General features: G+C 46.5%; 2 long non-coding RNA genes across 2 annotated transcripts; both read left to right on the top strand.

The window, feature by feature from the left end:
- Positions 1-14,890: 14,890 nt before the first annotated feature.
- LOC145799197 (uncharacterized) lies at positions 14,891-15,491 on the top strand. The gene is made up of 3 exons (XR_014341224.1): positions 14,891-15,029; positions 15,161-15,322; positions 15,416-15,491. It is a non-coding gene; the product is annotated as an uncharacterized LOC145799197 (long non-coding RNA).
- Positions 15,492-36,719: 21,228 nt separating this feature from the next.
- LOC145799196 (uncharacterized) lies at positions 36,720-37,320 on the top strand. Its single transcript, XR_014341223.1, has 3 exons — positions 36,720-36,858; positions 36,990-37,151; positions 37,245-37,320. It is a non-coding gene; the product is annotated as an uncharacterized LOC145799196 (long non-coding RNA).
- Positions 37,321-72,089: the final 34,769 nt, after the last annotated feature.

The following is a 72,089-nucleotide window of genomic DNA, read 5'->3' as shown; positions in this document are numbered from 1 at the left end:
GGTAGTCTCAGTTACCGAAAGGTACAATATCAACGGTCTCCCCGGCTCTGGTGGCGACAACACGGGTGGGTTCTGTAGATACTCTTTGATCTGCTCAAAAGCTGCTTGGCATCGGCCGTCCCATTGGAATTTCTTTCCTTTCTTCAGGAGACCAAAAAGTGGTTCACAAGTCAAGGTTAATTTAGAAATAAACCGTCTTATGAATTGCACTTTACCCAGAAAGCCTCGCACCTCCTTTTCAGTCCTTGGTGGTGGCATTTCTAAGATCGCCTTGATTTTGGAAGGGTCGACCTCGATGCCCCTTTGCGTAATCAGAAACCCTAGCATCTTCCCTGCTGTAACACCAAACGTGCATTTCTGGGGATTCAGTCGCAGCCGAAACTCTTTGATCCTTTGAAAGAATTTTTGTAAGGCGGTGTAGTGGCCCTCTCTATCTTTGGACTTGACAATCATGTCGTCCACGTACACCTCGACCTCTTTATGGATCATATCATGCAATATTGTAGTTGCTGCCCGTTGATACGTAGCTCCAGCATTTTTCAACCCGAATGGCATCACTCTATAACAATATGTACCCCACGGGGTAGTAAACGCAGTCTTCTCCCGGTCTTCGGGTGCCATCACTATCTGATTATAGCCTGAGAAACCATCCATAAATGAAAGCAAGGCGTGCCCTGCCGTGAAATCCACCAATTCATCAATGTGTGGCAAGGGGAAGTCGTCCTTCGGACTGGCCCTGTTCAAATCTCTGAAGTCTACACAGACCCGAATTCTGCCGTCCTTCTTTGGCACCGGAACTATGTTGGCCAGCCAAGTTGGATATTCAGATACCAGCAGGAACCCTGCGTCAATTTGCTTGGTGACCTCTTCCTTAATTTTGAGGGCCCAGTCCGAGCGAATCCTTCTGAGTTTCTGTTTGACAGGGCGGGCCTCGGGATCAAGAGGGATCCGGTGCTGTACAATCTCAGGATCGATTCCAGGCATGTCTTCGTAGGACCACGCGAAAACATCTTTGAAATCTTTTAATAAAGCGACTAAGCGCTCGCGCTCCTCCGAAGACAACGTGGACCCGATCTGGACCAGCCGCGGGTCCTTCTCAGTACCAACATTCACAGTAGTGATTTCATCCATTAAAGGTTTAACAAATCTTTCCTGCTCTTGATCAATTAATCGTTGCAAAACTGGGGGAATTTCTTCCTCGCTGTTTTCATCAAAATTTTGAAAATCCTGATTTAAGCAATAAATCAAAGGCACAGAAAAATACTCGGAAACCACATCCACATCATTCTCATTAAATATTTCCAAGCCGTCAGATTCCTCTGTTACAACAGACTCAAAAGAAAATGAAAATGACGACCTAGACAGGACTGTGGCATCCGGGTTATCACTCCCAGGAATACCGGACTCAGACTCAGTCGAGCTGGAATCTGATTCTGACGCACAAGATTCGGTAGAATCAGATTCCGGCTCACTACCTGACCCGGAACTGCTAGATAAAAAGCCTTCTTCATATTGCCAGATGAGAGAAGGTGCGATAGATGCATCCAAGATCGGCGCTGGAAAGCCCGCAGCTATTTCATCTCCAATCACAGAAACCGAAGAGTTATCCCCCAAGCACTCTTGGCCGATCGGAGAATCTGATAGTAGACTCGCCAGTGCTACCCCCATTTCAAGCTCTGTGCTCTCAGGATCCACTGTTTCACATTGCTCAACCTCAGTTGGTGGGTCTGTCTGCGCTTCGGCAACGTCATCCCCAGATAATTGTTTGTCGAAGAAGATTTCAAAACCAGGCACGTGCTCCCCCTCCGCGTTTTGCCATGGCTCCGGGAAGCCGCAGAATGGAAAATCTTCCCCCTCCCGGACGAAACGTCCGTTTAGGGTACCCCAAATGGGCCTGCGCATTAACTCAAATGGCTTCCCGGCCTTCTTTGCTCTGGCCCTTCCGGCCATTTCTTTTCCTTTCCTCACCCAATCTTCCTTGGTGGGCAGATAACCCAGTCCAAAAGCGTGAGGGTTGTGTGGCACTTCGGCCAACACTGAGACGCCCTTCCGGCCGCTTCTCCCTAATCCCATCTCGGGGGTATGTTTTAGCTTGTTCATGAGGTAGATAGATTGTGCACTAACATACATGCCCTCATTCACAGCCATGACATTCTGCACCACTTGAGCCTCGGCCAAAGTGAATCCCGACAAAAACACATCCTCCGTGCCGTGCTCGATCTCCAAGACAGGTGTAGACACTTCCGGCGACGGATGGATTGATGAATTCCCAAAAACTATCGCTACCCCTTTCCCGTGGGGGTACTTTAGCATCTGATGTAGAGTGGAAGAGACTGCTTTGACCTGGTGCAACCACGGTCGCCCCAAAAGTAGGTTAAAGGTTGCGGGAACGTCCAAGATATGAAATTCGATACTGTGTTGTCCTGGACCAACCTTGGTTTGAATTTTAGCAGTCCCCATCACTTCTCTGCTGGTATTGTCGTATGCTCTGATCACTTGGGTAGTTGGGACGAAGTCCGCGGGTTTTAACCCGATTGCATATGCCGTTCTGGTCGGGCAGACATTAATCGCAGACCCGATATCAACAAGTACCACCGGTATCCACTTATCTCTACATTCCGCAGAAATATAGAGAGGTTTGTTATGACTTGTGCCCTCAGGCGGTAGCTCCTTGTCCGAAAAGGTTAATGCCGGGGAACCTCCTCCCGGAAAAACCAGCCCAACCAGCTGTTCAGGCGTGGTGTCTATGGAGAGTTTGGACTTGTCCATAGCAGATAGGACAGCTTCTATGTGTACTCGTGATGCCATTAGCAGTCCCCAGATGGAGATGGCCGCTTGTATTTTCTTTAACTGTTTCAGCACAGCTTCATCTTCAATCTGCTTCTCCTTCTGTCTCTCCGCTTCTCTATCTTTCCCGGATGCCTCGGGTTGGTCCAGGTGTGGGGGTTTGAAGTACCGCCCACTTCTTGTCATATGGTCAACCTCATCGAGGTACCAAGTATCATCTGGCTGGTTATTCCCCCAGTCTTCATCGGTGTGGGCAAGACACAAATCGTCATCTTCCCACCACATTCCGCTGGCAGCCAACAGACACCTGTCTGGCTCCGGTCCACTCGCACTCTCAGTGCTCTCTGTCCATATGCTCGCAGCATTGTCTGTCTTCGTGCACACAGCACTTTCGGTCCCCTCAGGGCCTTTAGCTTTTCTAATTCTCTCAGCCTCCTCAAACTTTCCTTGTTCCAGCTGCGTCAGTACAGCTGTTTGTTCAACAGTTCCCACATCCATAATGCCCAGATCCATCCCCCCGGATCATGCATAGCTCTCCTGTCTCTGGCAATTCTACACTTAGCCCAATTCGGCTCGTTGATAGGATATACTTGCTTGGATCATAAGCTTCCCCAGGAAAATTCTGCCAGTCCCAGATTCAGCAATCTCATTTTCTCCCAAAATCTGCCCTGCACTGTCTTCGACGGTCACCACCATCGGTTCTGGTTGGGTTTTAGAGATGTCCACCATGCACAAGAAGTCAGTGCAATCGGGGAGGAGCACCTCCGGCTTGGGTAGGTGGGTGGGAGTAATATAGATGCTAGGATCGTAAGATGCGACCCCAGTCTGGATAAAGTTAATTCTTTTGGGAGGAGGAGCTTGGTTATGTGATGGGAGAGGGTTTGTTGTGACATTGGGTTTATCAGGAGGTCCGATCACCTATTTGTCAATAAGATCTTGGATCTTATGACGCAATCTGTAACAACGATCGGTGTCATGACCGTGTTGTTGGTGATATGCGCAGTACTTTGACGGGTCGTAAGAGGGGGGGAGTGGATTCGGTAATGGCTTTGGTTCCAGGGTTTTAAATGATTTTTTCTGATCAATATTCCCAGAACTTTAGTCAGAGGCATATATAGTGGGGTAAAGGTTCTTTGGCCTCGCGGTTGGAATCGGTTGTTTTGTGTGTTGCTTCCGGACGTGCCGGAGAAGGGTGTGGCAGTCATGGGCCTTGGAGGGGGAGGGGGAGTTGTGGTGACCATACCAACTTCCGAGGCTCTCGTATTTGCAGCGCCACTCGGGCCCGCATTGTTGTTAAGGTTAAAGGTCCTCCTCGGTTGTTCCCTGTCATGGTCAAACAGACCTTGTTTCATTGCGTCTTCGATTTGCACCCCCATATCATGTAAATCTGCAAAAGTAGGAAAGGGGACTACAATCATTCTCAGCATCAGTTTTGGGTGGAGATTGCGCACAATCATCCGGATTTGATCTTTGTCCGTGGGCCTTAAAGTCATCATTGACGCCTTCGCCCTCCATCGGATCACAAAGTCCGAAAAAGATTCCTTAGGCTCTTGCCTTGTCGTTTCAAGATCACAGGTTGTGACCTCGATCTGAGTGTTGTATGAATATTGTGCGACAAAGGCCTCAGCCATTTCATCCCAATTCTTTTTCACTTCATCTTGTAATCTTGCGTACCAATGGGAGGCCACACCCGACAGGGTTCGGCCGAATAGTGAGAGCTTTTGTGGTCGTGTTAGGCCCATTGGCCGCAAGACGTCTGTGAACAGTCGGATATGGACCATGGGGTCGCCGATCCCATCAAAACGGTCGATTTGTGGCATTTTGAACCTATCGGGGAGTGTTACGGCCACCTCGGTATATCCATCCTCGATATCCGGCATAGCCTTGACCCTTTGGGATTTCTTAAAGAGCTTCTCCAGTTTGCTCAATTTCAGAGCTGTATGATCAACCTCGACCTCGAAGGGAGAGTCCGGGTGATTGGATGTATGGACCTTGGACAGTTGTGGTAGAAGCGGGGGCGGAGCTGGCCCCGTTGGAAGATTCGTGTCCTCTTGTACATTTTGGACATGCGGCAGGGTATTCTAGGCATTTGGTGGGGCGTTCTGAACAGTAGGTGCCTGCTCAGGTAATGGAGCCCCTGCCGGAGGAGGAATTTGGTGTGAAGCAGACGCTGTATTCTGTTGTTGCAGCCTGGTGATTAGTTCGGCCTGTTGGGCCATGATCGCGGCCTGCTGTTTGGAAAACTCCGTTTGACGGGTGGCATCATCATGCATCTGTCTCATGCTCTCCTGCATCTGGCGCATTAGAGCCTCCATCCCTGACGTATTTTGCTGATCCATCTGTCTAACTGGTATGTCTATTCCTACAGCAGTAATTGAGACCTCAGTCCTATAGTCCTCTGATGAAGTAACCCACTGCTCTGACAACCTCTGTTCTGACACACTGCGCCTTTTCGGCTTCCTTCTGGTGACAGGGGGTAGAGAATGGAACACTGGCTGTCCGTCGATTAGATCCTCAGATCGATGGAGTTGACGACCTCGTGTCCAAAGTGCTTGGGGAATGCCTGTTGGGTTGGAAGCAATCGTGCTAAAACTGACCCTAGCAAAAGATAAATAAAGCGAAAAGGAAATAAATAAACAGATAAACGGGCAGCATAACAGCTTAAAATAAAATGCAAGACACACAGTCGGGCATAATCAACACACAGTCAATAAGCTGAATAACACACTGTCCTCAAACACTGATTATTATCCCTGTATCACTGTTCCCTAAAACAGAATCTGATATCCACAGATAACTCGTTCTCAAATACTGGTTGATGCCCGCAGGCCTGATACCCAAACTCATGTACCGAACTGATGCCCGCAGGTCTAATGCTGAAACTCATGTACTGAACTGATGGCCGCAGGCTTGATATTCAAACTCATATACTGATCTGATGCCCGCAGGCTTGATACTGTCAATACTGAACTGAAGCCCGCAGGCTTGATACCCAAACTCATATACTGGTGCATGCATTCCTGTAGAGACGCACTCTAAAGCACATAACAGATAAAGTGAGAGCCAAAACACCCCTATGTTGGGGTAGGGTTTCTCTGTCCTATTTTGTCAGGAGCTAGGGTTTCACTATGCACGCAGCGGTTTCAAACAACCTGTAAACGGGTAAGCAACCTGTCCTAGTTTGGAATGGTCACTATGGATCCGAATATGCACTAGGTCGAATGGTCAAAGAGGGTGCCCCGGTAAAACCGGGGTTTGTGTTCCCATACTGGCAGAGCCCACAACCGGTCAGCCTTATGGTCATGCCTTGACAAGACAAGCCTCCGGCAAACCGTTCAGGAATAGCAGATGGCAAACACGGTGTCCTAGGCGCACCAATGCAAATGCAATGGAAAGAAACACACAAGTGTAGTCAAAAACAAATATCAAGAGTTCGAGTTAAGTTCTCTAATTCCCCAGCAGAGTCGCCAGAAACTGTAGACGTCCCCGAACGCCCCGGGAGGAACGAGCTCCCGTTCTGTTCATTTGGGGTCACTACAGCTCGGACTCTTGAATGTCACGGTTCCTAATCTGAACCAAAGAGTCCAAATCCGGCAAATCGTTTTTGAGAAAACTGATTTTTGAAAAAGTAGTGCCAAACATGGACTGCTTTGCCAGATACAGAGTCGCCACCTAAAAATTTTATTTTGTGAAATTTAGGAAACCCTGACTCGGTGCCAAAAGGCCACGTGTCCGTCATCACCAAAGTTGCCTCGGCTCGGGGACTTGGGTACGATTGGGGAAGGTCACTTCGTGAGCACCCCCGCTCGCCCGGTCATAGACCGGCCTCTACTAACCATGATATCAATTTTTGAAAACATTGTGAGTTCTTATTCCGGTTATTAGCCTAGGTTACTATGTGATGCTCACAGCATATAAGTATAGACCGGGTCGCCCGAATTGGAACAAAACATTTCATGCTTGTCTTTGAAAATGGTTTGCTACCCGCAGGTAGGCTTTAAAACATTTGATGATTTATTCCAATTTAAGTAACCCAACCTTCACCCACAGGCATTCAGGCAGTTATATCAGATAAGCACATAGCCTCATGGTAAACATGCTATTCATGGCAGCACTCACACGCATGCAAGGATGCTAAAGCATAAAACTTACCGAGTACTCCAAGCCAAAATAGGAATTCATTAGAAATCATGCATGATCCTAACTATACAGAAATGCCTAATGCAACACATGCAAAATGCAACTATAGCAGGCTCAGCTATTCTAAGATGGTATATGAAATGTTACAGCTAACATGTATTCAATTTGGAATTGAAATACGAATGCAGTTAGTATGATGCGCCGAGCCCGGTGCATGCAAAACAAATGAATGATGCAAACATGCTGTCATGCTTTATGCTAATTGAAATATGCCTTAATCTAACCATCATAAGCTGGTAAATAAAAGGGAGAAAGACGTGGGGTTGGAAGACATACAACATACACACGCACACTTATTACAGTTGTGCCCTCGCGCAGAGGGTCCGAATAAATATACAGTCCAAATATTACAGTCCCGAATAAAAGAATATTACAGTCCAAAATATTACAAAATCCTAATTAATTAACAAATTAACTAAGAAAACAAGTAAACTGGCATGCAAGCCAGGGACTGCCTTGCTTCTGATAGATGATGCATGTCCGGATTGTCTTGCGCGGAAATCCACCGGAATGCCCCAATTAGCCTCTGTTTACACCTGTTCTTGAAATGCGTGCCAAGCCCCAAAAAAGTTGCTGATTCTTCGTTTTGCTGCAACAGAGAGCAGGAAAGGGGCATAGCAATGTATTTGCACAGATATATGCATGTCTCGATCCTCTTGCCACTAATCACGCATACTGAGGCATGATGGCCGAGGAGTCGAAATGCACAACTCAATATAGGATGAATGCACATGAAACTACAGCTAAAACCTAACTCCATCATGGATAATCCGGAGTGTCGGTGACTGGGGAATTGAGACACATTCCGTCACTCGGAGTACGAAATGTACCTCGTTTCCCGTGCCCGGGCTAACTCCTATTCCGGACATGATGCAATATGCATGGTATGCATGAAATGCAACTAAGATATAATCCTAACATATTCAATGCTATGGAATGACATGCCTCGAAATACGTGCATGCAGGCACGCAAACCGAGAAAATGACATATGTCTCGAAATACGTACACGCGGGCACGCAAACCGAGGCGATGATATGTGTCTCGAAATGCGTGCACGCGGGCATGCAAGCCGGGGCGATGATATGTGTCTCGAAATACGTGCACGCGGGCACGCAAACCGAGGCGATGATATGTGTCTCGAAATACGTGCACGCGGGCACGCAAACCGAGGCGATGATATGTGTCTCGAAATGTGTGCACGCAGGCACACAAACCGAGGCGATGATAAAATATGATGAAATGACATGGAAACATGACATGGGCTTATACCAACATGAGTGAGCCTCAGCCACACTCACATAGGATGCCGGCAGGTAAAAATAGAGTGCCTCGAAATGCGTGCACACGGGCACGCAAACCGAGGCGATAAAAAAATATGATGAAATGACATGGAAACATGACATGGGCTTATACCAACATGAGTGAGCCTCAGCCACACTCACATAGGATGCCGGTAGGTAAAAATGGAGTGCCTCGAAATGCGTGCACACGGGCACGCAAACCGAGGCGATGACAAAATATGATGAAATGACATGGAAACATGACATGGGCTTATACCAACATGAGTGAGCCTCAGCCACACTCACATAGGATGCCGGCAGGTAAAAATGGAGTGCCTCAAAATGCGTGCACACGGGCACGCAAACCGAGGCGATGACAAAATATGATGAAATGACATGGAAACATGACATGGGCTTATACCAACATGAGTGAGCCTCAGCCACACTCACATAGGATGCCGGTAGGTAAAAATGGAGTGCCTCGAAATGCGTGCACACGGGCACGCAAACCGAGGCGATGACAAAATATGATGAAATGACATGGAAATGATAGCAATCATGCTAATGGAATTTCAGCAGTAGAATATGGGGGAAAACAGTCCCGAAATGAGGCGAAATGACATGAAATGCAAGGAATTGTCCCGAAATGTGAATTTAGGCACCCGAAATGACCTATAGCTATGCCAAACATGTACAATATGGGCATGCAATGCAAAGACAGAAGCTAGAAAGTCCCAAAAAATGCACTTTCACAGTTATAAGCATGGCCAAACAGCAAGCATAGGTATGGTAAAAATAACATGCAAGAATAGGGGCCAAAAGAGGGGTAACGAAGCAAGTGATATAAGAAAAACCCAAAATGAAAAATTTCCTTCTACAACATTGAAGAGGGACCAAAAATATGAATATTTAGAGTATATGGCAGCCTCAAAATCAGTATAAAAACATGATAGAAATGTGATGCAAAATAAGGCTCAAAAGTGGCTATAACATGAGGTATGCAAAATAATCACCAAACAGCCAAAGACCCTTAACAAAACATGTAGAATGGACCAAAATAAGCACTTTTATAGAACTGTAAAATGGCCAAAAACAAAAGCATGGTAGGCTAACTAAACATGCAAGAATGGGGAATAAAAGAGGGATATAACATGAAGTGACCTATGGAAACCCCAAACCATGAAAAGACCTAAATGAAACATGAAGCATGGACCAAAATAAGAACTTTTTCAGAACTGTAAAATGGCCAAAAACAAAAGCATGGTAGGCTTCCATTGCATGCAAGAATGGGGAAGAAAAGGGGAGTATAAAGGTAGGTACAACATGGAAGTCCCAAATGGTGTTGAGCCCTTCTTCAATGTTGGAGAGGGCCTCAAAATAAGCCTAATATCAGTTTACAACATGCTCGAAAATAAATTGCTCATGGGTCAAAAATAGCATGCAAAACTATGACATACAAGAGGATTAATGAAGCAAGTGTGTCGTGGAGGGCTCAAACAGGGTTGAGCCCTTAATGAAAAGTGAAGATGAGCTCAAAAGAGGGCCCTTTTCAGTTAGGGCCGGAGCTTGAAACAAAAAGAAAGTGGGGCTTAGAAATAAATCAAGAAAAAGGGTCAAAAGGGTAAAAGTATTACTTACCCTTGAAGACTCAAACTTTTGTTGCTTCTTGGATGAATTTTCAGCTTCTTTAGCCTTTGAGAAACCTTCCTTGTTTCTGGAAATGAGGTGGTGGTGGTAGAGCTTGGTGGTGTAGAAGAAATGGAGCTTAGGGATTTAGGGTTTTTCAAAGAATTGAGAAGGATGAAGATGGAGTTGAGTATGGAGACTTGAAGAACAATTTTTCTAACCCTTGTAAGTGAAGCCACCAGCTGGTTATAAGGGTTCAAAAGGGGGTGTAAAGGTGGGGGAAAAGGAGAGCAAAATTCCCCCACAAAATATCTCCCGGGTAAATATCTTTTATGGGGGATATTGCCCCACAGCTGTAAAGTGCACAGTGCAAGGAACACGGCCGGCCTATCACTTTTGCTCCAGGTGGCCGGCCGGCCACACCCCCTAGCCGGCCAGCTAGGGGTCAAAAGGTTCAATCAAATTTTTTGGCCGGCCAGCAACTGGTGAGGTACTCCTATGTGTATACAACACAACCATGTGGTTAAAACTCCAAGAAAGTGGGCCTAAGGGGTTCAACATTAGCTCGGAAAGAGGGGTTCAAAAGGGTCAATTTGAATTAATGGCCGGCCATGAACTTTTAGGGTCCTCTCATGTGTGTACATCACAAATATGTGGTTCAAAGTTCGAGAAAAAGGGTCCAAGGGGTTCAACATTAGCCCGGAAGAAAGGGGTCAAAAGGGTCAGGTAACCTTAATGGCCGGCCACCAAATTTTAGGGGCCTCCCATGTGTGTAGATCACAGATATGTGGTTGAAAGTTGGCAACAGTAACCCTAGGGTGTTCAACATTAGCCCGGAAGTTGGAAAAACGGGCGCCGGGAGGCTCCAGAGGAGAGATAACTGGTTGCTGCAACAATTACTAGCCTCCCGTCCTTCAGTGACCTTCCCTGTGATAAAACAGAGGTACCTGCCAAAAATGAACGAAAACCGTTGCAAAACGAATGTTCGGGAGCCAAAACACGCAGTTCGGGATCCCGAAAATGGGCTGTTAAGCACCGAAAATGGCGTTCGGCCACGAAGTGGGTTTCTCAGACCCCAGTGTTCCTCAAAAGGGATTAAATAAGATGTATGCCATAAACCAGAGCAATAGGAGATGGTTAAGCGGTCCCGAACCGAGGCACACGGCCAACGGTCCCGAAAACCGGGAACCGGACTCCGAAATGGGAAAAAAGGCCTACGGCCACCAAATGTAGCCTACGGACATTGAGAGATGGTCTACGGGACCTCTCCCTCCCCTCAGGAAAAGAAACAGAGAAAACTGAGTCTGGTTCGCAAACCGAGACAAGGCACAGAAGAAGGTTCGGAAGTCCGGAGGCAGGGCTCACGGCCGCGACTCTGAAACTTCTGAACGAGCACATTATGCAACATCACCAAGCGCTCAATCGGTGACGTCTGAGTCTTAAGGTCGGTCAAAAATGGGGTGTCTACAGTTGCCCCTCTTTGACAGAACTCGGAAGTCACAAGTGACGGGAGTGAATGTCAAAGCCCAGAGACGACCCATTTTTGACAAGGCCGAAGACTTAGACAAACATACAAGATAAACAGAGATGTGCCCGCAGGCATGCCCGCAGGCAGGGGGCGAAATGCGAATGATATGCAAGAAGCCGAAGGTAACCCAATGATCATGCAAATGCAGCAAGCTGTAATGAAGCAAGTATTCGCAAATAGATGCAACAGTTTTAAGCAAGAATGCAAAGCAACAACTACATTTCATGCAGTTAAGAATGCGGAGGATCATTCAATCCCCGCCACGTCTCACACGGAGAAGATACGATACCTGCGCGATTCGTTTGGTTGCACCAGCCTCAATTGAACCGTACATACAATATCGTGCCTGTAAAAGAGAGAAATTGCAACAAATACAATATGCTGACAACATGTATTTAATGTGATGTCGAAAGTTCGACACACGCAGTGCCGGTGAGTGAATGCATCACAATGCAAGAATGGAACTTGCGTGACAACGTATGCTAAAACATGGAGGTATGCCAATATCAAGAAATGTACATGACAAGGCAAGTATGCTCATGAGAATGCAAGTTATGTGCATGATAGTACAAAACGAGCATAAATCAGGGTGTTCATTTGTCATGAAACAATGAGTACGGAAATGCGTGTTTCGGCGAAGGTAACTCGATCACGGCCTCCGATCCGCTTCCCTGAAAGGTTACAACTCATTCAAAAAGGATACACTTGGATTTCGATGAGTGATGATGAGGCATATGTCAGAACTTGAAGCTGAAGTCTCGACGGAGCAATTTCGCGACCGGAAGTGTACTTTTCTTGAACTTTTTCAGGTCCCGGGAACTCCGATCTTCCTCAAAATTTGCAGAGAGCTAGGTGGGCATGTGGGGAATATGGCCGGCCATTTATCTTCCCAAGGGGGGGTGGCCAACTGGTTTCCAATAAAGCTAATGGCTGGCCGGCCATTTCTGCAAAAAGCAGATAGCTGGCCGGCTAGAAATAGGGGCCGACCGGCCATGTGCTTTATCCGGGGGTATTTTGGTCTTTTTCCCTCCTTTTTGCATGCTTCTTCAACCAAGGCTTAAGGCCTATAAAAGGCAGCCGAGGCCCCTTCCTTTTCTTGCCTTCTACAACACTTTCCTCTCCAGATCTGAGTTTCACGCGCGTTTTCCAACGCCCCGCGCAAATTATTTCCGCAAAAACACTCAGTTTCAAGCACTTTGAAGCGATTAAATTCCGGCTTCGGAGCTTCTTTTTGCATTTTCGCCACTCGAGGTAAGTTTGTCTCAATATTTGGAATATTTTCTCGGGAGTTGACTTTTATTGACTTTTTCCAATTTTTGCTCATTTTGCTCATTTTGCTCCCTTTTGCAGATCTTCTGAAAAATGGCGGGTAATTCTCCTCACGGCGGAGGTTTTCCAGGTGCCAGCGATGATTTCGATCCCATGACTCTACCCCCGAGGACCCGACCTTTCATTCTCGGGAGGTACCGTTCGCCAGCACACGTCCTTCCGCGCGCTGTCTTCCGTCACTTTACCAGTTTTGACGAGCGAGCACCCGGGGATCTGCTTCTCAGAGAGCCGGAGCAGCATCTCTCTCACGAGGCCCGAGAGGTATTTACCTCATCTTCTGTATTTTACATTTCGCACCCTTGCCATGCTTGAACATGCAGTTTAGCTTATGACATAGTACTTTGCTTACATCTTGAACATGTAGTTTCAACACTTGAATTTCTGAACACTCGGCTCATTAATTAATTGCGAACACACAGTCCACATTAGAACACACGGCTCAAACACTGATTTGTCGAACACACAGCCTGGATTTGAAGGTGAACACACAGCCCACACTTCAAATTTTCTGAACACGCAGCCCAGATTAGATAGTGAACACGCAGCCCACACTAGTTGAAATTTTGAACACGCAGCCCAAACTTCAAATTCTCTGAACATGCAGCCCAGATTAATAGTGAACACGCAGCCCACAATTTAACTGAAAGTTGAACACGCAGCCCAAACTTCAAATTTTCTGAACACGCAGCCCAGATAGATAGTGAACACGCAGCCCACAATTTAACTGAAAGTTGAACACGCAGCCCAAATTTCAAATTTTCTGAACACGCAGCCCAGATAGATAGTGAACACGCAGCCCACAATTTAACTGAAAGTTGAACACGCAGCCCAAATTTCAAATTTTCTGAACACGCAGCCCAGATAGATAGTGAACACGCAGCCCACAATTTAACTGAAAGTTGAACACGCAGCCCAAATCTCAAATTTTCTGAACAGCAGCCCAGATAGATAGTGAACACGCAGCCCATAATTTAACTGAAAGTTGAACACGCAGCCCAAACTTCAAATTTTCTGAACACGCAGCCCAGATAGATAGTGAACACGCAACCCACAATTTAACTGAAAGTTGAACACGCAGCCCAAACTTCAAATTTTCTGAACACGCAGCCCACAATTTAACTGAAAGTTGAACACGCAGCCCAAATTTCAAATTTTCTGAACACGCAGCCCAGATAGATAGTGAACACGTAGCCCACAATTTAACTGAAAGTTGAACACGCAGCCCAAACTTCAAATTTTCTGAACACGTAGCCCAGATAGATAGTGAACACGCAGCCCACAATTTAATTGAATTTGCATGTAGCTTATTCCACTTCATCGGCATACAACCCATTTCATCTCATTGGCACACAGCTCATTCATCTCATTGGCACACAGCTCATTTCATTCTCATTGGCACACAGCTCATTTCATTCTCATTGGCACATAGCCCATTCATTTCATTGGCACACAGCCCATTCATTCTCATTGGCACACAGCCCATTCATTTCATTGGCACACAGCCCATTCATTTCATTGGCACACAGCTCATTTCATTCTCATTGGCACACAGCCCATTCATTTCATTGGCACACAGCTCATTCATTTCATTATTTGACACATGTATTCATTCTGAATGCAGGTTTGTTCCCGCAGTGTGCGGGGATATGGTTCCACCATTGCGCGGGATTGGTATGCCGAGCTCCCGGAGGGTGTTCGAGACTTAGTCGACTTGGCAGGGTTTGGGCCATTCTGCGTCGGGTTGTCACGTTGTCCTGCCAGGAGGACGCTGATGGCAGCCCTGGTAGAGAGATGGTGGGACACCACCAATTCCTTTCATTTCTCTGCTACCGGGGATATGACCATGACCCCTTTTGACTTTGCTGTATTGACCGGCTTAGACGTCGAAGGTTGGTCCATCCCCTACGATGAGGATATGGGCGAGTGGGAGGCCGCCTGGATGTATCTATTGGGGGCTCACCCACCTGTTGACAGGGTCTCTGGGAGAGTCCGATACACTTGGTTCTCTTCCCACTTCCGGCGGGCGGAGATGGTGCCTGAGACTCCCGAGGGGACGGAGCAGTATGCCCGTGGTTTCCTGATGTTCCTCTTCGGGACTACCCTGTTCGCCGACAGAGGGAACACAGTTGGGCTATATTTGCTGAGCGCTCTAGTCGACCTATCACAGGTCCATCGTTATGACTGGGGTGGCGCCGGCCTGGCTACCCTTTACTTTTATATGAGCGCGACCTCCCGCGGGCGGGGCGACTTACTTGGCGGCTACTGGAGAGCCTGGGAGGTACTTTTCTGTCCCCTTTGATTTACATTTCTACTTCTCATTACTTGTACATTGCACACACACAGCACACTTTTACAGTCTGTATCTTGCTCTCAGCATTTCGTACTTACATTCTGCATTGCTTTTCTCAGCTATGGGTCTATGTATACTTCCCATCATTAGCCCCAGAGCTGGAGGTGGTAGGGATTCCCATGACTCCATATTCATTGGTGTTCGAGGGCCCACACCGGCCGAGACCTCGAGAGACCCTCCTTCGCCTGCGACAGTACTTTGACACTGTGCGACATTCAGAGGTACTTCAGAACTTTCAGTTCCTTTCATTCTCATCTTTGATTTGCTCTGTATATTCTCGATTTCTGATTGGTTTATGCATTTATCATCCGCAGATTACATGGCAGCCCTGGGTGTCCCTGGGTGACGGCCTCCGACTTCAGTATACCGGAGCGTCGGGCATTTCCCAGTACTGGGTCCTGCTCGAAGGGCCAGTTGGCAGGGTATGGTTCCTGGGTGAACGCTTTCTGCGCCAGGTATGGGGGTATCTTTCTCAGGATATTCCCGCAGTACCCCCAGCCAGTATGCGGACTGCTGACAGGCTCTCTTACTCAGAGGTAGTCGGCGCCATGCTGGGTACTGATGCTTTACTGCATATTGAGGAGGGGGACTACGCCACTTACCGTCACATATATTTGATGCCTCCATTGACGGAAGCTCGTATCCCGATGATGAGGCCTGCCGGTATGTCATCCTCGGGCCAGGCTCGGGCTCGGGCTGCAGATGCCCCTTCCACAAGCAGGGCTGGTACATCTAGAGGTGGGAGTAGACCGGTTCCTCCGGCTCCGTCGGTTCATCCTCATCCCGGATGGCCAGATATGCCTACTGAGTTGATGGTGTGGCAGTATGGGGCTAGCTTTCCGACTCCGATTCCACTAGAGCCTCCGATGCCCAGTGATCGATACGCCATTGATCCGGACTCGCCGCCGGTATGCTCCACTTGTTTTCATTCATCATTCAGACACTCTTCTGTTCACTAATGATTATGAGCTCATTTTTGCAGCCATCGCGAGGGTACATGGAGGAGGTGGTTGGACTGGTGGCCACACTCGAGGGCATGGTCCTGCGTAGGGAGGCACAGTTGTCTGTCGCGGGCATTCAGGTACCCTTCAATTTTCTGGCATTTATCATACTTCTGATGACACGCTGATTTCTACTGCATCGATAGACCACTTGTGTAGAGCACATCTGACACACACCCCACTTGTACACTGTATTTACATGCACCCACTTCACGTAGCCTTTGCTTGTATCTGCATCTGATGTATATATTTGGACTGATGTATTTGAATTGAACTCTTTGTTTTCAGATGCCTTCATGGTCCGGTCAGCCGCAGGCCAGGCCACCCGGGCCTCCTTGGGGAGTTGGGCCATCTGGGCCTTTTCAGGGGGCGGGGCCATCTCGGCCTTCCAGAGGAGCCGGGCCTTCTAGGCCTTTTCGGGGAGCTCGAGGAGGGCCTGTCCGCAGACGCAGGGCTCACGTTGTGGAGGTGGAGCCTGATGAGGAGGAGGAGGATGCTGAGGAGGAGGAGGAGGCTACCGACCGTCAGTCAGAGACATCTGCTGAGGAGGGGGGCTCCGGTTTTGGCTCGGGGAATAGAGGCGAGGCTGAGGGGGATCCTGAGGATGACAGCTCCGACTCAGATGATGATTATGGCGCGGAGATTGTCCCGCAGAAGAGGATGAGGAGTGCTTCTCGTTCCCGCTCCCGAGGACTTTGACGTTGCTATTTCCTGCTTTATTTTTCTTTTTGCTAGTAGTTTGTAGCACTTTGCACATTGTTAGGCAGTTTTAATTTTTGTAAAACTTGTACCTTTGTTTGTTGTAAAGCATGATGAAATGAAATAGCTTTTGAAAAGATGTTTGTATTTTAAACTTTAGCATCGTATCGCATCAATTTATTTTGCACAAAAAGGAAATTGAATGGAAATGCGCATTGTGTAATCACCAAGTCAGGTAGTGAACCGACGCAACAAACTAAGCAACTCAACTTACTAAGATATAACAGAACCTTAGGAAGTTTACAACTCGATAAGCAAAATGCAACAACACAAATAAACAAGACTTTAACAAAAATTGCTTAAACAGAGAGCAATGACTCAAAAACACAAAACACGTCCGCTCGACAAACAACTCGATAAGCAAAACAACAACTCGATAAGCAAAACTTAACAACAACAAAGTGTACTTCTGACGATCTGGGCCTCGGACGCATCCGGAATGAAGGCCTTTGACTTTCCCGTTGTATGGAAATGCTTGGGACTCTCCCTCGAAGGGTAAAACAGGGCCAAGGAGATACACTGCAGCATTGCCAGCCATCCCTGGGAGCTGGCCGGCCATTTTTTGTGGAGAGAGATAGCTGGCCGGCCATTTCTGAAAAAGTAGATGGCTGTCCAGCCAGAAAAGGTGGCCGGCCGGCCACTCAGTCCTGCAGCCTCCAGATTTTTGACACGTGTCCCCGTGAATAGTGTCTTCTCTTCTATAAAAGCCTCAACTTTGGGAACATTCATTTCATCTTAGTTTTAGACAAAGATGGAGGCGTTTCTCGCAGAAAATATCATATCTTGGATCTCTTCTCTAGATGGCTCGGAAAAGTTGAATTTTCGGGGTTTCAGCTTGAATGCACTATTCACGCTGTGCCGTACTCCGCTACAGCTTCCTTTTCTCCATGCTGCGGCAAGGTTCTGGAATCCAGTGACGCAAGTTTTTAGCTTTGGTGGCCAAGAGATGTGCCCCACTTTCGAAGATTTTTAGGTTTTGATGGAGTCTGAATGCTCTGAAGTGATCTTGCCCCAGCTCCGTTTTGGCCATGCTCAGGCTTTAGGGCGGATGTGTGGGCTCACGGCGCATGACGCTCGATCTCTGATCTGCAGTGGGGAACTGGACATCCTTGGCTTGATCCACCGTTTTTCCGACGCCGGTGATCGCAGTAACCATTATTGGCAGGGTTTCCGGCAACACGCCCTCTGCTTGTGTATGTTGTCTCACTTTCTGCTTTCCTCGGGCTTCGGCGGGGCTAGCATTCGCCTGATTGAAGTCGCCCAAGGTTTGAGAGAAGGAAAGAGCTGTATTGCCATGACCTTGGCTGAGACACTGATGGGCTTAGATTCTGTCTATCGCCGGGAGGCGACTAGGTTTGCTGGGAGTCCACTGCTACTGCAGGTAATGTTTCTCACCCGACCTTACATATATATTTGCTCACATCACTCGACCCTCAGGCTCGGTTTTTCTCACAAAACCCTTGTCTCACTTTTCTCTCATCGTACATCTCTCTGTTCTTTATTCTCTCATTTTCCATCCCTCCCCTAGGTATGGTTAATGGACAAGTTGCAGGTTGTGGACTCTTGCCCGGCTTATTCAGCTCGAGGCTACTTCTTTCGGCAGCGCCTTGTCAATGCTCTTGACGAAAGGTGGTGGTTCGATTGGATGTGCAACTTATCTGCAGACAGCATTGCTTGGCGTTGTCCTTGGCTCAACCTCCCGGCAATGAGCTATAGTATGTCTCGGCTGACCGGGATTCAATTGGTTGGTCTAACCCACGGCGTATTCTATTTTCCGTTCCGGTTCCTGCGTCAGTTTGGCCATGATCAGACCTGCCCACCGGAGGGGATTGAGTACCCAGCCACTTTCCCGGTCCGGGGTGCACAGCTTGCCCGATATGCTACGGCATGGAGGACTAGAGAGCTCCTGGCCCCTGCTTCAACTTTCAGTTGCACTTTGTCCGATGAGTGCGTGGATTGGCTCAATGAGGAGGCACAAGTTGGGCCCAGCTTGGCATCAGATGCTTCGTCCAGCTCTGGGAGGGGACGCAGAGATACTTGATCCAACTATGCCCCAAATTTATTGCTTATTTAGCATTTTCAAGTTTTCGTTATGAATGTACTAAAAAAGCAACCTCGATTGTAATGCAAGAGCAGGAGAACTCTATTTTGAAATCAAATGAAATTGAAAGTTCTGGTACTGAAAATTTTCCGCTTAGTGTCCAAAAATGGTCTTAGTCGTAAAAAGATTGATTTGAACAAAGTCAACTTTTATTAAAACTTTTCAAAACTATTTTCGATGTGGATCAGAACTGGACACGCCGAAAATCTGTCACTGAGATGCACAACCCCAGATCCCTGCAACTGGAAAGTTGCCCCTAGTCTGAAGAACAATGCGGCACTCCATAGCAACGGAAAGTTGCCCCTAGTCTGAGTAATCTTGCACCGTCGCGGCAACGGAAAGTTGCCCCTAGTTTGAACAGCACTGTACCGGAGATCGCGATAAATGTTGATGGATAAAGATGACTAAGATGATCAAAAATGGACAGAGTTGATCGGGGAAAAGTTTATGGCTGAACTTCAAGGTGAAGTTGCCTACGTATCCCAAAGATGGGAATCAAGCCTTACGTAGTTCAGGCTAAGGTTCACTCGAGTATTTTCACTCTCCTTTTGCGCTCTAATTTTTGCCAAGGCCGCCCTTTGCGGGTTTTCAACCTTGCGAGCTCAGTTTTTATATTTTCTAATTTTTTGTGCTCTGACTTTTGCCTAGGTCGCCCTTTCGGGTTTTCGGCCTAGCGAGCCTCTCAAGGATAGTATTTCTTCAACTTGTCCATATTGATCGGTTGTGAGAACTCCAAGCCATCTAGATCCATCAGAACCATAGCTCCACCTGACCAGATAGCTTTGATGATGTAAGGACCAGTCCAATTAGGTTTGAACTTGCCCCTTGGGTCGTGGATGGGAGCTCGGTTGTTTTTGAGCACCAAATCTCCTTCTTTCAGATTCCTGGACTTAACCTTCTTGTTGAAAGCCCGGGCAATTATTCGTTGATAGCCTTGGATGTGGTACAGTGCTTTCACTCTTCTTTCATCAAAGAGCATGAGTTCTTCGAATCTGCTTTGCTGCCAATCAGCTTCGGCTATCTGGCATTCAGCCAATACTCGTAACGACGGAACCTCAATCTCGATGGGTAGAACAGCCTCCATTCCATAAACCAATGAATATGGAGTTGCTCCAGTAGAAGTTCTGATTGAAGTCCTGTAGCCCCACAGAGCAAATGGCAGCTTGTCTGGCCAATCCCGATAGGTTCCCACCATCTTCTGTAGTATATGCTTGATATTCTTGTTGGCGGCCTCAACCGCTCCATTGGTCTGCGGCCTGCATGTAGATGACTTATGAAAAGCCACATTGTATTTCTCCAACAAGTCTATCACTTCTTTCTTGAAGTGGGAACCATTATCTGAAATTATTTCGTTTGGCACCCCGTAGCGACAGATGATGTTGTTCCTGATGAACTTTGCGATGTGCGACGCCTTCAACACCGCATATGATTGGGCCTCGACCCACTTTGTGAAATAATCTATCGCTACTAGGATAAACTCATGCCCGTTTGACCCTTTCGGGGTAACAGCTCCGATCACATTAATTCCCCAGACTGAAAAAGGCCATGGCGAAGTCATGTTGTACAGTTTTGACGGCGGGATGTTCATGCGATTTGCATGGATTTGACACTTGTGGCATCGCCGAACAAAACTAATGCAATCCTCCTCCATGGTTGACCAATAGTAGCCCTGTCTGAGGATCTTTCTGGCCAGCATTACTCCATTCATGTGTGCACCGCACTCTCCCCCATGGATGGCTTCCATCAGGCGTTTTGACTCTTCAGCTTCTACACAGAGCTTATGCATTCCCAGATAACCCCTTTTGTACAGCTTTCCCCCGCAGATGATAAACTGAGCAGCCATTCTCCTGACAGCCCTCTTATCTTTGGCATTTGCCCCTAGTGGATATGTCTCCTTTTCCAAGAAGTTCCAGATGTCGTAATACCAGGGGTTGCCGTCTGGAACCTCATCTATGGTGGAAATCGACTCGTATGCCGGCGCAAACTTCTGATCAATAATGACTGGACGTATCCGGACTCCGGACGGGATGTCTATCATAGAAGATAGAGTTGCTAGTGAATCTGCAAACCTGTTGTTCTCTCTTACGAGGTGGGTGAAATTTATCTTTTCAAGCCGAGGAATTAGCAGATCCAAGGTTTGGTGGTAAATTATCATCCTTTCCTCCTTGACTTTCCAATCTCCTTTTGCCTGAGACACAACAAGGTTCGAGTCCCCAATGACATCCAACCGTCTTGCCCCTAGTTCCAAGGCTGCTTCCAGGCCAGCAATACATGCCTCATACTCTGCTTCATTGTTGGAAACTTTGAACCGGAGCTTGAATGCTAAAGGGATACGGGAATCATCAGGCGCTATCAGCAACACCCCTATCCCATACCCATACTGGTTTGACGCTCCGTCAAAGTACATCGTCCAAGTTTCATCTTCGACGTGCAGAATGGCTTCATCTGGGAATAGATACTCAACTGCTTCATCCCCCTCAACCGGGTGGTCGGCAAGGAACTCCGCTATCGCTCTCCCTTTTACTGACTTGCGCATTACATACTTCAAATCAAATTCGGAGAGCAACAGCAGCCAACGAGCTAGCCTACCCGTAAGTGCTGGTTTCTCGAAGAGATATTTGATGGGATCCAAACGCGAAACCAACATTACTGAGTGAGCTAACAGGTAGTGCCGCAGCTTCCTGGTTGCCCATACCAAGGCCAAAGAAGCCTTCTCCAGCGGTGTATAGCGGGTCTCGTAATCCAGCATCTTTTTGCTCAGATAGTATATGGCTCCTTCCACTTTGTCTTCTGACTCCTGCGCGAGCATGCAGCCCATGGTAGTCTCAGTTACCGAAAGGTACAATATCAACGGTCTCCCCGGCTCTGGTGGCGACAACACGGGTGGGTTCTGTAGATACTCTTTGATCTGCTCAAAAGCTGCTTGGCATCGGCCGTCCCATTGGAATTTCTTTCCTTTCTTCAGGAGACCAAAAAGTGGTTCACAAGTCAAGGTTAATTTAGAAATAAACCGTCTTATGAATTGCACTTTACCCAGAAAGCCTCGCACCTCCTTTTCAGTCCTTGGTGGTGGCATTTCTAAGATCGCCTTGATTTTGGAAGGGTCGACCTCGATGCCCCTTTGCGTAATCAGAAACCCTAGCATCTTCCCTGCTGTAACACCAAACGTGCATTTCTGGGGATTCAGTCGCAGCCGAAACTCTTTGATCCCTTGAAAGAATTTTTGTAAGGCGGTGTAGTGGCCCTCTCTATCTTTGGACTTGACAATCATGTCGTCCACGTACACCTCGACCTCTTTATGGATCATATCATGCAATATTGTAGTTGCTGCCCGTTGATACGTAGCTCCAGCATTTTTCAACCCGAATGGCATCACTCTATAACAATATGTACCCCACGGGGTAGTAAACGCAGTCTTCTCCCGGTCTTCGGGTGCCATCACTATCTGATTATAGCCTGAGAAACCATCCATAAATGAAAGCAAGGTGTGCCCTGCCGTGAAATCCACCAATTCATCAATGTGTGGCAAGGGGAAGTCGTCCTTCGGACTGGCCCTGTTCAAATCTCTGAAGTCTACACAGACCCGAATTCTGCCGTCCTTCTTTGGCACCGGAACTATGTTGGCCAGCCAAGTCGGATATTCAGATACCAGCAGGAACCCTGCGTCAATTTGCTTGGTGACCTCTTCCTTAATTTTGAGGGCCCAGTCCGAGCGAATCCTTCTGAGTTTCTGTTTGACAGGGCGGGCCTCGGGATCAAGAGGGATCCGGTGCTGTACAATCTCAGGATCGATTCCAGGCATGTCTTCGTAGGACCACGCGAAAACATCTTTGAAATCTTTTAATAAAGCGACTAAGCGCTCGCGCTCCTCCGAAGACAACGTGGACCCGATCTGGACCAGCCGCGGGTCCTTCTCAGTACCAACATTCACAGTAGTGATTTCATCCATTAAAGGTTTAACAAATCTTTCCTGCTCTTGATCAATTAATCGTTGCAAAACTGGGGGAATTTCTTCCTCGCTGTTTTCATCAAAATTTTGAAAATCCTGATTTAAGCAATAAATCAAAGGCACAGAAAAATACTCGGAAACCACATCCACATCATTCTCATTAAATATTTCCAAGCCGTCAGATTCCTCTGTTACAACAGACTCAAAAGAAAATGAAAATGACGACCTAGACAGGGCTGTGGCATCCGGGTTATCACTCCCAGGAATACCGGACTCAGACTCAGTCGAGCTGGAATCTGATTCTGACGCACAAGATTTGGTAGAATCAGATTCCGGCTCACTACCTGACCCGGAACTGCTAGATAAAAAGCCTTCTTCATATTGCCAGATGAGAGAAGGTGCGATAGATGCATCCAAGATCGGCGCTGGAAAGCCCGCAGCTATTTCATCTCCAATCACAGAAACCGAAGAGTTATCCCCCAAGCACTCTTGGCCGATCGGAGGATCTGATAGTAGACTCGCCAGTGCTACCCCCATTTCAAGCTCTGTGCTCTCAGGATCCACTGTTTCACATTGCTCAACCTCAGTTGGTGGGTCTGTCTGCGCTTCGGCAACGTCATCCCCAGATAATTGTATGTCGAAGAAGATTTCAAAACCAGGCACGTGCTCCCCCTCCGCGTTTTGCCATGGCTCCGGGAAGCCGCAGAATGGAAAATCTTCCCCCTCCCGGACGAAACGTCCGTTTAGGGTACCCCAAATGGGCCTGCGCATTAACTCAAATGGCTTCCCGGCCTTCTTTGCTCTGGCCCTTCCGGCCATTTCTTTTCCTTTCCTCACCCAATCTTCCTTGGTGGGCAGATAACCCAGTCCAAAAGCGTGAGGGTTGTGTGGCACTTCGGCCAACACTGAGACGCCCTTCCGGCCGCTTCTCCCTAATCCCATCTCGGGGGTATGTTTTAGCTTGTTCATGAGGTAGATAGATTGTGCACTAACATACATGCCCTCATTCACAGCCATGACATTCTGCACCACTTGAGCCTCGGCCAAAGTGAATCCCGACAAAAACACATCCTCCGTGCCGTGCTCGATCTCCAAGACAGGTGTAGACACTTCCGGCGACGGATGGATTGATGAATTCCCAAAAACTATCGTTAGCCCTTTCCCGTGGGGGTACTTTAGCATCTGATGTAGAGTGGAAGAGACTGCTTTGACCTGGTGCAACCACGGTCGCCCCAAAAGTAGGTTAAAGGTTGCGGGAACGTCCAAGATATGAAATTCGATACTGTGTTGTCCTGGACCAACCTTGGTTTGAATTTTAGCAGTCCCCATCACTTCTCTGCTGGTATTGTCGTATGCTCTGATCACTTGGGTAGTTGGGACGAAGTCCGCGGGTTTTAACCCGATTGCATATGCCGTTCTGGTCGGGCAGACATTAATCGCAGACCCGATATCAACAAGTACCACCGGTATCCACTTATCTCTACATTCCGCAGAAATATAGAGAGGTTTGTTATGACTTGTGCCCTCAGGCGGTAGCTCCTTGTCCGAAAAGGTTAATGCCGGGGAACCTCCTCCCGGAAAAACCAGCCCAACCAGCTGTTCAGGCGTGGTGTCTATGGAGAGTTTGGACTTGTCCATAGCAGATAGGACAGCTTCTATGTGTACTCGTGATGCCATTAGCAGTCCCCAGATGGAGATGGCCGCTTGTATTTTCTTTAACTGTTTCAGCACAGCTTCATCTTCAATCTGCTTCTCCTTCTGTCTCTCCGCTTCTCTATCTTTCCCGGATGCCTCGGGTTGGTCCAGGTGTGGGGGTTTGAAGTACCACCCACTTCTTGTCATATGGTCAACCTCATCGAGGTACCAAGTATCATCTGGCTGGTTATTCCCCCAGTCTTCATCGGTGTGGGCAAGACACAAATCGTCATCTTCCCACCACATTCCGCTGGCAGCCAACAGACACCTGTCTGGCTCCGGTCCACTCGCACTCTCAGTGCTCTCTGTCCATATGCTCGCAGCATTGTCTGTCTTCGTGCACACAGCACTTTCGGTCCCCTCAGGGCCTTTAGCTTTTCTAATTCTCTCAGCCTCCTCAAACTTTCCTTGTTCCAGCTGCGTCAGTACAGCTGTTTGTTCAACAGTTCCCACATCCATAATGCCCAGATCCATCCCCCCGGATCATGCATAGCTCTCCTGTCTCTGGCAATTCTACACTTAGCCCAATTCGGCTCGTTGATAGGATATACTTGCTTGGATCATAAGCTTCCCCAGCAAAATTCTGCCAGTCCCAGATTCAGCAATCTCATTTTCTCCCAAAATTTGCCCTGCACTGTCTTCGACGGTCACCACCATCGGTTCTGGTTGGGTTTTAGAGATGTCCACCATGCACAAGAAGTCAGTGCAATCGGGGAGGAGCACCTCTGGCTTGGGTAGGTGGGTGGGAGTAATATAGATGCTAGGATCGTAAGATGCGACCCCAGTCTGGATAAAGTTAATTCTTTTGGGAGGAGGAGCTTGGTTATGTGATGGGAGAGGGTTTGTTGTGACATTGGGTTTATCAGGAGGTCCGATCACCTATTTGTCAATAAGATCTTGGATCTTATGACGCAATCTGTAACAACGATCGGTGTCATGACCGTGTTGTTGGTGATATGCGCAGTACTTTGACGGGTCGTAAGAGGGGGGGAGTGGATTCGGTAATGGCTTTGGTTCCAGGGGTTTTAAATGATTTTTTCTGATCAATATTCCCAGAACTTTAGTCAGAGGCATATATAGTGGGGTAAAGGTTCTTTGGCCTCGCGGTTGGAATCGGTTGTTTTGTGTGTTGCTTCCGGACGCGCCGGAGAAGGGTGTGGCAATCATGGGCCTTGGAGGGGGAGGGGGAGTGGTGGTGACCATACCAACTTCCGAGGCTCTCGTATTTGCAGCGCCACTCGGGCCCGCATTGTTGTTAAGGTTAAAGGTCCTCCTCGGTTGTTCCCTGTCATGGTCAAACAGACCTTGTTTCATTGCGTCTTCGATTTGCACCCCCATATCATGTAAATCTGCAAAAGTAGGAAAGGGGACTACAATCATTCTCAGCATCAGTTTTGGGTGGAGATTGCGCACAATCATCCGGATTTGATCTTTGTCCGTGGGCCTTAAAGTCATCATTGACGCCTTCGCCCTCCATCGGATCACAAAGTCCGAAAAAGATTCCTTAGGCTCTTGCCTTGTCGTTTCAAGATCACAGGTTGTGACCTCGATCTGAGTGTTGTATGAATATTGTGCGACAAAGGCCTCAGCCATTTCATCCCAATTCTTTTTCACTTCATCTTGTAATCTTGCGTACCAATGGGAGGCCACACCCGACAGGGTTCGGCCGAATAGTGAGAGCTTTTGTGGTCGTGTTAGGCCCATTGGCCGCAAGACGTCTGTGAACAGTCGGATATGGACCATGGGGTCGCCGATCCCATCAAAACGGTCGATTTGTGGCATTTTGAACCTATCGGGGAGTGTTACGGCCACCTCGGTATATCCATCCTCGATATCCGGCATAGCCTTGACCCCTTGGGATTTCTTAAAGAGCTTCTCCAGTTTGCTCAATTTCAGAGCTGTATGATCAACCTCGACCTCGAAGGGAGAGTCCGGGTGATTGGATGTATGGACCTTGGACAGTTGTGGTAGAAGCGGGGGCGGAGCTGGCCCCGTTGGAAGATTCGTGTCCTCTTGTACATTTTGGACATGCGGCAGGGTATTCTAGGCATTTGGTGGGGCGTTCTGAACAGTAGGTGCCTGCTCAGGTAATGGAGCCCCTGCCGGAGGAGGAATTTGGTGTGAAGCAGACGCTGTATTCTGTTGTTGCAGCCTGGTGATTAGTTCGGCCTGTTGGGCCATGATCGCGGCCTGCTGTTTGGAAAACTCCGTTTGACGGGTGGCATCATCATGCATCTGTATCATGCTCTCCTGCATCTGGCGCATTAGAGCCTCCATCCCTGACGTATTTTGCTGATCCATCTGTCTAACTGGTATGTCTATTCCAACAGCAGTAATTGAGACCTCAGTCCTATAGTCCTCTGATGAAGTAACCCACTGCTCTGACAACCTCTGTTCTGACACACTGCGCCTTTTCGGCTTCCTTCTGGTGACAGGGGGTAGAGAATGGAACACTGGCTGTCCGTCGATTAGATCCTCAGATCGATGGAGTTGACGACCTCGTGTCCAAAGTGCTTGGGGAATGCCTGTTGGGTTGGAAGCAATCGTGCTAAAACTGACCCTAGCAAAAGATAAATAAAGCGAAAAGGAAATAAATAAACAGATAAACGGGCAGCATAACAGCTTAAAATAAAATGCAAGACACACAGTCGGGCATAATCAACACACAGTCAATAAGCTGAATAACACACTGTCCTCAAACACTGATTATTATCCCTGTATCACTGTTCCCTAAAACAGAATCTGATATCCACAGATAACTCGTTCTCAAATACTGGTTGATGCCCGCAGGCCTGATACCCAAACTCATGTACCGAACTGATGCCCGCAGGTCTGATGCTGAAACTCATGTACTGAACTGATGGCCGCAGGCTTGATATTCAAACTCATATACTGATCTGATGCCCGCAGGCTTGATACTGTCAATACTGAACTGAAGCCCGCAGGCTTGATACCCAAACTCATATACTGGTGCATGCATTCCTGTAGAGACGCACTCTAAAGCACATAACAGATAAAGTGAGAGCCAAAACACCCCTATGTTGGGGTAGGGTTTCTCTGTCCTATTTTGTCAGGAGCTAGGGTTTCACTATGCACGCAGCGGTTTCAAACAACCTGTAAACGGGTAAGCAACCTGTCCTAGTTTGGAATGGTCACTATGGATCCGAATATGCACTAGGTCGAATGGTCAAAGAGGGTGCCCCGGTAAAACCGGGGTTTGTGTTCCCATACTGGCAGAGCCCACAACCGGTCAGCCTTATGGTCATGCCTTGACAAGACAAGCCTCCGGCAAACCGTTCAGGAATAGCAGATGGCAAACACGGTGTCCTAGGCGCACCAATGCAAATGCAATGGAAAGAAACACACAAGTGTAGTCAAAAACAAATATCAAGAGTTCGAGTTAAGTTCTCTAATTCCCCAGCAGAGTCGCCAGAAACTGTAGACGTCCCCGAACGCCCCGGGAGGAACGAGCTCCCGTTCTGTTCATTTGGGGTCACTACAGCTCGGACTCTTGAATGTCACGGTTCCTAATCTGAACCAAAGAGTCCAAATCCGGCAAATCGTTTTTGAGAAAACTGATTTTTGAAAAAGTAGTGCCAAACATGGACTGCTTTGCCAGATACAGAGTCGCCACCTAAAAATTTTATTTTGTGAAATTTAGGAAACCCTGACTCGGTGCCAAAAGGCCACGTGTCCGTCATCACCAAAGTTGCCTCGGCTCGGGGACTTGGGTACGATTGGGGAAGGTCACTTCGTGAGCACCCCCGCTCGCCCGGTCATAGACCGGCCTCTACTAACCATGATATCAATTTTTGAAAACATTGTGAGTTCTTATTCCGGTTATTAGCCTAGGTTACTATGTGATGCTCACAGCATATAAGTATAGACCGGGTCGCCCGAATTGGAACAAAACATTTCATGCTTGTCTTTGAAAATGGTTTGCTACCCGCAGGTAGGCTTTAAAACATTTGATGATTTATTCCAATTTAAGTAACCCAACCTTCACCCACAGGCATTCAGGCAGTTATATCAGATAAGCACATAGCCTCATGGTAAACATGCTATTCATGGCAGCACTCACACGCATGCAAGGATGCTAAAGCATAAAACTTACCGAGTACTCCAAGCCAAAATAGGAATTCATTAGAAATCATGCATGATCCTAACTATACAGAAATGCCTAATGCAACACATGCAAAATGCAACTATAGCAGGCTCAGCTATTCTAAGATGGTATATGAAATGTTACAGCTAACATGTATTCAATTTGGAATTGAAATACGAATGCAGTTAGTATGATGCGCCGAGCCCGGTGCATGCAAAACAAATGAATGATGCAAACATGCTGTCATGCTTTATGCTAATTGAAATATGCCTTAATCTAACCATCATAAGCTGGTAAATAAAAGGGAGAAAGACGTGGGGTTGGAAGACATACAACATACACACGCACACTTATTACAGTTGTGCCCTCGCGCAGAGGGTCCGAATAAATATACAGTCCAAATATTACAGTCCCGAATAAAAGAATATTACAGTCCAAAATATTACAAAATCCTAATTAATTAACAAATTAACTAAGAAAACAAGTAAACTGGCATGCAAGCCAGGGACTGCCTTGCTTCTGATAGATGATGCATGTCCGGATTGTCTTGCGCGGAAATCCACCGGAATGCCCCAATTAGCCTCTGTTTACACCTGTTCTTGAAATGCGTGCCAAGCCCCAAAAAAGTTGCTGATTCTTCGTTTTGCTGCAACAGAGAGCAGGAAAGGGGCATAGCAATGTATTTGCACAGATATATGCATGTCTCGATCCTCTTGCCACTAATCACGCATACTGAGGCATGATGGCCGAGGAGTCGAAATGCACAACTCAATATAGGATGAATGCACATGAAACTACAGCTAAAACCTAACTCCATCATGGATAATCCGGAGTGTCGGTGACTGGGGAATTGAGACACATTCCGTCACTCGGAGTACGAAATGTACCTCGTTTCCCGTGCCCGGGCTAACTCCTATTCCGGACATGATGCAATATGCATGGTATGCATGAAATGCAACTAAGATATAATCCTAACATATTCAATGCTATGGAATGACATGCCTCGAAATACGTGCATGCAGGCACGCAAACCGAGAAAATGACATATGTCTCGAAATACGTGCACGTGGGCACGCAAACCGAGGCGATGATATGTGTCTCGAAATGCGTGCACGCGGGCATGCAAGCCGGGGCGATGATATGTGTCTCGAAATACGTGCACGCGGGCACGCAAACCGAGGCGATGATATGTGTCTCGAAATACGTGCACGCGGGCACGCAAACCGAGAAGATGACATGTGTCACGAAATGCGTGCACGCGGGCACGCAAACCGAGGCGATGATATGTGTCTCGAAATGTGTGCACGCAGGCACACAAACCGAGGCGATGATAAAATATGATGAAATGACATGGAAACATGACATGGGCTTATACCGACATGAGTGAGCCTCAGCCACACTCACATAGGATGCCGGCAGGTAAAAATAGAGTGCCTCGAAATGCGTGCACACGGGCACGCAAACCGAGGCGATGACAAAATATGATGAAATGACATGGAAACATGACATGGGCTTATACCAACATGAGTGAGCCTCAGCCACACTCACATAGGATGCCGGTAGGTAAAAATGGAGTGCCTCGAAATGCGTGCACACGGGCACGCAAACCGAGGCGATGACAAAATATGATGAAATGACATGGAAACATGACATGGGCTTATACCAACATGAGTGAGCCTCAGCCACACTCACATAGGATGCCGGCAGGTAAAAATGGAGTGCCTCAAAATGCGTGCACACGGGCACGCAAACCGAGGCGATGACAAAATATGATGAAATGACATGGAAACATGACATGGGCTTATACCAACATGAGTGAGCCTCAGCCACACTCACATAGGATGCCGGTAGGTAAAAATGGAGTGCCTCGAAATGCGTGCACACGGGCACGCAAACCGAGGCGATGACAAAATATGATGAAATGACATGGAAATGATAGCAATCATGCTAATGGAATTTCAGCAGTAGAATATGGGGGAAAACAGTCCCGAAATGAGGCGAAATGACATGAAATGCAAGGAATTGTCCCGAAATGTGAATTTAGGCACCCGAAATGACCTATAGCTATGCCAAACATGTACAATATGGGCATGCAATGCAAAGACAGAAGCTAGAAAGTCCCAAAAAATGCACTTTCACAGTTATAAGCATGGCCAAACAGCAAGCATAGGTATGGTAAAAATAACATGCAAGAATAGGGGCCAAAAGAGGGGTAACGAAGCAAGTGATATAAGAAAAACCCAAAATGAAAAATTTCCTTCTACAACATTGAAGAGGGACCAAAAATATGAATATTTAGAGTATATGGCAGCCTCAAAATCAGTATAAAAACATGATAGAAATGTGATGCAAAATAAGGCTCAAAAGTGGCTATAACATGAGGTATGCAAAATAATCACCAAACAGCCAAAGACCCTTAACAAAACATGTAGAATGGACCAAAATAAGCACTTTTATAGAACTGTAAAATGGCCAAAAACAAAAGCATGGTAGGCTAACTAAACATGCAAGAATGGGGAATAAAAGAGGGATATAACATGAAGTGACCTATGGAAACCCCAAACCATGAAAAGACCTAAATGAAACATGAAGCATGGACCAAAATAAGAACTTTTTCAGAACTGTAAAATGGCCAAAAACAAAAGCATGGTAGGCTTCCATTGCATGCAAGAATGGGGAAGAAAAGGGGAGTATAAAGGTAGGTACAACATGGAAGTCCCAAATGGTGTTGAGCCCTTCTTCAATGTTGGAGAGGGCCTCAAAATAAGCCTAATATCAGTTTACAACATGCTCGAAAATAAATTGCTCATGGGTCAAAAATAGCATGCAAAACTATGACATACAAGAGGATTAATGAAGCAAGTGTGTCGTGGAGGGCTCAAACAGGGTTGAGCCCTTAATGAAAAGTGAAGATGAGCTCAAAAGAGGGCCCTTTTCAGTTAGGGCCGGAGCTTGAAACAAAAAGAAAGTGGGGCTTAGAAATAAATCAAGAAAAAGGGTCAAAAGGGTAAAAGTATTACTTACCCTTGAAGACTCAAACTTTTGTTGCTTCTTGGATGAATTTTCAGCTTCTTTAGCCTTTGAGAAACCTTCCTTGTTGCTGGAAATGAGGTGGTGGTGGTAGAGCTTGGTGGTGTAGAAGAAATGGAGCTTAGGGATTTAGGGTTTTTCAAAGAATTGAGAAGGATGAAGATGGAGTTGAGTATGGAGACTTGAAGAACAATTTTTCTAACCCTTGTAAGTGAAGCCACCAGCTGGTTATAAGGGTTCAAAAGGGGGTGTAAAGGTGGGGGAAAAGGAGAGCAAAATTCCCCCACAAAATATCTCCCGGGTAAATATCTTTTATGGGGGATATTGCCCCACAGCTGTAAAGTGCACAGTGCAAGGAACACGGCCGGCCTATCACTTTTGCTCCAGGTGGCCGGCCGGCCACACCCCCTAGCCGGCCAGCTAGGGGTCAAAAGGTTCAATCAAATTTTTTGGCCGGCCAGCAACTGGTGAGGTACTCCTATGTGTATACAACACAACCATGTGGTTAAAACTCCAAGAAAGTGGGCCTAAGGGGTTCAACATTAGCTCGGAAAGAGGGGTTCAAAAGGGTCAATTTGAATTAATGGCCGGCCATGAACTTTTAGGGTCCTCTCATGTGTGTACATCACAAATATGTGGTTCAAAGTTCGAGAAAAAGGGTCCAAGGGGTTCAACATTAGCCCGGAAGAAAGGGGTCAAAAGGGTCAGGTAACCTTAATGGCCGGCCACCAAATTTTAGGGGCCTCCCATGTGTGTAGATCACAGATATGTGGTTGAAAGTTGGCAACAGTAACCCTAGGGTGTTCAACATTAGCCCGGAAGTTGGAAAAACGGGCGCCGGGAGGCTCCAGAGGAGAGATAACTGGTTGCTGCAACAATTACTAGCCTCCCGTCCTTCAGTGACCTTCCCTGTGATAAAACAGAGGTACCTGCCAAAAATGAACGAAAACCGTTGCAAAACGAATGTTCGGGAGCCAAAACACGCAGTTCGGGATCCCGAAAATGGGCTGTTAAGCACCGAAAATGGCGTTCGGCCACGAAGTGGGTTTCTCAGACCCCAGTGTTCCTCAAAAGGGATTAAATAAGATGTATGCCATAAACCAGAGCAATAGGAGATGGTTAAGCGGTCCCGAACCGAGGCACACGGCCAACGGTCCCGAAAACCGGGAACCGGACTCCGAAATGGGAAAAAAGGCCTACGGCCACCAAATGTAGCCTACGGACATTGAGAGATGGTCTACGGGACCTCTCTCTCCCCTCAGGAAAAGAAACAGAGAAAACTGAGTCTGGTTCGCAAACCGAGACAAGGCACAGAAGAAGGTTCGGAAGTCCGGAGGCAGGGCTCACGGCCGCGACTCTGAAACTTCTGAACGAGCACATTATGCAACATCACCAAGCGCTCAATCGGTGACGTCTGAGTCTTAAGGTCGGTCAAAAATGGGGTGTCTACAGTTGCCCCTCTTTGACAGAACTCGGAAGTCACAAGTGACGGGAGTGAATGTCAAAGCCCAGAGACGACCCATTTTTGACAAGGCCGAAGACTTAGACAAACATACAAGATAAACAGAGATGTGCCCGCAGGCATGCCCGCAGGCAGGGGGCGAAATGCGAATGATATGCAAGAAGCCGAAGGTAACCCAATGATCATGCAAATGCAGCAAGCTGTAATGAAGCAAGTATTCGCAAATAGATGCAACAGTTTTAAGCAAGAATGCAAAGCAACAACTACATTTCATGCAGTTAAGAATGCGGAGGATCATTCAATCCCCGCCACGTCTCACACGGAGAAGATACGATACCTGCGCGATTCGTTTGGTTGCACCAGCCTCAATTGAACCGTACATACAATATCGTGCCTGTAAAAGAGAGAAATTGCAACAAATACAATATGCTGACAACATGTATTTAATGTGATGTCGAAAGTTCGACACACGCAGTGCCGGTGAGTGAATGCATCACAATGCAAGAATGGAACTTGCGTGACAACGTATGCTAAAACATGGAGGTATGCCAATATCAAGAAATGTACATGACAAGGCAAGTATGCTCATGAGAATGCAAGTTATGTGCATGATAGTACAAAACGAGCATAAATCAGGGTGTTCATTTGTCATGAAACAATGAGTACGGAAATGCGTGTTTCGGCGAAGGTAACTCGATCACGGCCTCCGATCCGCTTCCCTGAAAGGTTACAACTCATTCAAAAAGGATACACTTGGATTTCGATGAGTGATGATGAGGCATATGTCAGAACTTGAAGCTGAAGTCTCGACGGAGCAATTTCGCGACCGGAAGTGTACTTTTCTTGAACTTTTTCAGGTCCCGGGAACTCCGATCTTCCTCAAAATTTGCAGAGAGCTAGGTGGGCATGTGGGGAATATGGCCGGCCATTTATCTTCCCAAGGGGGGGTGGCCAACTGGTTTCCAATAAAGCTAATGGCTGGCCGGCCATTTCTGCAAAAAGCAGATAGCTGGCCGGCTAGAAATAGGGGCCGACCGGCCATGTGCTTTATCCGGGGGTATTTTGGTCTTTTTCCCTCCTTTTTGCATGCTTCTTCAACCAAGGCTTAAGGCCTATAAAAGGCAGCCGAGGCCCCTTCCTTTTCTTGCCTTCTACAACACTTTCCTCTCCAGATCTGAGTTTCACGCGCGTTTTCCAACGCCCCGCGCAAATTATTTCCGCAAAAACACTCAGTTTCAAGCACTTTGAAGCGATTAAATTCCGGCTTCGGAGCTTCTTTTTGCATTTTCGCCACTCGAGGTAAGTTTGTCTCAATATTTGGAATATTTTCTCGGGAGTTGACTTTTATTGACTTTTTCCAATTTTTGCTCATTTTGCTCATTTTGCTCCCTTTTGCAGATCTTCTGAAAAATGGCGGGTAATTCTCCTCACGGCGGAGGTTTTCCAGGTGCCAGCGATGATTTCGATCCCATGACTCTACCCCCGAGGACCCGACCTTTCATTCTCGGGAGGTACCGTTCGCCAGCACACGTCCTTCCACGCGCTGTCTTCCGTCACTTTACCAGTTTTGACGAGCGAGCACCCGGGGATCTGCTTCTCAGAGAGCCGGAGCAGCATCTCTCTCACGAGGCCCGAGAGGTATTTACCTCATCTTCTGTATTTTACATTTCGCACCCTTGCCATGCTTGAACATGCAGTTTAGCTTATGACATAGTACTTTGCTTACATCTTGAACATGTAGTTTCAACACTTGAATTTCTGAACACTCGGCTCATTAATTAATTGCGAACACACAGTCCACATTAGAACACACGGCTCAAACATTGATTTGTCGAACACACAGCCTGGATTTGAAGGTGAACACACAGCCCACACTTCAAATTTTCTGAACACGCAGCCCAGATTAGATAGTGAACACGCAGCCCACACTAGTTGAAATTTTGAACACGCAGCCCAAACTTCAAATTCTCTGAACATGCAGCCCAGATTAATAGTGAACACGCAGCCCACAATTTAACTGAAAGTTGAACACGCAGCCCAAACTTCAAATTTTCTGAACACGCAGCCCAGATAGATAGTGAACACGCAGCCCACAATTTAACTGAAAGTTGAACACGCAGCCCAAATTTCAAATTTTCTGAACACGCAGCCCAGATAGATAGTGAACACGCAGCCCACAATTTAACTGAAAGTTGAACACGCAGCCCAAATTTCAAATTTTCTGAACACGCAGCCCAGATAGATAGTGAACACGCAGCCCACAATTTAACTGAAAGTTGAACACGCAGCCCAAATCTCAAATTTTCTGAACAGCAGCCCAGATAGATAGTGAACACGCAGCCCATAATTTAACTGAAAGTTGAACACGCAGCCCAAACTTCAAATTTTCTGAACACGCAGCCCAGATAGATAGTGAACACGCAACCCACAATTTAACTGAAAGTTGAACACGCAGCCCAAACTTCAAATTTTCTGAACACGCAGCCCACAATTTAACTGAAAGTTGAACACGCAGCCCAAATTTCAAATTTTCTGAACACGCAGCCCAGATAGATAGTGAACACGCAGCCCACAATTTAACTGAAAGTTGAACACGCAGCCCAAACTTCAAATTTTCTGAACACGTAGCCCAGATAGATAGTGAACACGCAGCCCACAATTTAATTGAATTTGCATGTAGCTTATTCCACTTCATCGGCATACAACCCATTTCATCTCATTGGCACACAGCTCATTCATCTCATTGGCACACAGCTCATTTCATTCTCATTGGCACACAGCTCATTTCATTCTCATTGGCACATAGCCCATTCATTTCATTGGCACACAGCCCATTCATTCTCATTGGCACACAGCCCATTCATTTCATTGGCACACAGCCCATTCATTTCATTGGCACACAGCTCATTTCATTCTCATTGGCACACAGCCCATTCATTTCATTGGCACACAGCTCATTCATTTCATTATTTGACACATGTATTCATTCTGAATGCAGGTTTGTTCCCGCAGTGTGCGGGGATATGGTTCCACCATTGCGCGGGATTGGTATGCCGAGCTCCCGGAGGGTGTTCGAGACTTAGTCGACTTGGCAGGGTTTGGGCCATTCTGCGTCGGGTTGTCACGTTGTCCTGCCAGGAGGACGCTGATGGCAGCCCTGGTAGAGAGATGGTGGGACACCACCAATTCCTTTCATTTCTCTGCTACCGGGGATATGACCATGACCCCTTTTGACTTTGCTGTATTGACCGGCTTAGACGTCGGAGGTTGGTCCATCCCCTACGATGAGGATATGGGCGAGTGGGAGGCCGCCTGGATGTATCTATTGGGGGCTCACCCACCTGTTGACAGGGTCTCTGGGAGAGTCCGATACACTTGGTTCTCTTCCCACTTCCGGCGGGCGGAGATGGTGCCTGAGACTCCCGAGGGGACGGAGCAGTATGCCCGTGGTTTCCTGATGTTCCTCTTCGGGACTACCCTGTTCGCCGACAGAGGGAACACAGTTGGGCTATATTTGCTGAGCGCTCTAGTCGACCTATCACAGGTCCATCGTTATGACTGGGGTGGCGCCGGCCTGGCTACCCTTTACTTTTATATGAGCGCGACCTCCCGCGGGCGGGGCGACTTACTTGGCGGCTACTGGAGAGCCTGGGAGGTACTTTTCTGTCCCCTTTGATTTACATTTCTACTTCTCATTACTTGTACATTGCACACACACAGCACACTTTTACAGTCTGTATCTTGCTCTCAGCATTTCGTACTTACATTCTGCATTGCTTTTCTCAGCTATGGGTCTATGTATACTTCCCATCATTAGCCCCAGAGCTGGAGGTGGTAGGGATTCCCATGACTCCATATTCATTGGTGTTCGAGGGCCCACACCGGCCGAGACCTCGAGAGACCCTCCTTCGCCTGCGACAGTACTTTGACACTGTGCGACATTCAGAGGTACTTCAGAACTTTCAGTTCCTTTCATTCTCATCTTTGATTTGCTCTGTATATTCTCGATTTCTGATTGGTTTATGCATTTATCATCCGCAGATTACATGGCAGCCCTGGGTGTCCCTGGGTGACGGCCTCCGACTTCAGTATACCGGAGCGTCGGGCATTTCCCAGTACTGGGTCCTGCTCGAAGGGCCAGTTGGCAGGGTATGGTTCCTGGGTGAACGCTTTCTGCGCCAGGTATGGGGGTATCTTTCTCAGGATATTCCCGCAGTACCCCCAGCCAGTATGCGGACTGCTGACAGGCTCTCTTACTCAGAGGTAGTCGGCGCCATGCTGGGTACTGATGCTTTACTGCATATTGAGGAGGGGGACTACGCCACTTACCGTCACATATATTTGATGCCTCCATTGACGGAAGCTCGTATCCCGATGATGAGGCCTGCCGGTATGTCATCCTCGGGCCAGGCTCGGGCTCGGGCTGCAGACGCCCCTTCCACAAGCAGGGCTGGTACATCTAGAGGTGGGAGTAGACCGGTTCCTCCGGCTCCGTCGGTTCATCCTCATCCCGGATGGCCAGATATGCCTACTGAGTTGATGGTGTGGCAGTATGGGGCTAGCTTTCCGACTCCGATTCCACTAGAGCCTCCGATGCCCAGTGATCGATACGCCATTGATCCGGACTCGCCGCCGGTATGCTCCACTTGTTTTCATTCATCATTCAGATGTTTAGACACTCTTCTGTTCACTAATGATTATGAGCTCATTTTTGCAGCCATCGCGAGGGTACATGGAGGAGGTGGTTGGACTGGTGGCCACACTCGAGGGCATGGTCCTGCGTAGGGAGGCACAGTTGTCTGTCGCGGGCATTCAGGTACCCTTCAATTTTCTGGCATTTATCATACTTCTGATGACACGCTGATTTCTACTGCATCGATAGACCACTTGTGTAGAGCACATCTGACACACACCCCACTTGTACACTGTATTTACATGCACCCACTTCACGTAGCCTTTGCTTGTATCTGCATCTGATGTATATATTTGGACTGATGTATTTGAATTGAACTCTTTGTTTTCAGATGCCTTCATGGTCCGGTCAGCCGCAGGCCAGGCCACCCGGGCCTCCTTGGGGAGTTGGGCCATCTGGGCCTTTTCAGGGGGCGGGGCCATCTCGGCCTTCCAGAGGAGCCGGGCCTTCTAGGCCTTTTCGGGGAGCTCGAGGAGGGCCTGTCCGCAGACGCAGGGCTCACGTTGTGGAGGTGGAGCCTGATGAGGAGGAGGAGGATGCTGAGGAGGAGGAGGAGGCTACCGACCGTCAGTCAGAGACATCTGCTGAGGAGGGGGGCTCCGGTTTTGGCTCGGGGAATAGAGGCGAGGCTGAGGGGGATCTTGAGGATGACAGCTCCGACTCAGATGATGATGATGGTGCGGAGATTGTCCCGCAGAAGAGGATGAGGAGTGCTTCTCGTTCCCGCTCCCGAGGACTTTGACGTTGCTATTTCCTGCTTTATTTTTCTTTTTGCTAGTAGTTTGTAGCACTTTGCACATTGTTAGGCAGTTTTAATTTTTGTAAAACTTGTACCTTTGTTTGTTGTAAAGCATGATGAAATGAAATAGCTTTTGAAAAGATGTTTGTATTTTAAACTTTAGCATCGTATCGCATCAATTTATTTTGCACAAAAAGGAAATTGAATGGAAATGCGCATTGTGTAATCACCAAGTCAGGTAGTGAACCGACGCAACAAACTAAGCAACTCAACTTACTAAGATATAACAGAACCTTAGGAAGTTTACAACTCGATAAGCAAAATGCAACAACACAAATAAACAAGTCTTTAACAAAAATTGCTTAAACAGAGAGCAATGACTCAAAAACACAAAACACGTCCGCTCGACAAACAACTCGATAAGCAAAACAACAACTCGATAAGCAAAACTTAACAACAACAAAGTGTACTTCTGACGATCTGGGCCTCGGACGGATCCGGAATGAAGGCCTTTGACTTTCCCGTTGTATGGAAATGCTTGGGACTCTCCCTCGAAGGGTAAAACAGGGCCAAGGAGATACACTGCAGCATTGCCAGCCATCCCTGGGAGCTGGCCGGCCATTTTTTGTGGAGAGAGATAGCTGGCCGGCCATTTCTGAAAAAGTAGATGGCTGTCCAGCCAGAAAAGGTGGCCGGCCGGCCACTCAGTCCTGCAGCCTCCAGATTTTTGACACGTGTCCCCGTGAATAGTGTCTTCTCTTCTATAAAAGCCTCAACTTTGGGAACATTCATTTCATCTTAGTTTTAGACAAAGATGGAGGCGTTTCTCGCAGAAAATATCATATCTTGGATCTCTTCTCTAGATGGCTCGGAAAAGTTGAATTTTCGGGGTTTCGGCTTGAATGCACTATTCACGCTGAGCCGTACTTCGCTACAGCTTCCTTTTCTCCATGCCGCGGCAAGGTTCTGGAATCCAGTGACGCACGTTTTTAGCTTTGGCGACCAAGAGATGTGCCCCACTTTCAAAGATTTTCAGGTTTTGATGGAGTCTGAATGCTCTGAAGTGATCTTGCCCCAGCTCCTTTTTGGCCATGCTCAGGCTTTAGGGCGGATGTGTGGGCTCACGGCGCATGACGCTCGATCTCTGATCTGCAGTGGGGAACTGGACATCCTTGGCTTGATCCACCGTTTTTCCAACGCCAGTGATCGCAGCAACCATTATTGGCAGGGTTTCCGGCAACACGCCCTCTGCTTGTGTATGTTGTCTCACTTTCTGCTTTCCTCGGGCTTCGGCGGGGCTAGCATTCGCCTGATTGAAGTCGCCCAAGGTTTGAGAGAAGGAAAGAGCTGTATTGCCATGACCTTGGCCGAGACACTAATGGGCTTAGATTTTGTCTATCGCCGGGAGGCGACTAGGTTTGCTGGGAGTCCACTGCTGCTGCAGGTAATGTTTCCCACCCGACCTTACATATATATTTGCTCACATCACTCGACCCTCAGGCTCGGTTTTTCTCACAAAACCCTTGTCTCACTTTTCTCTCATCGTACATCTCTCTGTTCTTTATTCTCTCATTTTCCATCCCTCCCCTAGGTATGGTTAATGGACAAGTTGCAGGTTGTGGACTCTTGCCCGGCTTATTCAGCTCGAGGCTACTTATTTCGGCAGCGCCTTGTCAATGCTCTTGACGAAAGGTGGTGGTTCGATTGGATGTGCAACTTGTCTGCAGACAGCATTGCTTGGCGTTGTCCTTGGCTCAACCTCTCGGCAATGAGCTATAGTATGTCTCGGCTGACCGGGATTCAATTGGTTGGTCTAACCCACTGCGTATTCTATTTTTCGTTCCAGTTCCTGCGTCAGTTTGGCCATGATCAGACCTGCCCACCGGAGGGGATTGAGTACCCAGCCGCTTTCCCGGTCCGGGGTGCACAGCTTGCCCGATATGCTACGGCATGGAGGACTAGAGAGCTCCTGGCCCCTGCTTCAACTTTCAGTTGCACTTTGTCCGATGAGTGCGTGGATTGGCTCAATGAGGAGGCACAAGTTGGGCCTAGCTTGGCATCAGATGCTCCGTCCAGCTCTGGGAGGGGACGCAGAGATACTTGATCCAACTATGCCCCAAATTTATTGCTTATTTAGCATTTTCAAGTTTTCATTATGAATGTACTAAAAAAGCAACCTCGATTGTAATGCAAGAGCAGGAGAACTCTATTTTGAAATCAAATGAAATTGAAAGTTCTGGTATTGAAAATTTTCCGCTTAGGGTCCAAAAATGGTCTTAGTCGTAAAAAGATTGATTTGAACAAAGTCAACTTTTATTAAAACTTTTCAAAACTATTTTCGATGTGGATCAGAACTGGACACGCCGAAAATCTGTCACTGAGATGCACAACCCCAGATCCCTGCAACTGGAAAGTTGCCCCTAGTCTGAAGAACAATGCGGCACTCCATAGCAACGGAAAGTTGCCCCTAGTCTGAGTAACCTTGCACCGTCGCGGCAACGGAAAGTTGCCCCTAGTTTGAACAGCACTGTACCGGAGATCGCGATAAATGTTGATGGATAAAGATGACTAAGATGATCAAAAATGGACAGAGTTGATCGGGGAAAAGTTTATGGCTGAACTTCAAGGTAAAGTTGCCTACGTATCCCAAAGATGGGAATCAAGCCTTACGTAGTTCAGGCTAAGGTTCACTCGAGTATTTTCACTCTCCTTTTGCGCTCTAATTTTTGCCAAGGCCGCCCTTTGCGGGTTTTCAACCTTGCGAGCTCAGTTTTTATATTTTCTAATTTTTTGTGCTCTGACTTTTGCCTAGGTCGCCCTTTCGGGTTTTCGGCCTAGCGAGCCTCTCAAGGATAGTATTTCTTCAACTTGTCCATATTGATCGGTTGTGAGAACTCCAAGCCATCTAGATCCATCAGAACCACAGCTCCACCTGACCAGATAGCTTTGATGATGTAAGGACCAGTCCAATTAGGTTTGAACTTGCCCCTTGGGTCGTGGATGGGAGCTCGGTTGTTTTTGAGCACCAAATCTCCTTCTTTCAGATTCCTGGACTTAACCTTCTTGTTGAAAGCCCGGGCAATTATTCGTTGATAGCCTTGGATGTGGTACAGTGCTTTCAGTCTTCTTTCATCAAAGAGCATGAGTTCTTCGAATCTGCTTTGCTGCCAATCAGCTTCGGCTATCTGGCATTCAGCCAATACTCGTAACGACGGAACCTCAATCTCGATGGGTAGAACAGCCTCCATTCCATAAACCAATGAATATGGAGTTGCTCCAGTAGAAGTTCAGATTGAAGTCCTGTAGCCCCACAGAGCAAATGGCAGCTTGTCTGGCCAATCCCGATAGGTTCCCACCATCTTCTGTAGTATATGCTTGATATTCTTGTTGGCGGCCTCAACCGCTCCATTGGTCTGCGGCCTGTATGTAGATGACTTATGAAAAGCCACATTGTATTTCTCCAACAAGTCTATCACTTCTTTCTTGAAGTGGGAACCATTATCTGAAATTATTTCGTTTGGCACCCCGTAGCGACAGATGATGTTGTTCCTGATGAACTTTGCGATGTGCGACGCCTTCAACACCGCGTATGATTGGGCCTCGACCCACTTTGTGAAATAATCTATCGCTACTAGGATAAACTCATGCCCGTTTGACCCTTTCGGGGTAACAGCTCCGATCACATCAATTCCCCAGACTGAAAAAGGCCATGGCGAAGTCATGTTGTACAGTTTTGATGGCGGGATGTTCATGCGATTTGCATGGATTTGACACTTGTGGCATCGCCGAACAAAACTAATGCAATCCTCCTCCATGGTTGACCAATAGTAGCCCTGTCTGAGGATCTTTCTGGCCAACATTACTCCATTCATGTGTGCACCGCACTCTCCCCCATGGATGGCGTCCATCAGGCGTTTTGACTCTTCAGCTTCTACACAGAGCTTATGCATTCCCAGATAACCCCTTTTGTACAGCTTTCCCCCGCAGATGATAAACTGAGCAGCCATTCTCCTGACAGCCCTCTTATCTTTGGCATTTGCCCCTAGTGGATATGTCTCCTTTTCCAAGAAGTTCCAGATGTCGTAATACCAGGGGTTGCCGTCTTGAACCTCATCTATGGTGGAAATCGACTCGTATGCCGGCGCAAACTTCTGATCAATAATGACTGGACGCATCCGGACTCCGGACGGGATGTCTATCATAGAAGATAGAGTTGCTAGTGAATCTGCAAACCTGTTGTTCTCTCTTACGAGGTGGGTGAAATTTATCTTTTCAAGCCGAGGAATTAGCAGATCCAAGGTTTGGTGGTAAATTATCATCCTTTCCTCCTTGACTTTCCAATCTCCTTTTGCCTGAGACACAACAAGGTTCGAGTCCCCAATGACATCCAACCGTCTTGCCCCTAGTTCCAGGGCTGCTTCCAGGCCAGCAATACATGCCTCATACTCTGCTTCATTGTTGGAAACTTTGAACCGGAGCTTGAATGCTAAAGGGATACGGGAATCATCAGGCGCTATCAGCAACACCCCTATCCCATACCCATACTGGTTTGACGCTCCGTCAAAGTACATCGTCCAAGTTTCATCTTCGACGTGCAGAATGGCTTCATCTGGGAATAGATACTCAACCGCTTCATCCCCCTCAACCGGGTGGTCGGCAAGGAACTCCGCTACCGCTCTCCCTTTTACTGACTTGCGCGTTACATACTTCAAATCAAATTCGGAGAGCAACAACAGCCAACGAGCTAGCCTACCCGTAAGTGCTGGTTTCTCGAAGAGATATTTGATGGGATCCAAACGCGAAACCAACATTACTGAGTGAGCTAACAGGTAGTGCCGCAGCTTCCTGGTTGCCCATACCAAGGCCAAACAAGCCTTCTCCAGCGGTGTATAGCGGGTCTCGTAATCCAGCATCTTTTTGCTCAGATAGTATATGGCTCCTTCCACTTTGTCTTCTGACTCCTGCGCGAGCATGCAGCCCATGGTAGTCTCAGTTACCGAAAGGTACAATATCAACGGTCTCCCCGGCTCTGGTGGCGACAACACGGGTGGGTTCTGTAGATACTCTTTGATCTGCTCAAAAGCTGCTTGGCATCGGCCGTCCCATTGGAATTTCTTTCCTTTCTTCAGGAGACCAAAAAGTGGTTCACAAGTCAAGGTTAATTTAGAAATAAACCGTCTTATGAATTGCACTTTACCCAGAAAGCCTCACACCTCCTTTTCAGTCCTTGGTGGTGGCATTTCTAAGATGGCCTTGATTTTGGAAGGGTCGACCTCGATGCCCCTTTGCGTAATCAGAAACCCTAGCATCTTCCCTGCTGTAACACCAAACGTGCATTTCTGGGGATTCAGTCGCAGCCGAAACTCTTTGATCCTTTGAAAGAATTTTTGTAAGGCGGTGTAGTGGCCCTCTCTATCTTTGGACTTGACAATCATGTCGTCCACGTACACCTCGACCTCTTTATGGATCATATCATGCAATATTGTAGTTGCTGCCCGTTGATACGTAGCTCCAGCATTTTTCAACCCGAATGGCATCACTCTATAACAATATGTACCCCACGGGGTAGTAAACGCAGTCTTCTCCCGGTCTTCGGGTGCCATCACTATCTGATTATAGCCTGAGAAACCATCCATAAATGAAAGCAAGGCGTGCCCTGCTGTGAAATCCACCAATTCATCAATGTGTGGCAAGGGGAAGTCGTCCTTCGGACTGGCCCTGTTCAAATCTCTGAAGTCTACACAGACCCGAATTCTGCCGTCCTTCTTTGGCACCGGAACTATGTTGGCCAGCCAAGTTGGATATTCAGATACCAGCAGGAACCCTGCGTCAATTTGCTTGGTGACCTCTTCCTTAATTTTGAGGGCCCAGTCCGAGCGAATCCTTCTGAGTTTCTGTTTGACAGGGCGGGCCTCGGGATCAAGAGGGATCCGGTGCTGTACAATCTCAGGATCGATTCCAGGCATGTCTTCGTAGGACCACGCGAAAACATCTTTGAAATCTTTTAATAAAGCGACTAAGCGCTCGCGCTCCTCCGAAGACAACGTGGACTCGATCTGGACCAGCCGCGGGTCCTTCTCAGTACCAACATTCACAGTAGTGATTTCATCCATTAAAGGTTTAACAAATCTTTCCTGCTCTTGATCAATTAATCGTTGCAAAACTGGGGGAATTTCTTCCTCGCTGTTTTCATCAAAATTTTGAAAATCCTGATTTAAGCAATAAATCAAAGGCACAGAAAAATACTCGGAAACCACATCCACATCATTCTCATTAAATATTTCCAAGCCGTCAGATTCCTCTGTTACAACAGACTCAAAAGAAAATGAAAATGACGACCTAGACAGGACTGTGGCATCCGGGTTATCACTCCCAGGAATACCGGACTCAGACTCAGTCGAGCTGGAATCTGATTCTGACGCACAAGATTCGATAGAATCAGATTCCGGCTCACTACCTGACCCGGAACTGCTAGATAAAAAGCCTTCTTCATATTGCCAGATGAGAGAAGGTGCGATAGATGCATCCAAGATCGGCGCTGGAAAGCCCGCAGCTATTTCATCTCCAATCACAGAAACCGAAGAGTTATCCCCCAAGCACTCTTGGCCGATCGGAGGATCTGATAGTAGACTCGCCAGTGCTACCCCCATTTCAAGCTCTGTGCTCTCAGGATCCACTGTTTCACATTGCTCAACCTCAGTTGGTGGGTCTGTCTGCGCTTCGGCAACGTCATCCCCAGATAATTGTATGTCGAAGAAGATTTCAAAACCAGGCACGTGCTCCCCCTCCGCGTTTTGCCATGGCTCCGGGAAGCCGCAGAATGGAAAATCTTCCCCCTCCCGGATGAAACGTCCGTTTAGGGTACCCCAGATGGGCCTGCGCATTAACTCAAATGGCTTCCCGGCCTTCTTTGCTCTGGCCCTTCCGGCCATTTCTTTTCCTTTCCTCACCCAATCTTCCTTGGTGGGCAGATAACCCAGTCCAAAAGTGTGAGGGTTGTGTGGCACTTCGGCCAACACTGAGACGCCCTTCCGGCCGCTTCTCCCTAATCCCATCTCGGGGGTATGTTTTAGCTTGTTCATGAGGTAGATAGATTGTGCACTAACATACATGCCCTCATTCACAGCCATGACATTCTGCACCACTTGAGCCTCGGCCAAAGTGAATCCCGACAAAAACACATCCTCCGTGCCGTGCTCGATCTCCAAGACAGGTGTAGACACTTCCGGCGGCGGATGGATTGATGAATTCCCAAAAACTATCGCTACCCCTTTCCCGTGGGGGTACTTTAGCATCTGATGTAGAGTGGAAGAGACTGCTTTGACCTGGTGCAACCACGGTCGCCCCAAAAGTAGGTTAAAGGTTGCGGGAACGTCCAAGATATGAAATTCGATACTGTGTTGTCCTGGACCAACCTTGGTTTGAATTTTAGCAGTCCCCATCACTTCTCTGCTGGTATTGTCGTATGCTCTGATCACTTGGGTAGTTGGGACGAAGTCCGCGGGTTTTAACCCGATTGCATATGCCGTTCTGGTCGGGCAGACATTAATCGCAGACCCGGTATCAACAAGTACCACCGGTATCCACTTATCTCTACATTCCGCAGAAATATAGAGAGGTTTGTTATGACTTGTGCCCTCAGGCGGTAGCTCCTTGTCCGAAAAGGTTAATGCCGGGGAACCTCCTCCCGGAAAAACCAGCCCAACCAGCTGTTCAGGCGTGGTGTCTATGGAGAGTTTGGACTTGTCCATAGCAGATAGGACAGCTTCTATGTGTACTCGTGATGCCATTAGCAGTCCCCAGATGGAGATGGCCGCTTGTATTTTCTTTAACTGTTTCAGCACAGCTTCATCTTCAATCTGCTTCTCCTTCTGTCTCTCCGCTTCTCTATCTTTCCCGGATGCCTCGGGTTGGTCCAGGTGTGGGGGTTTGAAGTACCGCCCACTTCTTGTCATATGGTCAACCTCATCGAGGTACCAAGTATCATCTGGCTGGTTATTCCCCCAGTCTTCATCGGTGTGGGCAAGACACAAATCGTCATCTTCCCACCACATTCCGCTGGCAGCCAACAGACACCTGTCTGGCTCCGGTCCACTCGCACTCTCAGTGCTCTCTGTCCATATGCTCGCAGCATTGTCTGTCTTCGTGCACACAGCACTTTCGGTCCCCTCAGGGCCTTTAGCTTTTCTAATTCTCTCAGCCTCCTCAAACTTTCCTTGTTCCAGCTGCATCAGTACAGCTGTTTGTTCAACAGTTCCCACATCCATAATGCCCTGATCCATCCCCCCGAATCATGCATAGCTCTCCTGTCTCTGGCAATTCTACACTTAGCCCAATTCGGCTCGTTGATAGGATATACTTGCTTGGATCATAAGCTTCCCCAGCAAAATTCTGCCCAGTCCCAGATTCAGCAATCTCATTTTCTCCCAAAATCTGCCCTGCACTGTCTTCGACGGTCACCACCATCGGTTCTGGTTGGGTTTTAGAGATGTCCACCATGCACAAGAAGTCAGTGCAATCGGGGAGGAGCACCTCCGGCTTGGGTAGGTGGGTGGGAGTAATATAGATGCTAGGATCGTAAGATGCGACCCCAGTCTGGATAAAGTTAATTCTTTTGGGAGGAGGAGCTTGGTTATGTGATGGGAGAGGGTTTGTTGTGACATTGGGTTTATCAGGAGGTCCGATCACCTATTTGTCAATAAGATCTTGGATCTCATGACGCAATCTGTAACAACGATCGGTGTCATGACCGTGTTGTTGGTGATATGCGCAGTACTTTGACGGGTCGTAAGAGGGGGGGAGTGGATTCGGTAATGGCTTTGGTTCCAGGGGTTTTAAATGATTTTTTCTGATCAATATTCCCAGAACTTTAGTCAGAGGCATATATAGTGGGGTAAAGGTTCTTTGGCCTCGCGGTTGGAATCGGTTGTTTTGTGTGTTGCTTTCGGACGCGCCGGAGAAGGGTGTGGCAGTCATGGGCCTTGGAGGGGGAGGGGGAGTGGTGGTGACCATACCAACTTCCGAGGCTCTCGTATTTGCAGCGCCACTCGGGCCCGCATTGTTGTTACGGTTAAAGGTCCTCCTCGGTTGTTCCCTGTCATGGTCAAACAGACCTTGTTTCATTGCGTCTTCGATTTGCACCCCCATATCATGTAAATCTGCAAAAGTAGGAAAGGGGACTACAATCATTCTCAGCATCAGTTTTGGGTGGAGATTGCGCACAATCATCCGGATTTGATCTTTGTCCGTGGGCCTTAAAGTCATCATTGACGCCTTCGCCCTCCATCGGATCACAAAGTCCGAAAAAGATTCCTTAGGCTCTTGCCTTGTCGTTTCAAGATCACAGGTTGTGACCTCGATCTGAGTGTTGTATGAATATTGTGCGACAAAGGCCTCAGCCATTTCATCCCAATTCTTTTTCACTTCATCTTGTAATCTTGCGTACCAATGGGAGGCCACACCCGACAGGGTTCGGCCGAATAGTGAGAGCTTCTGTGGTCGTGTTAGGCCCATTGGCCGCAAGACGTCTGTGAACAGTCGGATATGGACCATGGGGTCGCCGGTCCCATCAAAACGGTCGATTTGTGGCATTTTGAACCTATCGGGGAGTGTTACGGCCACCTCGGTATATCCATCCTCGATATCCGGCATAGCCTTGACCCCTTGGGATTTCTTAAAGAGCTTCTCCAGTTTGCTCAATTTCAGAGCTGTATGATCAACCTCGACCTCGAAGGGAGAGTCCGGGTGATTGGATGTATGGACCTTGGACAGTTGTGGTAGAAGCGGGGGCGGAGCTGGCCCCGTTGGAAGATTCGTGTCCTCTTGTACATTTTGGACATGCGGCAGGGTATTCTAGGCATTTGGTGGGGCGTTCTGAACAGTAGGTGCCTGCTCAGGTAATGGAGCCCCTGTCGGAGGAGGAATTTGGTGTGAAGCAGACGCTGTATTCTGTTGTTGCAGCCTGGTGATTAGTTCGGCCTGTTGGGCCATGATCGCGGCCTGCTGTTTGGAAAACTCCGTTTGACGGGTGGCATCATCATGCATCTGTCTCATGCTCTCCTGCATCTGGCGCATTAGAGCCTCCATCCCTGACGTATTTTGCTGATCCATCTGTCTAACTGGTATGTCTATTCCTACAGCAGTAATTGAGACCTCAGTCTTATAGTCCTCTGATGAAGTAACCCACTGCTCTGACAACCTCTGTTCTGACACACTGCGCCTTTTCGGCTTCCTTCTGGTGACAGGGGGTAGAGAATGGAACACTGGCTGTCCGTCGATTAGATCCGCAGATCGATGGAGTCGACGACCTCGTGTACCGAACTGATGCCCGCAGGTCTGATGCTGAAACTCATGTACTGAACTGATGGCCGCAGGCTTGATATTCAAACTCATATACTGATCTGATGCCCGCAGGCTTGATACTGTCAATACTGAACTGAAGCCCGCAGGCTTGATACCCAAACTCATATACTGGTGCATGCATTCCTGTAGAGACGCACTCTAAAGCACATAACAGATAAGTGAGAGCCAAAACACCCCTATGTTGGGGTAGGGTTTCTCTGTCCTATTTTGTCAGGAGCTAGGGTTTCACTACGCACGCAGCGGTTTCAAACAACCTGTAAACGGGTAAGCAACCTGTCCTAGTTTGGAATGGTCACTATGGATCCGAATATGCACTAGGTCGAATGGTCAAAGAGGGTGCCCCGGTAAAACCGGGGTTTGTGTTCCCATACTGGCAGAGCCCACAACCGGTCAGCCTTATGGTCATGCCTTGACAAGACAAGCCTCCGGCAAACTGTTCAGGAATAGCATATGGCAAACACGGTGTCCTAGGCGCACCAATGCAAATGCAATGCAAAGAAACACACAAGTGTAGTAAAAAACAAATATCAAGAGTTCGAGTTAAGTTCTCTAATTCCCCAACAGAGTCGCCAGAAACTGTAGACGTCCCCGAACGCCCCGGGAGGAACGAGCTCCCGTTCTGTTCATTTGGGGTCACTACAGCTCGGACTCTTGAATGTCACGGTTCCTAATCTGAACCAAAGAGTCCAAATCCGGCAAATCGTTTTTGAGAAAACTGATTTTTGAAAAAGTAGTGCCAAACATGGACTGCTTTGCCAGATACAGAGTCGCCACCTAAATATTTTATTTTGGGAAATTTAGGAAACCCTGACTCGGTGCCAAAAGGCCACGTGTCCGTCATCACCAAAGTTGCCTCGGCTCGGGAACTTGGGTACGATTGGGGAAGGTCACTTCGTGAGCACCCCCGCTCGCCCGGTCATAGACCTGCCTCTACTAACCATGATATCAATTTTTGAAAACATTGTGAGTTCTTATTCCGGTTATTAGCCTAGGTTACTATGTGATGCTCACAGCATATAAGTATAGACCGGGTCGCCCAAATTGGAACAAAACATTTCATGCTTGTCTTTGAAAATGGTTTGCTACCCGCAGGTAGGCTTTAAAACATTTGATGATTTATTCCAATTTAAGTAACCCAACCTTCACCCACAGGCATTCAGGCAGTTATATCAGATAAGCACATAGCCTCATGGTAAACATGCTATTCATGGCAGCACTCACACGCATGCAAGGATGCTAAAGCATAAAACTTACCGAGTACTCCAAGCCAAAATAGGAATTCATTAGAAATCATGCATGATCCTAACTATACAGAAATGCCTAATGCAACACATGCAAAATGCAACTATAGCAGGCTCGGCTATTCTAAGATGGTATATGAAATGTTACAGCTAACATGTATTCAATTTGGAATTGAAATACGAATGCAGTTAGTATGATGCGCCGAGCCCGGTGCATGCAAAACAAGTGAATGATGCAAACATGCTGTCATGCTTTATGCTAATTGAAATATGCCTTAATCTAACCATCATAAGCTGGTAAATAAAAGGGAGAAAGACGTGGGGTTGGAAGACATACAACATACACACGCACACTTATTACAGTTGTGCCCTCGCGCAGAGGGTCCGAATAAATATACAGTCCAAATATTACAGTCCCGAATAAAAGAATAATACAGTCCAAAATATTACAAAATCCTAATTAATTAACAAATTAACTAAGAAAACAAGTAAACTGGCATGTAAGCCAGGGACTGCCTTGCTTCTGATAGATGATGCATGTCCGGATTGTCTTGCGCGGAAATCCACCGGAATGCCCCAATTAGCCTCTGTTTACACCTGTTCTTGACATGCGTGCCAAGCCCCAAAAAAGTTGCTGATTCTTCGTTTTGCTGCAATAGAGAGCAGGAAAGGGGCATAGCAATGTATTTGCACAGATATATGCATGTCTCGATCATCTTGCCACCAATCACGCATACTGAGGCATGATGGCCGAGGAGTCGAAATGCACAACTCAATATAGGATGAATGCACATGAAACTACAGCTAAAACCTAACTCCATCATGGATAATCCGGAGTGTCGGTGACTGGGGAATTGAGACACATTCCGTCACTCGGAGTACGAAATGTACCTCGTTTCCCGTGCCCGGGCTAACTCCTATTCCGGACATGATGCAATATGCATGGTATGCATGAAATGCAACTAAGATATAATCCTAATATATTCAATGCTATGGAATGACATGCCTCGAAATACGTGCATGCAGGCACGCAAACCGAGAAAATGACATGTGTCTCGAAATACGTGCACGCGGGCACGCAAACTGAGGTGATGATATGTGTCTCGAAATGCGTGCACGCGGGCACGCAAACCGAGGCGATGATATGTGTCTTGCAATCCGTGCACGCGGGCACGCAAACCGAGGCGATGATATGTGTCTCGAAATGCGTGCACGCGGGCACGCAAACCGAGAAAATGACATGTGTCTCAAAATGCGTGCACGCAGGCACGCAAACCGAGGCAATGATATATGTCTCGAAATGCGTGCACGCGGGCACGCAAACCGAGGCGATGATATGTGTCTCGAAATGCGTGCACGCGGGCACGCAAACCGAGGCGATGATAAAATATGATGAAATGACATGGAAACATGACATGGGCTTATACCAACATGAGTGAGCCTCAGCCACACTTACATAGGATGCCGGCAGGTAAAAATAGAGTGTCTTGAAATGCGTGCACACGGGCACGCAAACCGAGGTGATGACAAAATATGATGAAATGACATGGAAACATGACATGGGCTTATACCAACATGAGTGAGCCTCAGCCACACTCACATAGGATGCCAGCAGGTAAAAATGGAGTGCCTCGAAATGCGTGCACACGGGAACGCAAACCGAGGCGATGACAAAATATGATGAAATGACATGGAAATGATAGCAATCATGCTAATGGAATTTCAGCAGTAGAATATGGGGGAAAACAGTCCCGAAATGAGGCGAAATGACATGAAATGCAAGGAATTGTCCCGAAATGTGAATTTAGGCACCCGAAATGACCTATAGCTATGCCAAACATGTACAATATGGGCATGCAATGCAAATACAGAAGCTAGACAGTCCCAAAAAATTCACTTTCACAGTTATAAGAATGGCCAAACAGCAAGCATAGGTATGGTAAAAATAACATGCAAGAATAGGGGCCAAAAGAGGGGTAATGAAGCAAGTGATATAAGCAAAACCCAAACTGAAAAATTTCCTTCTACAACATTGAAGAGAGACCAAAAATATGAATATTTACAGTATATGGAAGCCTCAAAATCAGTATACAAACATGATAGAAATGTGATGCAAAATAAGGCTCAAAAGTGGCTATAACATGAGGTATGCAAAATAATCACCAAACAGCCAAAGACCCTTAACAAAACATGTATAATGGACCAAAATAAGCACTTTTATAGAACTGTAAAATGGCCAAAAACAAAAGCATGGTAGGCTAACTAAACATGCAAGAATGGGGAATAAAAGAGGGATATAACATGAAGTGACCTATGGAAGCCCCAAACCATGAAAAGACCTAAATGAAACATGAAGCATGGACCAAAATAAGAACTTTTTCAGAACTGTAAAATGGCCAAAAACAAAAGCATGGTAGGCTGCCATTGCATGCAAGAATGGGGAAGAAAAGGGGAGTATAAAGGTAGGTACAACATGGAAGTCCCAAATGGTGTTGAGCCCTTCTTCAATGTTTGAGAGGGCCTCAAAATAAGCCTAATATCAGTTTACAACATGCTCGAAAATAAATTTCTCATGGGTCAAAAATAGCATGCAAAACTATGACATACAAGAGGATTAATGAAGCAAGTGTGTCATGGAGGGCTCAAACAGGGTTGAGCCCTTAATGAAAAGTGAAGATGAGCTCAAAAGAGGGCCCTTTTCAGTTAGGTCCGGAGCTTGAAACAAAAAGCAAGTGGGGCTTAGAAATAAATCAAGAAAAAGGGTCAAAAGGGTAAAAGTATTACTTACCCTTGAAGACTCAAACTTTTGTTGCTTCTTGGATGAATTTGCAGCTTCTTTAGCCTTTGAGAAACCTTCCTTGTTGCTGGAAATGAGGTGGTGGTGGTAGAGCTTGGTGGTGTAGAAGAAATGGAGCTTAGGGATTTAGGGTTTTTCAAAGAATTGAGAAGGATGAAGATGGAGTTGAGTATGGAGACTTGAAGAACAATTTTTCTAACCCTTGTAAGTGAAGCCACCAGCTGGTTATAAGGGTTCAAAAGGGGGTGTAAAGGTGGGGGAAAAGGAGAGCAAAATTCCCCCACAAAATATCCCCCGGGTAAATATCTTTTCTGGGGGATATTGCCCCACAGCTGTAAAGTGCACAGTGTAAGGAACACGGCCGGCCTATCACTTTTGCTCTAGGTGGCCGGCCGGCCACACCCCCTAGCCGGCCGGCTAGGGGTCAAAAGGTTCAATCAAATTTTCTGGCCGGCCAGCAACTGATGAGGTACTCCTATGTGTATACAACACAACCATGTGGTTAAAACTCCAAGAAAGTGGGCCTAAGGGGTTCAACATTAGCTCGGAAAGAGGGGTTCAAAAGGGTCAATTTGAATTAATGGCCGGCCATGAACTTTTAGGGTCCTCTCATGTGTGTACATCACAAATATGTGGTTCAAAGTTCGAGAAAAAGGGTCCAAGGGGTTCAACATTAGCCCGGAAGAAAGGGGTCAAAAGGGTCAGGTAACCTTAATGGCCGGCCACCAAATTTTAGGGGCCTCCCATGTGTGTAGATCACAGATATGTGGTTGAAAGTTGGCAACACTAACCCTAGGGTGTTCAACATTAGCCCGGAAGTTGGAAAAACGGGCGCCGGGAGGCTCCGGAGGAGAGATAACTGGTTGCTACAACAATTACTAGCCTCCCATCCTTCAGTGACCTTCCCCGTGATAAAACAGAGGTACCTGCCAAAAATGAACGAAAACCGTTGCAAAACGAATGTTCGGGAGCCAAAACACGCAGTTCGGGATCCCGAAAATGGGCTGTTAAGCACCGAAAATGGCGTTTGGCCACGAAGTGGGTTTCTCAGACTCCAGTGTTCCTCAAAAGGGATTAAATAAGATGTATACCAAAAACCAGAGCAATAGGAGATGGTTAAGCGGTCCCGAACCGAGACACACGGCCAACGGTCCCGAAAACCGGGAACCGGACTCCGAAATGGGAAAAAAGGCCTACGGCCACCAAATGTAGCCTACGGACATTGAGAGATGGTCTACGGGACCTCTCCCTCCCCTCAGGAAAAGAAACAGAGAAAACCGAGTCTGGTTCGCAAACCGAGACAAGGCACAGAAGAAGGTTCGGAAGTCCGGAGGCAGGGCTCACGGCCGCGACTCTGAAACTTCTGAACGAGCACATTATGCAACATCACCAAGCGCTCAATCGGTGACGTCTGAGTCTTAAGGTCGGTCAAAAATGGGGTGTCTACAGCTACGCTAAGCTAATTACTACAAACCAACTAATTAACTATTCTAGCTAATAAATTATTACAACACAATTGAATAACTAGCTGAGCTAAGCTAATTAAAATAATACAAAGTAGATTAAACTGATTAATTACAACACAAGTAATAATTAGCTTCAACTAGCTAATAAAGCGATAAAGATGGCCTTGTGGGCGAAGGAGACATGCATGCTCGGTTGTTTCCTCCCGAAAATGCTCTTGCCTTGTGTAGACACCCCATTTTTGACCGTCCTCAAGACTTGGACATCATCATTTGAACACTCGATAATTATCCATGCTTGTGTTCATTTTGAGTTCTCAAAGGTCTCGCCTGCGCACCTTACCTTAGGATCTCTCAACTTGCTTGTTTTGTGCTTGGTTGTGGACTAAGGACTTGTAGTTTTTGCTTCTGAGGGAAGAGGGTGGCTTGTTGGCCATCCCTATAACCCATCAGCTAAGGCCTTGTGCAATCGGCCTTGTTTTCTTGCCATCGGCCATAAGTGGTGGCCGATCGGCACTCCTTTTGGTCGATCAGCCAAATTTCTTGGCCGAGACCTTTCTATCTGCTTTTGTAGATATTTTTGTGACAGCTGTGACAGTTGGTGAGCACAATTTTCATCCTTCATACACGTGTATGGAGGGATTGAATCAAGACTCAAGCTTGTTCAACAAGCTTGAGAATTGAATTTCCATAAGAAGAGAGGCCCCTCTCCCTTTCCAGAGGTTCTGAAATCTTGATATACAAAACATATATCACTATCTCTCTGTATTTTACCTCTCTCTCTCCATTTGCTATTGTTTGTGCTCAAAAGTGTAAATTCTTCACACTATTGCACACAAACACCTACTAGAACACTATCCTTTTGTTGCTGAGATACTTAGGAGTTGGTGTTCGTGTTTTTGGGTTGGTTTGAACTTAGAAAAGTTGTTGGAGTTGTGTTCTTGAAGGTGTTCTTCAAGGGTGAGAAACTAACCTTTTCATCCCTTGTTTTGGCTTAAGCTTTTAGACCTATTAGCATGCTGATTTAAGCTTAACTTTCTACTATAAAAAGTTCTGATTTTTCATGCTTGTGATGTTTGTTTAAGGTCACTTTTGTGTTGGGGGTAGTCTACCCCCTCTTAGGCCTTGTTTGGCCTTGTTTTGAACCATCCTTTTAAGCTATTGGGACCACCTTATTTGGGCCTTCTCACCACTAAAATCCAGAGGATTTTTAGTGGTGGAAAGTTGGTTTTGAGGTCCCAAATAGGAGAGGGTCATCCCCTCTCCTTGTGTCTTGTATGCTAGTATAAATGGCTCATAATAGTAGCATGTTTGCTTAACGTGTTTTGGTTCCATTTCAGCAACTTTTTGGTGTTATTTTAGCATGCTTCAACTCTGTTTTAAGTTGGTTTGATAGCATCTTGCATGCTTCACATACTTGTAGAGCAATCTTGCATGCCAGCATAACATGCATCATGTGTTTGGACCATCATTCTTGCATGTTTTGGCTCAACTCAAAGAAGCTTTTAGCCTTGTTTTACAATGCTTAAGCTCTGATTTGTGTTGTCTTAGTCATGCATGCATTGTTTTGTATAGCCATGGTTCAATCTAGCTTGTTAGCTTTGTGTATCAAGTCCACTAGCATGCATTGCTTAGACTATTCTCATGATTTGGCATCATTTGAAATGATATTTCAGTGCATGTTTCATGGTCATACACTTGCCCTTGTCATTCGTTCAATGCTTTGAAGAGTTGGTGTTTTATGCCTTAAGAGTGGGTCATTGTGCACGCCTCTATACTTAGGCCTTTGAGCCGTCATTTTAGTGTGTATTTGGGCTTGTTTTTCCATAATATAGCTCTAATTTTTGTTGTCAAAGTCATGCCATGTTTGGTTTTGGGAGGTGTAGTGTAATCCTCTTGTTTGGTCTTATATGCATCGTGCCTTATGCCCCTTATGCTGGTTTGTTTTGGCTTTGCTCCATGCATAATTTAGACTCATTTTGGCATGATTTAGGACTGTTTTGGGTTGTACTTGCCATATGCTTCATGTTTTGTATAGCTGTGGTGTAAGTTCCTTTTGCTAGCTTCAAGCTTTAAGCCTCTTGCATGCCATACTTGTATCGTTTGGTTGATTTGGCATCATTGCATGCATTATTTCAGAGCTTATAGTGTGGTCATACACTTGCATTTGTTACTCCTTTCTCATGTTTGAGGGTTGTGATTTTATGCCTTAATTCTTGAGCCATTAGGCATGCATGCTTGTTTTGCATTTCATGCCTTCATTTCACCATTCTGGGCACTGATTTGGGCATGATTGAGGTCTATCCATTTTAGTTTAAGTCCAATTTGCATGTTGTTCAAATATTGTTACATAGCATCATGCTTGCATGTTTGGGTTGCATTGTGTTTTGCATGCTTGTTGCTTGCATTGTTGATACATGCTTGGTGCATTGCATGTTGTTGCATGCTTGTTGCATTGCATGATTTTGCATGCTTGCTGCATTGCATTGTGTGTGCATGCCTTGCCTCTTGATCAAACATGATAGAGGTTAAGGTCCCTTATGTGTTTTCGTGCATTCATGTGATATTGATTTATGTAACTTGGCCTCTTCGGCCATCATGCATCGAAATGTGTGATTCATGGCTCGAGAGCCGAGCACTGCACTCCTTTGAGTTTCAAACATGATAAGGGGTGTAGTTGCACAACATTTTCTTGCAAATGTATTGCCATGCCTCTGTTTGTACTCTGCTGTAACAAAATGAGCAGTCTGCAGGAAGAGATAGCCGATCGGCTAGAAATGTTTGGCCGATAGCCTCATATTTGGTCGATGACCATTGTCTACTGGCCGATGGCTACCTGTCATGGCTGATGACCTCTCAGAGTGTCCATGAGGTGGTTCAGAAGCATCACTGAAGTTGGCATAATTTTCAGAGGTGCAGAAGTGTGCAAATAGAGGCAACATGAGGCATGGCAACGGATTTTCGAGCGAAGTCGATCGAGCATGCATATGACCCTCTTCTCGAGGCCGTTTTAACTGTTTTGATTAGTTAGTTAATTTGTAATTAATTAGTTAATGTGTTAGCTAATTTAATTCATCGTTGTAAATTCTTAATTAGCTTAGCTTAGCTAATTTTAAATTCGGTGTTGTAATAATTAGTCTAATTAGATTATTAGATTAGTTAGAATAGCTTAGCGTAGCTAGTTTGTATTATTCATTCGGACCCTCTGTCGAGAGGGCGAATTTTGTAATAAGTGTGCGTGTGTGTGTGAATGTCTTCTAACCCCATGTCTTTCTCCCTTTTACTTAACCGCTTATGATGGTTAGTTCTAGGCCATATTTGATTAGCATCCTTATGCTTGCATGTTTGCATTCATTCATCTGTCTTGCATGCACCGGGCTTGGCACATCATACAAACTGCATTGTATTTCAATTCCTACTTAAATACATTATTATCAAGCTACATTTCACATGCCATCTTAGAATAGCCGAGCCTATTTCTAGTTGCATTTCGCATGCGTTGCATTAGCCATCTTAACATAAACTAGGATCATGCATGATTTCTAACTAGTTGTTGTTTTGGCTCGGAGTACACTGTGAGTGTTTACGCTTTAGCATACTGCATGTGTGTTATTGATTGCCATGAAAGCATGATTGCCATGAGGCTAACTGCTTCTATGATATAGCTGCCCGAATACCTGTGGGTGAAGGTTGGATTGCTTGAATTGGAACAATTCATTGAAATGCGAGTTTTAAGCCCACTTGAGGTGGCAAAATCATGTTTTCTAAGCCCACTTGAGGGTGGCAAATCCACTTCTTAACCTACTTGTGAGTAGCACCTTCAAACCATTTTCAAACAAACAAACATGAGATGTTTTGTTCCAACTTAGGCGATCTAGTCTATACTTGTATGCTGTGCGCATCGCATAGTAATTCTAACTAAATAACATAAATAAGAACACATGTGTTTTCAAAAACAAAATATCATGTTAGTAAAGGCCGATCTTTGATCGGGCGAGCGGGGGTGCTCATTGCATGACCTTTCCCTCTCGTACCTAAGTTCCCGAGCCGAGGCAACTTTGGTGATGACGGACACGTGGCCTTAGGTACGAGTCAGGGTTTCCTAAATTTTCCAAAATAAAACATTTAGGTGGCGACTCTGTATCTGGCAAAGTAGTCCATGTTTGGCACTTCTTTATAAAAATCAATTTTCCAAAACGATTTTCCAGATTTGGACTCTTTGGTGATTTATCAATCTTGCATTGCACTTTGCAAGATTAGATTCAGAACCGTGACATTGAGTCCGAACTGTAGTAGCTAATGCACAAAACGAATTTTGCGCCATTCGCGTGCGGAGCCGGGACGCTCGGGCACGTCTACACCTTGCCACCGGTTGCCTCTGTTTGCACTCACTATGGTCTTTGAACACTGTACAAACTTCCAAATTTCCTCTGCTCCAACACATGAACACATTGGACAACCTTTGAACTGGTGGCCAATCGGCTACTGCAAGTGGCCAGTCGGCTACCTCATCTGGGCGGTCGACTAGTGCAAGTGGCTGGTCGGCCACCCATTTTTTCAGGCTTCTATTTTTGCTACAACAGAGAACAACAAAGGCAAAGGAATGCCTTTTTCAAGAAATGTGTGTACTGCCACCCTCCTTATCATTTCTCAAGCTCAAAGGAGTGTGGCACTTGGCTCTCAAGCTATAATCAAGCATTTTCAATGCACGATGGCCAAAGAACCAAGCTTAGTGAATGCACAAGTAAGACTCAAAAGGCCACCACCTTATCATGCATGATCAAGGGTGACGGTGACTAAGAAATGTGACACGTTTCATCACTTTGAGTATGAAACGTCCCACATTTCTTGTGTTTGGATTAACATCCGATCCAAACACATGCAATGCAGCACAAATTCTTATCTTGCTCATGTTTTATTTGTCCAATTCTTGTTTACACATTTTACACTACCGATTAGTCCTTTAACCGATTAAGTCCAATATGAAAGTACTCTAATGAGAGAGGGGTCAACCAAATGATGATTTAAGAAACGAGAGAGATTATGCCTTTGACAATGAGGAACCCTCCAAAGAGGGTTAAAGCCATTGAGCACAAGCTCTATCTCAAGCTTAAACATAATCATAAGGTTAACCAACCCTCAAAACAAATCAAAAGTGAAGAAATGAGGGAGGTTGTAGAATTTCAGTGCTGAAATGGCATGAAAAATAATACTACAACAAGCAAGCAACACATGCACAACATGTTAAGAGCCAAAAGCATTAAATTAGTGAAGAGCATTAAACTAGAGGCATGCAATATCAAGCTCAAATGACCAAACCAGCTCTGGACAGAGCTAAAACATGCCAAAACTGTGGCTAAATCATGCTGGTATTGAAGCATAGAGGGCAAGAAAAACGTGCTCATTTGTTGGCTCACAAACAAGGCTCAAAGCACAACTCTCAAAAGCAATGAAAGAGTGAAATAAGTGAGAGCGTGACAGAGATATGCACTAAAATCACATGTTAAATGATGCTATAGCATGCAACCATCTCATGCAAGACATGTTAGAGGCCTTAAAACACAAAGCTAGTGAAGGCATTTGCACCATAGTGTAGACGTCCCCGAACGCCCCGGGAGGGTGAGTCCTGTTCTGTTCATTTTGGGGTCACTACAGCTCGGACTCGATTTGTGTCACGGTTCTTAATCTTGAACCAAAGAGTCCAAATCTGGCAAATCGTTTTGAGAAACAGATTTTTGGAGAGAAGTGCCAAACATGGACTGCTTTGCCAGATACAGAGTCGCCACCTAAATATTTTTTTTATGGGGGAATTTAGGAAACCCTGACTCGGTGCCAAAGGCCACATGTCCGTCATCACCGGAGTTTCTCAGCTCGGGAGCTAGGGTACGATTGGGGAAGGTCAGCTATGAGCACCCCCTCTCGCCTGATCCGAAGATCGGCCTCTACTAACCGTGATATCCGTTTTGGAAAACATTATGTGTTCTTATTCCAATTGTTAGCCTAGAATTACTATGTTATGCACACAACAAACAAGTATAGACTAGATTGCCTAATTTGGAAAGAAACATTGCATATCCGTTTGTTTTGGAAAATGTTTTGGAATTTGCCACTCGCAAGTAGGCTAAAATACGGATTTCAACGAGTTTTCCCAACTCAAACAATCCAACCTTCACCCACAGGCATTCAAACAGTTTATAACACATAAGCATCTAGCCACACGGTAAGCATACTGTCATGATAGCATTCACACACATGCGATGATGCTAAAGCGTAAATACTTACATCGTACTCCAAGCCAAAACAATAAACCAGTTAGCAAACATGCGTGATCCTAGTTCATGTTAAATTGCCTAATGCAGCACATACAGGATGCAATTAGATAGGCTCGGCTAACCTAAACATGGTATGTGAAATGCTACAACTATCACGTATTCAATTTGAAATTGAAGTACAAATGCAGTTAGCGTGATGCGCCGAGCCCAGTGCATGCGATACAAATGCATGAGTGCACGCATGCATAGCATAAGCTATGCTAATTTTAAATATGCCCTAGTCTACCATCATAAGCAGGTAAATAAAAGGGAAGAAAGACGTGGGGTTGGAAGACATACACACACTCACGCACACTTATTACACAATTGCCCTCACTCGGAGGGTCCAGATGAATATTACAGTCCGAATAATAAACAAATAAATTATTACAGAATTTCTAATTTACTTAACAGAATGAATGCAAAAGGAAGAAAGGTGGCCACAGACCCCCGCCTCGGGATGCGCGAGTGATGCATGCTCGAACCCGTCTCGTTCGGAAAGGCCGCACCATACCATTGCTGCCTCTGTTTTTACTGCCTTGCTTCTCTGAAAAATGCCAAAGTTCTGGGGCAGGTTCCTTGCACACTACAGAATACCACCGGCTGGAGGAAGTACCCACCGGCAGTGTATAACTTCCATCGGCTGCTAATTGAGCCATCGGCCATTCACCAATGGCCGGTCGGCACTGAATTATGCCGGTCGGCAGAAACTTCCTGCAGGAGACAGTTTTGACAGCAACAGAGGACAGACAACATATGGCATGGGATTTCAGGTACATGTAAGCATGGTCATGTCCCCCATCATGTGTTGAACTCCGGGAAGCATGGCCCTCGATCCTTGAGCCATCAATTGTGCATGATAGCCCAAGAGATCAAGCTTGCCATTTGATGTAAGAATGCATGCAAGACACAAATGAGGACCAAGGCCTTATCATGTCGAAGTCAAAGGCCCCGGTGATCGAGAGTTAAGGCACGTTGCATCACTTGCGGTATGAACGCTCCTTAACCCTCACACTTGGTTTGACACCCGAAACCAAGTAATGCAATGCATGTTATGCTCACAAGGCTCAAAATGCAACATGATACTAATTATGCAAGGCATGCCAAATGCCATGCAGCTACTATGGCAAATATGCAATGCTAGGCATGCAAGATGCAAATGCAATGCGAACATGGACAATTTAAGCAATAAGACCATCATGTTACAACACCTAATGAAGCAATCATGCAACAAACATGAAACAAGCATGCAATGATGGCTTAAAATGGTAAAGGGGCAGACCTTAATTCACCTCAAAACAATACCTAAAAGTGCCCAAAATGATGGACAAACTCTCATGCGAACATGCAAGCCAATGGACCTAGGGCTAAGGCACAAAAAAAAGGGCATTTTACTTCTACCAATATGACCAATCATGGCATGAATTAGACAAGTAAAAACAGAACTTTAGCATGCAAAAATGGACTCCAAAACCCACTAATATGGCAGTTTAAGTGGCTCCAATGAGATGCATGCACCAAAGCTCATTACAAGGCATAAAAGGGCATATCCTCAAAGCATGAAAGAGGTCACATATGCAAGCATACAAGCATGATTTATGGACTGATATATGATCCTAAATGATGCCAAATCATGAGGATGGTCTATGCTATGCATGCTATAAGTCAAAATGCTCAAAGCTTACAAGCCGAAACACAAAGAGAGGACACCAAATAAGGCATGCATGACTGAAATAGATGGCCAACAGACCTTGAACATGGTGAAATAATGTCAATATCTTCATGAAATTAAGCCAATACATGCAAGAACCATGACCTAAACACAAGATGCATTTCTAGGCCAAATAGAGGAATGTAAAGCAAGTATGTTAAGCATGCAAAGGGGTACAAATCCGACCAAAAACAGAGATCATATGCAACCTAAGGACACCCAAAAAGTTCTAAAATAGGGCCAAAAACAATCAAGCATACATGTTGCCCTTTAAGCCAAAAGGCAAGGAAATGAGGCAATGAAGGGAGAGCGGTGTCCCTCCCCTATACAAGACTTCAAACCACCTCCCTCACCACTGAAAACCAGTGAGAAGACCAAAACACTCAAGCAAACAAGGCCTCACAAAGGAAGCACCAAAATGGCCAAATAAGGCCTAAGAGGGTGAGTTTGAACTAAAACCACAAAAGACCCTTAATGAAAGGTCTTAAGCATGAAAATATAAGCCTTTTTTATGTTATACACAAAAGCTAAATCAGCAAGCAAGATAGGTAAAAGACTAGTGCAAGTTTGGGGTAATTAAAGCAAAGTGCTCACCCTTGAAGCACACCTCAAGAACAGCCAATGCAGCCCTCTTCTTTTGATCAAAAATAGCCCCAAAACTCAAGAATCAACCTTCAAAGTCCCTCAATCTCGGAGCAAGGTGTAATAGTGTGTGTATTAGTGCAAAAGTAAGGTAAAATCACACTTTTAGGGCAAGAAACACACACAACGGAGGAGAGAGAGAGAAATATAGAGAGAGGGTGTATCTATATGTATAAGCTCTGGTTTTGCCTTCAAAATCTCTAACCTAGAACAAGGAGAAGACCTCTCCACTTATAGAAGTCCCTCTTGCAAAGCTTACACAACAAGCTTGCTTAGAGGGAAATCCTTCCATACACGTGTATGGAGGGAAGCAGAGTTGGTGCCAGCTATCACAGCTGGCACAAAATATCTACATAAAGTAGATGAATAGTGGTCGGCTACTCAAAATTGCCATTTTGACAAAATTTAGTGCCGACCGGCAAAATAGATTGCCGACGGAAATAAAACACAGCCGGTGGCCTGTGGCCACGGCCGGTGATGTGTGGGGATGCCTCACAAGGCATTCCCTGCCCCTCCAAGGCAAAACACAAGTGTTTGGTGCAAAACCAGACAATAAATGGTCGAGTTCGGAGATCCTAAGGCAAGGCGCGTAGCCAAAACCTCCGGGGACTCCGAACGAACACAAACAAGGGTAATCACCAAGTGTTCCAATGGTGACGTCCAAGTCTTGAGGACGGTCAAAAATGGGGTGTCTACAGTTGCCCCTCTTTGACAGAACTCGAAAGTCATAACAATGACGGGAGTGAATGTCAAAGCCCAGAGACGACTCATTTTTGACAAGGCCGAAGACTTAGACAAACATGCAAGACAAACAAGATATGTGCCCGAAAGGCAGGGGGCAAAATGCAAGACAATGCACGAAGCTGAGCATAACTTATGATCATGCAAAGGAAGCTGTAACGAAGCATAACATGCGACAGTTTTAAGCTGGCATACACCGAACTATGCTACAATGTAGAAGGGATGTAAGAGAATTATGCAATTCTCGATACGTCTCACTCGGAGGATACAATACCTGCGCGGTTCGTCTAGTTGCACCAGCCTCGAGTGAACCGTACATACAATATCGTGCCTGAAAAGAAAACAAACTTAACATGTACAATGTTGTTAGCAACATGCATAATGGTGTACTCGAAATGCATGACAACGCAAAGCAAGTGGGGAGCATAACAATGCTGTGAAGGTACAGATGTGTAAGTGGAGCATGCGGTCTACGCAGACAATGAATTTGATCATAAACATGCGGTCTACGCAAGCAATGAAATTGGACATAAAAATGCGGTCTATGCAAGTAGAATATGTGGTCTACGCAAGTAACGAAATTGAACAATCATGCGGTCTACGCAAGCAAAACATGCGGTCTACGCAGGTAATGGAATTGAACAATTATGCGGTCTACGCAAGCAATACATGCGGTCTACGCAAGTAATGTAATTAACATGCGGTCAACGCAAGCAAAACATGCGGTCTACGCAGGTAATGGAATTGAACAATTATGCGGTCTACGCAAGCAATACTGCGGTCTAAGCAAACAAAACATGCGGTCTACGCAGGTAATGAAATTGGAAAATTATACGGTCTACGCAAGCAATACATGCGGTCTACTCAAGTAATGTAATTAACATGCGGTCTACGCAGGTAATGGAATTGAACAATTATGCGATCTACGCAAGCAATACATGCGGTCTATGCAAGTAATGGAATTGAACAATTATGCGGTCTATGCAAGCAATACATGCGGTCTACGCAGGTAATGAAATTGGAAAATTATGCGGTCTACGCAAGCAAAGAAAGTGATTACAACATGCGGTCTACGCAAGCAAAACATGCGGTCTACGCAAGTGATGTAATTAACATGCGGTCTACGCAAGTAATGAAGTTGATTACGAACATGCGGTATACGCAGGTAGTGTAATTAACATGCGGTCTACGCAAGTAATGAAATTGATTACAAACATGCGGTCTATGCAGGTAGTGTAATTAACATGTGGTCTACGCAAGTAAAGAAATTGATTACAAACATGCGGTCTACGCAGGTAGTGTAATTAACATGCGGTCTACGCAAGTAAAGAAATTGATTACAAACATGCGGTCTACGCAAGTAATGTAATTAACATGCGGTCTACGGAAGTAAAGAAATTGATTACAAACATGCAGTCTACGCAAGTAATGTAATTAACATGCGGTCTACGCAAGTATAGAAATTGATTACAAACATGCGGTCTACGCAAGTAATGTAATTAACATGCGGTCTACGCAAGTAAAGTGTATAAAGAGAAACTTGAACACATGTGAGTGAGAACATATCATTCATAATGCAAGGGAGGGGGTAAAATACTGTAACACAGCGTAGTTGATGCGATTTGTGGGAATCCTCAAGACATGAAAAGGATACGGGAAGGGACATTCTTCGTACGTATCGAGCATCATTCGCAGAAGTTGTGGCCTGAGGTCAACTCGAAGGTCCACGTTTCAAAAGTGCGCTTCCCCGCATGGTCTCAAGTAATGAAGGTGCCAAACCATGTGGTTGACCCGAACAAAGGCATGGAAGGTGCGTTGACCGCAAGGGGAGTTTTGCTGGTATCCATTCCGACACTTTGCTACCCTGTCATTCTATGTTTTACTTTCCTTTTTACTAGTAGTTTAAGCACATTGCACTGCCTCGGGCAGGTTTTATTCTTTCTCAAAATTACACATTTCGCAAAACACGTAACGGGAATGAAACAACCATTTTGTTCAAAAGATGTTGCATTTGTAAAATTTCTATGCATCGCATCGCAAGGTATCACACCACAATGTGAATGAAATTGAACTTATTTTGAACACCGAGTATTCGCATCGTAATAATCAGGTAGTGAACTGATTTACAACTCGATAAGCAAAACAAAGGCATGGTATAACCAAACAAGTGTGAATACAACTCGATAAACAAATCAAAAACTCAAAGAGAGTGAAATACAACTCGATAAGCAAATGTACAATAACTCGATAAGCAGACAGGCGTGACTTCGCAAGAATCGATCACCGGGGGAGGGATCGGTGGTGGAGTTCCCCAATCCCTAGCATAAACAGCTCATGGAACCAGGAGGAAGCCCATCGGCCAGAGGTAAAGGCCATCGGCCACAAGGAATGGCCATCGGCCAGAAATTCGTTCGGTCGGCAACAGTTAATGGCCGGTCGGCAGAATATTTGGCCGGCCGGCTGTTAATGAGGGGAATCACCAGAATGTTGACATCTGTCCTCCACCCAACCTTATCTCTTACAAAAGATCACAACTTCGTAGTTTTTCTCAATTCCACACTGATTTGCTCTAATGGAAGAGTTTTTTGCCCAAAATCTCACAGCTTGGATTGCTAGCTTGGATGGCTCGGAAAAGTTGAATTTCCGGGGTTTCGGCATAAATGCACTATTCACTCTGGGTCGTACCCCGCTGCACCTCCCGTTTCTCCGCACCGCGGCGAGGTTTTGGAATCGGGTGACGCATGTCTTTAGCATTGCTGGGCAAGAGATATGTCCTACCTTTGAAGATTTCCGAGCCTTAATGGAGTCCGAGCGTGACGAGGAGCTCCTGCCCCAACTTAATTTTGGCCATGCCCAATCCTTAGGGCGAATGTGTGGACTCAGCATGCGTGACGCTCGGTCTCTGATTTGTGACGGGATGCTGGACAGTCCGAGTTTGACCGATCGGTTTTCTGATGCTGGTGATCGCAACAACCATCACTGGTAAGGCTTCCGGCGACATGCCCTCTGTTTGTGCATGTTATCCCATTTTCTATTCGTCTCAGGCTCTGGAGGGTCTAGTGTCCGGCTGATTGAGGTTACCCAAGGCTTGAAGGAGGGCAAGAGCTGTATTGGCATGACTCTTGCTGAGACGTTAATGGGCTTAGACGCTTTTTATCGTCATGAGATAGCCAAATTAGTAGGGAGTCCACTACTACTGTAGGTAATGTTTCCCACCCAATCTCACATATGTATTTGCTCACATCACTAGGTCCTCAGGCTCGGTCTTTTCTCACAAAGCCCTATTCTCACTTTTCTCTCCTCGTACATCTCTCTATTCTTTGCTCTCTCATTTTTCATCCCTCCCCAGGTATGGTTGATGGACAAACTGCAGGTTGTGGACTCTTGCCCAGCATATTCAGCTCGCGGCTACTTCTTCCGGCACCGTCTAGTCAATGCCCTAGATGAGGGATGGTGGTTCGCTTAGATGTGCTGCTTGTCCGCAGACCGTATTGCTTGGCGGTGTCCTTGGCTGAGCCTTCCGGCAATGAGTTACAATATGCCCCGGCAAACTGGGATTCAATTGGTTGGTCTGACTCACTGTGTATTCTACTTCCCATTCCAGATTCGACGCCAATTTGGCCATGACCAGACTTGCCCGCCAGAGGGGATAGAGTATCCTGCTGCGTTCCCAGCCCGAGGCACACAACTTGCTTAGCAGGCCACTGCGTGGAGGATGAGAGAACTCCTGGCCCCTGCTCCTACTTTCAGTTGCACTTTGTCTGACGAGTGCGTGGATTGGCTCAATGAGGAGGCACAGGTCGGGCCCATCTTGGCATCAGAGGCTTCGACCAGCTCAGGGAGGGGGCGCAGGAGCACCTGACTTGACTATGCCCCGGATTTATTGCTTTATTAGTACTTTCAAGTTTTCTTTATGAATGTAATAAAAAACAACTTTGATTGTATGCAAGAGCAGGAGAACTCTGTTTTGAAATCAATGAAATTGAAGGTTGTGGTACTGAAAATTTTCCGCTTTGGTCCAAAAATGGTCAAAGTTGTAAAAAGATTATTTGAACGAAGTCGGCTTTTATTAAAACTTCTCAAAATCATTTTCGATGTGGATCAGAACTGGACACGCCTGAGATCTGCCACTGAGATGCACAACCCCAGATCCCTGCAACTAGAAAGTTGCCCCTAGTCTGAAGAGCGCCGCAGCACTGCACAGCATCGGAAAGTTTCCCCTAGTCTGAAGAGCACTGCACCGGAGATCATAACCGAACCCTCGAATGCTGAATAGACAAAAATGGCCGAGACGATCGAATGGACAAAGTTGATCGGGGAAGTGTTATGGCTGAACTTCAGAATGATGCTGCCTACGTATCCCATAGATGGGAATCAAGCCTTACGTAGTTCAGGCTTAGGTTCACTCGGGTATTTTCACTCTCCTTTTGCGCTCTAACTTTTGCCAAAGCCGCCCTTTGCGGGTTTTCAGCCTTGCGAGCTCAGTTTTTATATTTTCTAATTTTTTTGTGCTCTAACTTTTGCCTAGGTCGCCCTTTCGGGTTTTCGGCCTAGCGAGCCTCTCAAGGGTAATATTTCTTTAACTTGTCCATGTTGATCGGTTGGGAGAACTCCAGGCCATCTAGGTCCATCAGAACCACAGCTCCACCTGACCAGATAGCTTTGATGATGTAGGGACCGGTCCAATTGGGTCTGAACTTGCCCCTTGGGTCGTGGATGGGAGCTCGGTTGTCCTTGAGCACCAAATCCCCTTCCTTTAGATTTCTGGACTTAACCTTCTTGTTGAAAGCCCGGGCAATTTTGCGCTGATAACTTTGAACGTGGTACAGTGCTTTCAGTCTTCTCTCGTCAAAGAGCATGAGCTCCACAAACCTGCTCTGCTGCCAATCTGCTTCAGCTATTTGACACTCAGCCAATACCCGTAAGGACGGAACCTCAATTTCGATAGGTAGAACGGCCTCCATCCCATAAACTAATGAATACAGAGTTGCTCCAGTAGAAGTTCTAATTGAAGTCCTGTAGCCCCACAGAGCAAACGGCAACTTATCTGGCCAATCCCGGTAGGTTTCCACCATCTTTCGCAGTATATGCTTGATGTTCTTGTTGGCGGCCTCAACTGCTCCGTTGGTTTGCGGCCGGTATGTGGATGACTTATGAAAAGCCACGTTATATTTCTCCAACAAGTCAATCACTTCCTTCTTGAAGTGGGAACCGTTATCTGAAATAATCTCGTTTGGCACCCCGTAGCGACAGATGATGTTGTTTCTGATGAACTTTGCGACGTGCGAAGCCATCAACACCGCGTATGATTGGGCCTCGACCCACTTCGTGAAATAATCTATCGCTACCAGGATAAACTCGTGCCCATTCGATCCCTTCGGGGTAACAGCTCCGATCACATCAATTCCCCATACGGAAAATGGCCATGGGGACGTCATGTAGTACAGCTTTGACGGCGGGATGTTCATACGGTTTGCATGGATCTGGCATTTGTGGCATCGCCGAACAAAGTCGATACAATCCTCTTCCATGGTAGACCAGTAGTAGTCCTGTTTGAGGATCTTTCTGGCCAGCATTACTCCATTCATGTGTGCACTGCACTCTCCTCCATGGATGGCCTCCATCAGGCGCTTCGATTCTTCAGCTTCTACACAGAGCTTATGCATTCCCAGATGACCTCTCTTGTACAGCTTACGCCCGCAGATGATGAACTGGACAGCCATTCTTCTGATTGCCCTTTTATCCTTGGCATTTGCCCCTGGCGGATACGCCTCTTTTTCCAAGAAGTTCCAAATGTCGTAATACCAGGGGTTGTCATCCTGAGCCTCATCTATGGCGGAAATTGACTCGTACGCTGGCGCAAACTTCTGGTCAATAATGACTGGACGCATCCGGACTCCGGACGGGATGTCTATCATGGAAGATAGAGTTGCTAGTGAATCTGCGAACCTGTTGTTCTCTCTTACCAGGTGGGTGAAATTTAGCTTCTCAAATCGAGGAATTAACAAATCCAAGGTTTGGTGGTAAATTATCATCCTTTCCTCTTTGACTTTCCAGTCTCCTTTTGCTTGAGATACAACAAGGTTCGAGTCCCCAATGACGTCCAACCGTCTTGCCCCTAGTTCTAGGGCCGCTTCTAGGCCAACAATACATGCCTCATATTCTGCTTCATTGTTCGAGACTTTGAACCGGAGCTTGAAGGCTAAAGGGATACGGGAATCGTCCGGTGCTATCAGCAACACTACTATCCCATACCCGTACTGGTTTGACGCTCCGTCAAAGTACATCGTCCAAGTTTCATCTTCGATGTGCAGAATGGCTTCATCTGGGAATAGGTACTCAACCGCTTTATCCCCTTCAACCGGGTGGTCGGCAAGGAACTCCGCTACCGCTCTTCCCTTTACTGACTTGCGTGTTACATACTTCAAATCAAATTCAGAAAGCAACAGCAGCCAACGAGCTAGCCTGCCCGTAAGTGCCGGTTTCTCGAAAAGATATTTGATGGGATCCAAGCATGAAACCAACATTACAGAGTGAGCTAACAAGTAGTGCCGCAGCTTCCTGGTAGCCCATACCAAGGCCAAGCAAGCCTTCTCCAGTGGAGTGTAGCGGGTCTCGTAATCCAGCATCTTCTTGCTCAGATAGTAGATGGCCCTTTCCACTTTGTCCTCTGACTTTTGTGCAAGCATGCAGCCCATGGTGGTCTCAGTTACTGAAAGGTACAATATCAACGGTCTCCCTGGTTCTGGCGGTGACAACACGGGCGGGTTCTGTAAATATTCTTTGATCTATTCAAAAGCTGCTTGACATCGGCCGTCCCATTGGAATTTCTTTCCTTTCTTCAGGAGACCAAAAAGTGGTTCACAAGTCAAGGTTAATTTCGAGATAAACCGTCTTATGAATTGCACTTTACCTAGAAAGCCTCGCACCTCCTTTTCAGTCATTGGTGGTGGCATTTCTAAGATGGCCTTGATTTTGGAAGGGTCGACCTCGATGCCCCTTTGTGTAATCAGAAACCCTAGCATTTTCCCTACTGTAACACCGAATGTACACTTCTGGGGATTCAACCGCAGCCGAAACTCTCTGATCCTTTGAAAAAACTTTTGTAAGGCGGTGTAGTGGCCCTCTCTTTCTTTGGATTTGACAATCATGTCGTCCACGTACACCTCGACCTCTTTATGGATCATATCATGCAATATCGTGGTTGCTGCCCGTTGATAAGTAGCTCCAGCGTTCTTCAACCCAAATGGCATCACTTTGTAGCAATATGTACCCCATGGCGTAGTGAATGCAGTCTTCTCCCGATCTTCGGGTGCCATTACTATCTGATTATAGCCTGAGAAGCCATCCATAAACGAAAGCAAGGCGTGTCCTGCTGTGAAATCTACCAATTCATCAATGTGTGGCAAGGGAAAGTCGTCCTTTGGACTGGCCTTGTTCAAATCTTTGAAGTCTACATATACCCGAATTCTGCCATCCTTCTTCGGCACCGGAACAATGTTGGCCAACCAAGTCAGGTATTCGGATACCAGCAGAAAGCCTGCATCGATTTGCTTGGTGACCTCTTCCTTGATCTTAATGGCCCAATCAGGGCGGATCCTTCTGAGTTTCTGCTTGACAGGTCGGGCCTCGGGATCAAGAGGGATCCGGTGCTGTACAATTTCAGGATCGATTCCAGGCATGTCTTCGTAGGACCACGCGGAAACATCTTTGAAATCTTTTAATAAAGCGACTAAGCGCTCGCATTCCTCCGAAGACAACGTGGACCTGATCTGGACCAGCCGCGGGTCCTCCTCAGTACCAACATTCACGGTAGTGATTTCATCCATTAAGGGTTTGACAAATCTTTCCTGCTCTTGATCAATTAATCGTTGCAAAATCGGAGGAATTTCTTCCTCATCGTTTTCATAAAAATTTTGAAAATCCTGATTTAAGCAATAAATCAAGGGTACAGAAAAATACTCAGAAACCACATCCACGTCGTTCTCATTAAATACTTCCAAGCCGTCTAATTCTTCTGTTACAACAGACTCAAAAGAGAAAGAAAATGACGACCTAGACAGGACTGTGGCATCTGGGTTATCACCCCCAGGAATACCGGGCTCAGACTCAGTCGAGCTGGAACCTGATTCCGACTCACAGGACTCAGTGGAATCAGATTCCGGCTCACTACCTGACCCGGTACT

The sequence above is a fragment of the Camellia sinensis genome, chromosome 9 (assembly GCF_055761805.1).
Source record: "Camellia sinensis isolate YWXY chromosome 9, ASM5576180v1, whole genome shotgun sequence".
Taxonomy (NCBI): Eukaryota; Viridiplantae; Streptophyta; class Magnoliopsida; order Ericales; family Theaceae; genus Camellia; species Camellia sinensis.
The sequence above is the reverse complement of the archived record's forward strand: the minus strand, read 5'-3'. Positions and strand labels throughout refer to the sequence as shown.